This window comes from Salvelinus alpinus, chromosome 6 (genome assembly GCF_045679555.1).
Source record: "Salvelinus alpinus chromosome 6, SLU_Salpinus.1, whole genome shotgun sequence".
NCBI classification, from domain to species: Eukaryota; Metazoa; Chordata; class Actinopteri; order Salmoniformes; family Salmonidae; genus Salvelinus; species Salvelinus alpinus.
Window position 1 is genome coordinate 97,694,102 of NC_092091.1, and position 72,089 is coordinate 97,766,190.

Consider the following 72,089-nt stretch of genomic DNA (forward strand, 5'->3'; position numbering starts at 1 on the left):
AGGAAGAGATACCATGACATATGGTCTGTCTCCATTATAAACCCTAGCTAGGAGGAAGAGATACCATGACATATGGTCTCCATTATAAACCCTAGCTAGGAGGAAGAGACACCATGACATATGGTCTCCATTATAAACCCTAGCTAGGAGGAAGAGATACCATGACATATGGTCTGTCTCCATTATAAACCCTAGCTAGGAGGAAGAGATACCATGACATATGGTCTGTCTCCATTATAAACCCTAGCTAGGAGGAAGAGATACCATGACATATGGTCTGTCTCCATTATAAACCCTAGCTAGGAGGAAGAGATACCATGACATATGGTCTGTCTCCATTATAAACCCTAGCTAGGAGGAAGAGATACCATGACATATGGTCTCCATTATAAACCCTAGCTAGGAGGAAGAGATACCATGACATATGGTCTGTCTCATTATAAACCCTAGCTAGGAGGAAGAGATACCATGACATATGGTCTGTCTCCATTATAAACCCTAGCTAGGAGGAAGAGATACCATGACATATGGTCTGTCTCCATTATAAACCCTAGCTAGGAGGAAGAGATACCATGACATATGGTCTGTCTCCATTATAAACCCTAGCTAGGAGGAAGAGATACCATGACATATGGTCTGTCTCCATTATAAACCCTAGCTAGGAGGTAGAGATACCATGACATATGGTCTGTCTCCATTATAAACCCTAGCTAGGAGGAAGAGATACCATGACATTTGGTCTGTCTCCATTATAAACCCTAGCTAGGAGGAAGAGATACCATGACATATGGTCTGTCTCCATTATAAACCCTAGCTAGGAGGAAGAGATACCATGACATATGGTCTGTCTCCATTATAAACCCTAGCTAGGAGGTAGAGATACCATGACATATGGTCTGTCTCCATTATAAACCCTAGCTAGGAGGAAGAGATACCATGACATATGGTCTGTCTCCATTATAAACCCTAGCTAGGAGGAAGAGATACCATGACATATGGTCTGTCTCCATTATAATCCCTAGCTAGGAGGAAGAGATACCATGACATATGGTCTGTCTCCATTATAAACCCTAGCTAGGAGGAAGAGATACCATGACATATGGTCTGTCTCCATTATAAACCCTAGCTAGTAGGAAGAGATACCATGACATATGGTCTGTCTCCATTATAAACCCTAGCTAGGAGGAAGAGATACCATGACATATGGTCTGTCTCCATTATAAACCCTAGCTAGGAGGAAGAGATACCATGACATATGGTCTGTCTCCATTATAAACCCTAGCTAGGAGGAAGAGATACCATGACATATGGTCTCCATTATAAACCCTAGCTAGGAGGAAGAGATACCATGACATATGGTCTGTCTCCATTATAAACCCTAGCTAGGAGGTAGAGATACCATGACATAGGGTCTTAGTTATAACCCTACACACCCTTTGCTAAGTCTAATTCATAAGTACACTATATATATATTATATCAAACTTGCATAAACCACAAACTTGTCAGGAATAAATGATTAGGACACTAGTTATGTGTAGTAAGAGTGTATTCAAAGGATATTCACAGAGGTTCAACAGTATATTATATTATCATATTATCATTCACAGGGGTTCAACAGTATATTATATTATCATAGTATCATTCACAGAGGTTCTACAGTATATTATATTATCATATTATCATTCACAGGGGTTCAACAGTATATTATATTATCATTCACAGGGGTTCAACAGTATATTATATTATCATATTATCATTCACAGAGGTTCAACAGTATATTATATTATCATATTATCATTCACAGGGGTTCAACAGTATATTATATTATCATATTATCATTCACAGAGGTTCTACAGTATATTATATTATATTATTATCATTCACAGAGGTTCAACAGTATATTATATTATCATATTATCATTCACAGAGGTTCAACAGTATATTATATTATCATATTATCATTCACAGAGGTTCTACAGTATATTATATTATCATAGTATCATTCACAGATGTTCTACAGTATATTATATTATCATAGTATCATTCACAGAGGTTCTACAGTATATTATATTATCATATTATCATTCACAGGGGTTCAACAGTATATTATATTATCATATTATCATTCACAGAGGTTCAACAGTATATTATATTATCATATTATCATTCACAGGGGTTCTACAGTATATTATATTATCATTCACAGGGGTTCAACAGTATATTATATTATCATATTATCATTCACAGAGGTTCTACAGTATATTATATTATCATATTATCATTCACAGGGGTTCTACAGTATATTATATTATCATTCACAGGGGTTCAACAGTATATTATATTATCATAGTATCATTCACAGAGGTTCTACAGTATATTATATTATCATATTATCATTCACAGGGGTTAGGCAGTATATTATAGTATCATATTATCATTCACAGGGGTTCAACAGTATATTATATTATCATATTATCATTCACAGAGGTTCAACAGTATATTATATTATCATATTATAATTCACAGGGGTTAGGCAGTATATTATAGTATCATATTATCATTCACAGGGGTTCAACAGTATATTATATTATCATATTATCATTCACAGAGGTTCTACAGTATATTATATTATCATATTATCATTCACAGAGGTTCTACAGTATATTATATTATCATTCACAGGGGTTCAACAGTATATTATATTATCATATTATCATTCACAGGGGTTCAACAGTATATTATATTATCATAGTATCATTCACAGAGGTTCTACAGTATATTATATTATCATATTATCATTCACAGGGGTTCAACAGTATATTATATTATCATAGTATCATTCACAGAGGTTCAACGGTATATTATATTATCATATTATAATTCACAGGGGTTAGGCAGTATATTATAGTATCATATTATCATTCACAGGGGTTCAACAGTATATTATATTATCATATTATCATTCACAGAGGTTCTACAGTATATTATATTATCATATTATCATTCACAGAGGTTCTACAGTATATTATATTATCATTCACAGGGGTTCAACAGTATATTATATTATCATATTATCATTCACAGAGGTTCAACAGTATATTATATTATCATTCACAGAGGTTCAACAGTATATTATATTATCATTCACAGGGGTTCTACAGTATATTATATTATCATTCACAGGGGTTCAACAGTATATTATATTATCATTCACAGGGGTTCAACAGTATATTATATTATCATAGTATCATTCACAGAGGTTCTACAGTATATTATATTATCATATTTTCATTCACAGAGGTTCAACAGTATATTATATTATCATATTATCATTCACAGGGGTTCAACAGTGTATTATATTATCATTCACAGGGGTTCAACAGTATATTATATTATCATTCACAGGGGTTCAACAGTATATTATATTATCATAGTATCATTCACAGAGGTTCTACAGTATATTATATTATCATATTATCATTCACAGAGGTTCAACAGTATATTATATTATCAGCTATATTATAGTATCATTCTGCTTGTCCTGAAATCATGTTTGTGACCAATTCACTTTCAAAAAACATCATTTTTAACAATATAGAATGTACATGATAAAAGTTTCTCTGTTAGATGATACATGATACATGTTGACGACTAGGACTTTACACTGTCTCTAGTCTAGTGTAGCGGTGTGTGTGTGTGTGTGTGTGTGTGTGTGTGTGTGTGTGTGTGTGTGTGTGTGTGTGTGTGTGTGTGTGTGTGTGTGTGTGTGCGTGCGTGCGTGCGTGCGTGCGTGCGTGCGTGCGTGCGTGCGTGCGTGTGTGTGTGTGTGTGCGTGTGTGTGTGTGTGTCTAACTGCGTGCCAACAAGATCTCACAATTTCCCTTCAAAATTCTATGTATTATGGATGAAAGTCTATTTTTGACCCATTAATTCTGCGTGGTTACAAGGTTAGTTCTGCATGGTTACAAGGTAAATTCTCCATGGTTACAAGGTTAAAACAACTCAACGGGTTAAGTTGAGGTATTATTTCAGAGTGGTTAAAGTTAGGGCTATGGTTTGGGGAAGACAAGGGACAAAATAATAACAAATGACTCGCTTTTGCCATCAATTACCATCAAGTCGTCTGACGGCTGGCCAGAGCATTCTGAACTGCAGTGGCAGACTGGTCTAAGCAGCGTCCTCTGGCTCTGAGCATTCTGAACTGCAGTGGCAGACTGGTCTAAGCAGCGTCCCCTGGCTCTGAGCATTCTGAACTGCAGTGGCAGACTGGTCTAAGCAGCGTCCCTGGCTCTGAGCATTCTGAACTGCAGTAGCAGATTGGTCTAAGCAGCGTCCCCTGGCTCTGAGCATCACGAGTTCAATCTCCCAGTGCTGGACAATCATTTGTCCGTTTTGGGGTTGAGCGTGGAGGAAGCCATATATCGACGTTCTGGGGGTCCTTTTCAAACGTCCGAAATCGTTGTCTATTTCCTAGTGATCAGTGTGTGTGTGAGAGTATTTCCAGGTTGGGTGTAGGCCTGTCCAACAGGTCCATCTCCAGTGAGCAGTATGTTTGTGTGAGAGTATTTCCAGGTAGGGTGTAGGCCTGTCCAACAGGTCCATCTCCAGTGATCAGTATGTTTGTGTGAGAGTATTTCCAGGTAGGGTGTAGGCCTGTCCAACAGGTCCATCTCCAGTGATCAGTCTGTGTGTGTGAGAATATTTCCAGGTTGGGTGTAGGCCTGTCCAACAGGTCCATCTCCAGTGATCAGTATGTTTGTGTGAGAGTATTTCCAGGTAGGGTGTAGGCCTGTCCAACAGGTCCATCTCCAGTGATCAGTATGTTTGTGTGAGAGTATTTCCAGGTAGGGTGTAGGCCTGTCCAACAGGTCCATCTCCAGTGAGCAGTATGTTTGTGTGAGAGTATTTCCAGGTAGGGTGTAGGCCTGTCCAACAGGTCCATCTCCAGCTACCAGTAGCTTACCTATGAGTAGCTCTATTTCCAGGTAGGGTGTAGGCCTGTCCAACAGGTCCATCTCCAGCTACCAGTAGCTTACCTATGAGTAGCTCGCCAAACTATTCTGAAAAAGTACACGCAATGTTCACGTGTTCCCCACCGCAAACTGTTACGAACTAATCTCACAAGAATCAGAACGACCACAAGCTGCTCACTAATCATCACAACGTTGATATTATCCCACCCCTGGTTAGCCACTATTAACTTTTTTTTTAAAGCCAATCCTAACACAATATCTGCCAATTCATTTCCAGCAATATTGTCCCCTGTCTGTCTGTGAGGTGCGTGCGTTTGTCTATCACTCCGTGTTTAGCAAGTTGACGTGGTAACCGTCTCGTGGGTTGACTGAAATATTTGACCCAAAACCTTGTCGATGAAACGTTAACTGTGAAGTCGTCTGACCTGGCAGAAGTATATTCACGAGGAAGTACATCCTCTGTATGTATTACTTGGTGTTTGAAAACTTTACTAAATTAGATGGGACATCCCTCACTCACTAGATGCACAATTAAAGGTCCAGACGCACAATTAAAGGTCCAGACGCACAATTAAAGGGCCAGACGCACAATTAAAGGGCCAGATGCACAATTAAAGGTCCAGACGCACAATTAAAGGGCCAGACGCACAATTAAAGGGCCAGACGCACAATTAAAGGGCCAGACGCACAATTAAAGGGGAATTACACCCCAAAAATCTAAATGTGTTAGTTTTCTTCTACCTACTTTTATTTTTCATTATGTGATTTAAGCATTGACATGGACTCAGAACTAATCTCATTTAATCTAATGTCATCTAATTTAATCTAACGTAATCTAATGTAATCTAATTTAATCTAATGTAGTCTACTGTAATCTAATTTAATCTAATGTAATCTAATTTAATCTAATGTAATCCAATTGAATCTAATGTAATCTAATTTAATCTAATGTAGTCTAATGCAATCTAATTTAATCTAATGTAATCTAATTTAATCGTATGTAATCTAATGTAATCTAATTTAATCGCATGTAATCTAATTTAATCTTATGTAATCTAATGTAATCGAATTTAATCGAATGCAATCTAATTTAATCTAATGTAATCTAATTTAATCGTATGTAATCTAATGTAATCTAATTTAATCGCATGTAATCTAATTTAATCTTATGTAATCTAATGTAATCTAATTTAATCGAATGTAATCTAATTTAATCTAATGTAATCTACTGTAATCTAATTTAATCTAATGTAATCTAATTTAATATAATTTAATCTAATGTAGTCTAATGTAATCTAATTTAATCTAATGTAATCTAATTTAATTTTATGTAATCTAATTTAATTTTATGTAATCTAATGTAATCTAATTTAATCGAATGTAATCTAATTTAATCTAATGTTATCTAATGTATTCTAATTTAATCTAATGTGATCTAATCTAGTGTAATCTAATGCAATCTAATGTAATCTAATTTAATCTAATGTAATCTAATTTGATTTAATCTAATGTAATCTAATTTAATCTAATGTAATCTAATTTAATCTAATTTAATCTAATTTCGTTGAAAAATATATATTTTGAGAGTAAAAAACAAAAGAATCATAAAACACGGGACGAGATGTTAAAACTGTCCATTGTGCCAATAGATGGTATGCACTCACATGAGATTTGCCGTGATGTTGACAGAGTGGCATGAGAGGTTTATTTCTTAGACTGGGTTAAGATGTCAATTTTGGGACACATCCTCAGTAGTGTGCCTTCGAATCAGTGGGTGTTTCGGCCTTTAATCACTAAACACCCTCATCAAAGGTGGCCAGCTAAAGGGTGATCAAGCCTTAGCTTGTGTCCCATGCCCATGTTTAACTTTGTAAACTAAAGGTGTGTTTAGAATAATTTTTGTTGTATTAATGCTATTTAATCTCTCCTCAGACTAATATTATTCTGTTTGTCCTGTGGGTACCTTCGCCACTGTTCCACCCCGTGTGTATTGCGCTGTCATGGTGTATTTGTTTAGTCCCAAAACCTAAATCCAAGAAAGATAAAACTGAGAAACCATAGTAACAGATTTAATAGGGTCTTAAAGCTGTTTATTAACCAGGTATATTGACAGAAACATAATAACAGATTTAATAGGGTCTTAGAGCTGTTTATTAACCAGGTATATTGACAGAAACCATAATAACAGATTTAATAGGGTCTTAGAGCTGTTTATTAACCAGGTATATTGACAGAAACATAATAACAGATTTAATAGGGTCTTAGAGCTGTTTATTAACCAGGTATATTGACAGAAACCATAATAACAGATTTAATAGGGTCTTAGAGCTGTTTATTAACCAGGTATATTGACAGAAACATAATAACAGATTTAATAGGGTCTTAGAGCTGTTTATTAACCAGGTATATTGACAGAAACCATAATAACAGATTTAATAGGGTCTTAGAGCTGTTTATTAACCAGGTATATTAACAGAAACCATAATAACAGATTTAATAGGGTCTTAGAGCTGTTTATTAACCATTATTAACCAGGTATATTGACAGAAACATAATAACAGATTTAATAGGGTCTTAGAGCTGTTTATTAACCAGGTATATATCATCCAATCCAAGATGGCGTAGCAGTCGGACGTGTCTTTGTCATGTCCTGTCCCGTGTAAATAGTCTTCGTATTTTTCGTGTACATTTCGTATATATTTTAATTTCACTTTCCATCTAGGAACTGAATATACATTCCTACATTCCGCCTCACCCAATGTGGTACGGACCTGCTATTTTTTTATACTTTAGAACCGTAACCCCAATCAGAAGCTAGCCAGATAACTAGCTACTAGCTAGTAGTCAGTTAGCCACTGCTGCGGTCTTCACCCTCAACTCGGACACAGCCAGCTTCAATACCGGGCCAATACCTGCCAGTCTGCAAGCGCGATATCAACCCAGAGCATATAGGACTGCTTTTTCTCTACCACATCACCGGATTCCTGACGCAAGCTCTGGACAATTACACCGTATCATCACAGCTAGCTAGCTGCAACCGAGTGGCTACTACTGGCTAACACCTCTGTCCCGAAGCAAGCACCAGTTAGCCTTGAGCTAGCCTCGAGCTAGGCCCATCTGCCGGCTAGCTGAAGAGGTCTACCAGCGAATTCTTGGGCTACAATACCAGCTACAAGCTAATTTAGCCATTTTTTTGCCGCTGCTAGTAGCTTTTACCTTCTGCACAGACACCAGCCCTGTTATTAGCCTGGATATTACTCACCAATTTACCAGCATCGGACTGTCTCTCGACAACAACGCCGGATTCCTGCCGTAATCCCTGAGCCACTACTTCTGATCCTCACAGCTAGCTTGCAGCTAGCGCTGCTAGCGCCACTGCCACGAAGCTAGCACCAGTTAGCAAACACAATTCTACAATTCACAACCTCTCTTTCGCCATCGCCATCTGGCTTGGATTCTCTGTCGACACGACCACGTCTGAGCAGACCCCCTCCGTCTGAGCAGACCACCCCCCGGGCTACTAACTTTAAACGCCGCGTGCTAGCTTAGTGGAGGCCTCCCTGCTCCATCTACGGCTGCCCCCTGGACACTATGATCACTTGGCTACATAGCTGATGCATGCTTGACTGTCCATTAATTCACGGTACTCCATTCTGTTTATTTGTGTTTTATCTGTCGGCTCTGTGCTTTAACTCAGGATCTGTGTGTAGTTAATCCGACCCTCTCTGCCTAGTCGTCGCCATTTTTACCTGTTGTTGCTGTGTTAGACTAGCACCCTGTTATTGCTGCTGTTATCTTACCTGTTGTTTTAGCTAGCTCTCCCAATCAAGACCTGCAATCACTTTATGACTTATTGTATGTCTCTCTCAAATATCAATATGCCTTGCATACTGTTGTTCAGGCTAGTTATCATTATCATTGTTTTGGTTTGCAATGGACCCTGTAGTTCCACTCTCCGTACCTCTGATACCTCCTTGGTCCCACCCCCCACACATGCGGTGACCTCACCCATTGAGACCAGCATGTCCAGAGATACAACCTCTCTTATCATCACCCAGTGCCTGGGCTTGCCTCCGCTGTACCCACGCCCCACCATACCCCTGTCTGCACATTATGCCCAGAATCTATTCTACCACGCCCATAAATCTGCTCCTTTTATTCTTTGTCCCCAACGCTCTAGGCGACCAGTTTTGATAGCCTTTAGCCGCACCCTCACCCTACTACTCCTCTGTTCCTCGGGTGATGTGGAGGTAAACCCAGGCCCTGCATGTCCCCAGTCACCCTCATTTGTTGACTTCTGTGATCGAAAAAGCCTTGGCCTCATGCATGTCAACATCAGAAGCCTCCTCCCTAAGTTTGCCTTACTCACCGCTTTAGCACACTCTGCCAACCCTGATGTCCTTGCCGTGTCCGAATCCTGGCTTAGGAAGGCCACCAAAAATTCTGAGATTTCCATACCCAACTATAACACTTTCCGTCAAGATAGAACTGCCAAAGGGGGAGGAGTTGCAATCTACTGCAGAGATAGCCTGCAAAGTTCTGTCATACTTTCCAGGTCTATGCCCAAACAGTTCGAACTTCTAATTTTAAAAATTAATCTCTCCAGAAATAAGTCTCTCACTGTTGCCGCCTGCTACCGACCCCCCTCAGCTCCCAGCTGTGCCCTGGACACCATCTGTGAATTGATCGCTCCCCATCTAGCTTCAGAGTTTGTTCTGTTAGGTGACCTAAACTGGGATATGCTTAACACCCCGGCAGTCCTACAATCCAAGCTTGATGCCCTCAATCTCACACAAATCATCAAGGAACCCACCAGGTACAACCCTAAATCCGTAAACATGGGCACCCTAATAGACATTATCCTGACCAACCTGCCCTCCAAATACACCTCTGCTGTCTTCAATCAAGATCTCAGCGATCACTGCCTCATTGCCTGTATCCGCCACGGGTCCGCGGTCAAACGACCACCCCTCATCACTGTCAAACGCTCCCTAAAACACTTCTGCGAGCAGGCCTTTCTAATCGACCTGGCCCGGGTACCCTGGAAGGATATTGACCTCATCCCGTCAGTTGAGGATGCCTGGTCATTCTTTAAATGTTACTTCCTCACCATATTAGACAAGCATGCTCCGTTCAAAAATGCAGAACCAAGAACAGATATAGCCCTTGGTTCACTCCAGACCTGACTGCCCTCGACCAGCACAAAAACATCCTGTGGCGAACTGCAATAGCATCGAAGAGCCCCCGCGATATGCAACTGTTCAGGGAAGTCAGGAACCAATACACGCAGTCAGTCAGGAAAGCAAAGGCCAGCTTTTTCAAGCAGAAATTTGCATCCTGTAGCTCTAACTCCAAAAAGTTCTGGGATACTGTAAAGTCCATGGAGAACAAGAGCACCTCCTCCCAGCTGCCCACTGCACTGAGGCTAGGTAACACGGTCACCACCGATAAATCTGTGATAATCGAAGACTTCAACAAGCATTTCTCAATGGCTGGCCATGCCTTCCTCCTTGCGACTCCAACCTTGGCCAACAGCCCCGCCCCCTCCGCTGCTACTCGCCCAAGCCTCCCCAGCTTCTCCTTTACCCAAATCCAGATAGCAGATGTTCTGAAAGAGCTGGAAAACCTGGACCCATACAAATCAGCTGGGCTTGACAATCTGGACCCCCTATTTCTGAAACTGTCCGCCGCCATTGTCGCACCCCCTATCACCAGCCTGTTCAACCTCTCCTTCGTATCATCTGAGATCCCCAAGGATTGGAAAGCTGCCGCGGTCATCCCCCTCTTCAAAGGGGGAGACACCCTGGACCCAAACTGTTACAGACCTACAGTGGGGAGAACAAGTATTTGATACACTGCCGATTTTGCAGGTTTTCCTACTTACAAAGCATGTAGAGGTCTGTAATTTCTATCATGGGTACACTTCAACTATGAGAGACGGAATCTAAAACAAAAATCCAGAAAATCACATTGTATGATTTTTAAGTAATTAATTTGCATTTTATTGCATGACATAAGTATTTGATCACCTACCAACCAGTAAGAATTCCGGCTCTCACAGACCTGTTAGTTTTTCTTTAAGAAGCCCTCCTGTTCTCCACTCATTACCTGTATTAACTGCACCTGTTTGAACTCGTTACCTGTATAAAAGACACCTGTCCACACACTCAATCAAACAGACTCCAACCTCTCCACAATGGCCAAGACCAGAGAGCTGTATAAGGACATCAGGGATAAAATTGTAGACATGCAACAGGCTGGGATGGGCTACAGGACAATAGGCAAGCAGCTTGGTGAGAAGGCAACAACTGTTGGCGCAATTATTAGAAAATGGAAGAAGTTCAAGATGACGGTCAATCACCCTCGGTCTGGGGCTCCATGCAAGATCTCACCTCGTGGGGCATCAATGATCATGAGGAAGGTGAGTGATCAGCCCAGAACTACACGGCAGGACCTGGTCAATGACCTGAAGAGAGCTGGGACCACAGTCTCAAAGAAAACCATTAGTAACACACTACGCCGTCATGGATTAAAATCCTGCAGCGCACGCAAGGTCCACCTGCTCAAGCCAGCGCATGTCCAGGCCCGTCTGAAGTTTGCCAATGACCATCTGGATGATCCAGAGGAGGAATGGGAGAAGGTCATGTGGTCTGATGAGACAAAAATAGAGCTTTTTGGTCTAAACTCCACTCGCCGTGTTTGGAGGAAGAAGAAGGATGAGTACAACCCCAAGAACACCATCCCAACTGTGAAGCATGGAGGTGGAAACATCATTCTTTGGGGATGCTTTTCTGCAAAGGGGACAGGACGACTGCACCGTATTGAGGGGAGGATGGATGGGGCCATGTATCGCGAGATCTTGGCCAACAACCTCCTTCCCTCAGTAAGAGCATTGAAGATGGGTCGTGGCTGGGTCTTCCAGCATGACAACGACCCGAAACACACAGCCAGGGCAACTAAGGAGTGGCTCCGTAAGAAGCATCTCAAGGTCCTGGAGTGGCCTAGCCAGTCTCCAGACCTGAACCCAATAGAAAATCTTTGGAGGGAGCTGAAAGTCCGTATTGCCCAGCGACAGCCCCGAAACCTGAAGGATCTGGAGAAGATCTGTATGGAGGAGTGGGCCAAAATCCCTGCTGCAGTGTGTGCAAACCTGGTCAAGAACTACAGGAAACGTATGATCTCTGTAATTGCAAACAAAGGTTTCTGTACCAAATATTAAGATCTGCTTTTCTGATGTATCAAATACTTATGTCATGCAATAAAATGCTAATTAATTACTTAAAAATCATACAATGTGATTTTCTGGATTTTTGTTTTAGATTCCGTCTCTCATAGTTGAAGTGTACCCATGATAGAAATTACAGACCTCTACATGCTTTGTAAGTAGGAAAACCTGCAAAATTGGCAGTGTATCAAATACTTGTTCTCCCCACTGTATATCCATCCTGCCCTGCCTATCTAAGGTCTTCGAAAGCCAAGTCAACAAACAGATCACTGACCATCTCGAATCCCACCGTACCTTCTCCGCTGTGCAATCCGGTTTCCGAGCCGGTCATGGGTGCACCTCAGCCACGCTCAAGGTACTAAACGATATCATAACCGCCATCGATAAAAGACATTACTGTGCAGCCGTCTTCATCGACCTGGCCAAGGCTTTCGACTCTGTCAATCACCATATTCTTATCGGCAGACTCAGTAGCCTCGGTTTTTCTAATGACTGCCTTGCCTGGTTCACCAACTACTTTGCAGACAGAGTTCAGTGTGTCAAATCGGAGGGCATGTTGTCCGGTCCTCTGGCAGTCTCTATGGGGGTACCACAGGGTTCAATTCTCGGGCCGACTCTTTTCTCTGTATACGTCAATGATGTTGCTCTTGCTGCGGGCGATTCCCTGATCCACCTCTACGCAGACGACACCATTCTATATACTTCCGGCCCTTCCTTGGACACTGTGCTATCTAACCTCCAAACGAGCTTCAATGCCATACAACACTCCTTCCGTGGCCTCCAACTGCTCTTAAACGCTAGTAAAACCAAATGCATGCTTTTCAACCGTTCGCTGCCTGCACCCGCACGCCCGACTAGCATCACCACCCTGGACGGTTCCGACCTAGAATATGTGGACATCTATAAGTACCTAGGTGTCTGGCTAGACTGCAAACTCTCCTTCCAGACTCATATCAAACATCTCCAATCCAAAATCAAAGCAAGAATCGGCTTTCTATTCCGCAACAAAGCCTCCTTCACTCACGCCGCCAAACTTACCCTAGTAAAACTGACTATCCTACCGATCCTCGACTTCGGCGATGTCATCTACAAAATAGCTTCCAATACTCTACTCAGCAAACTGGATGCAGTTTATCACAGTGCCATTCGTTTTGTTACTAAAGCACCTTATACGACCCACCACTGCGACCTGTATGCCCTAGTCGGCTGGCCCTCGCTACATGTTCGTCGTCAGACCCACTGGCTCCAGGTCATCTACAAGGCTATGCTAGGTAAAGTGCCGCCTTATCTCAGTTCACTGGTCACGATGGCTACACCCACCCGCAACACGCGCTCCAGCAGGTGTATCTCACTGATCATCCCTAAAGCCAAAACCTCATTTGGACGCCTTTCCTTCCAGTTCTCTGCTGCCTGCGACTGGAACGAATTGCAAAAATCTCTGAAGTTGGAGACTTTTATCTCCCTCAACAACTTTAAAAATCTGCTATCCGAGCAGCTAACCGATCGCTGCAGCTGTACATAGTCCATCTGTAAACTACCCACCCAATTTACCTACCTCACCCCCCATACTGCTTTTATTTATTTACTTTTCTGCTCTTTTGCACACCAGTATCTCTTCTTGCACATGATCATCTGATGATTTATCACTCCAGTGTTAATCTGCTAAATTGTAATTATTCGATTTATTGCCTACCTCATGCCTTTTGCACACATTGTATATAGATTCTCTTTTTTTTCTACCATGTTATTGACTTGTTTATTGTTTACTCCATGTGTAACTCTGTGTTGTCTGTTCACACTGCTATGCTTTATCTTGGCCAGGTCGCAGTTGCAAATGAGAACTTGTTCTCAACTAGCCTACCTGGTTAAATAAAGGTGAAATAAAAAAATAAAATAAAAAATATTGACAGAAACATAATAACAGATTTAATAGGGTCTTAGAGCTGTTTATTAACCATTATTAACCAGGTATATTGACAGAAACATAATAACAGATTTAATAGGGTCTTAGAGCTGTTTATTAACCAGGTATATTGACAGAAACCATAATAACAGATTTAATAGGGTCTTAGAGCTGTTTATTAACCAGGTATATTGACAGAAACATAATAACAGATTTAATAGGGTCTTAGAGCTGTTTATTAACCAGGTATATTGACAGAAACCATAATAACAGATTTAATAGGGTCTTAGAGCTGTTTATTAATCAGGTATATTGACAGAAACCATAATAACAGATTTAATAGGGTCTTAGAGCTGTTTATTAATCAGGTATATTGACAGAAACCATAATAACAGATTTAATAGGGTCTTAGAGCTGTTTATTAATCAGGTATATTGACAGAAACATAATAACAGATTTAATAGGGTCTTAGAGCTGTTTATTAACCAGGTATATTGACAGAAACCATAATTACAGATTTAATAGGGTCTTAGAGCTGTTTATTAAACATTATTAACCAGGTATATTGACAGAAACATAATAACAGATTTAATAGGGTCTTAGAGCTGTTTATTAACCAGGTATATTGACAGAAACATAATAACAGATTTAATAGGGTCTTAGAGCTGTTTATTAATCAGGTATATTGACAGAAACATAATAACAGATTTAATAGGGTCTTAGAGCTGTTTATTAACCATTATTAACCAGGTATATTAACAGAAACATAATAACAGATTTAATAGGGTCTTAGAGCTGTTTATTAACCAGGTATATTGACAGAAACCATAATAACAGATTTAATAATAAATCTCTAAGGACCAGGGAAGAGTTGACAACATAGTGCACTACTTCCTCTAGTACACTAAGGACCAGGGAAGAGTTGACAACATAGTGCACTACTTCCTCTAGTACACTAAGGACCAGGGGAAGAGTTGACAACATAGTGCACTACTTCCTCTAGTACACTAAGGACCAGGGGAAGAGTTGACAACATAGTGCACTACTTCCTCTAGTACACTAAGGACCAGGGAAGAGTTGACAACATAGTGCACTACTTCCTCTAGTACACTAAGGACCAGGGATAAGTTGACAACATAGTGCCCTACTTCCTCTCTAAGGACCAGGGAAGAGTTGACAACATAGTGCCCTACTTCCTCTAGTACACTAAGGACCAGGGGAAGAGTTGACAACATAGTGCCCTACTTCCTCTAGTACACTAAGGACCAGGGAAGAGTTGACAATATAGTACACTACTTCCTCTAGTACACTAAGGACCAGGGATAAGTTGACAACATAGTGCCCTACTTCCTCTCTAAGGACCAGGGAAGAGTTGACAACATAGTGCACTACTTCCTCTAGTACACTAAGGACCAGGGAAGAGTTGACAACATAGTGCACTACTTCCTCTTGTACACTAAGGACCAGGGGAGAGTTGACAACATAGTGCCCTACTTCCTCTCTAAGGACCAGGAAGAGTTGCAGGGGAGATGAGGGCCTATTGGAAAGCTAGATAAATAATGAGTAGCTCGCATGCTAGAAAAGGTTGGAGCCCCCTGGTAACGGGTAACCCCTGACAACAACATCAACCATTAAACCAAATTAAATAGAGACAGAAAAACTCAATCAAGAGAAGACCTGTACAGTGGGCGGGACAACACACAATATAGTACACCCATTTGTAGACGCACACGTCAATCAACCTGTCAACCAATCACAGACGTGGACCAGTGGCACTATGGACCAATCAGAGTGTTCAGAAGTTGAGTGTCTGTGACATCATCTTCCACCAGTCCATCAGCTCCTCCTTCTCCTCTTCCTTCCTCTCTACCAAGGACTCCAGCTCAAAGTCCACCTGGAGACACACACACACAGACACACACACACAGAGACACAGAGACACAGAGACACACACACACACACACACACACACAGAGACACAGAGACACAGAGACACAGAGACACAGAGACACAGAGACACACACACACACAGAGACACAGAGACACAGAGACACAGAGACACACACACACACACAGAGACACAGAGACACAGAGACACAGAGACACAGAGACACACACACACACAGAGACACAGAGACACAGAGACACACACACACACACACACACACACACACACAGAGACACAGAGACACAGAGACACAGAGACACACACACACACACACACACACACACACACACACACAGAGACACAGAGACACAGAGACACAGAGACACACACACACACACACACAGAGACACAGAGACACAGAGACACAGAGACACACACACACACACACACACACACACACAGAGACACAGAGACACAGAGACACAGAGACACACACACACACACACACACACACACACACACAGAGACACAGAGACACAGACACACAGAGACACACACACACACACACACACACACACACACACACACACACACACACACACACACACACAGGATAGACGGTTAGACAAACTAATCCTCTCCACCTGTAGATAATGCATGTTAACTACTACTGAACATACTGTTGTCATGGTAACTACTACTGAACATACTGGTGTCATGGTAACTACTACTGAACATACTGTTGTCATGTTAACTACCACTGAACATACTGTTGTCATGGTAACTACTACTGAACATAGCTGTTGTCATGTTAACTACTACTGAACATACTGTTGTCATGGTAACTACTACTGAACATACTGGTGTCATGTTAACTACTACTGAACATACTGTTGTCATGGTAACTACTACTGAACATACTGTTGTCATGTTAACTACTACTGAACATACTGTTGTCATGGTAACTACTACTGAACATACTGTTGTCATGGTAACTACTACTGAACATACTGTTGTCATGGTAACTACTACTGAACATACTGTTGTCATGGTAATTACTACTGAACATACTGTTGTCATGGTAACTACTACTGAACATACTGTTGTCATGGTAACTACTACTGAACATACTGTTGTCATGTTAACTACTACTGAACATACTGTTGTCATGGTAACTACTACTGAACATACTGTTGTCATGTTAACTACTACTGAACATACTGTTGTCATGTTAACTACTACTGAACATACTGTTGTCATGGTAACTACTACTGAACATACTGTTGTCATGTTAACTACTACTGAACATACTGTTGTCATGGTAACTACTACTGAACATACTGTTGTCATGTTAACTACTACTGAACATACTGTTGTCATGGTAACTACTACTGAACATACTGTTGTCATGTTAACTACTACTGAACATACTGTTGTCATGGTAACTACTACTGAACATACTGTTGTCATGTTAACTACTACTGAACATACTGTTGTCATGGTAACTACTACTGAACATACTGTTGTCATGTTAACTACTACTGAACATACTGTTGTCATGGTAACTACTACTGAACATACTGTTGTCATGTTAACTACTACTGAACATACTGTTGTCATGTTAACTACTACTGAACATACTGTTGTCATGGTAACTACTACTGAACATACTGTTGTCATGTTAACTACTACTGAACATAGCTGTTGTCAAGGTAACTACTACTGAACATACTGTTGTCATGGTAACTACTACTGAACATACTGTTGTCATGGTAACTACTACTGAACATGCTGTTGTCATGTTATTATGGTTGTCATGGTATTATGGGCTGTTGTTGTCATGGTATCATGGTTCTTACCCTAATAGCAGGACTGTAGGGGACAGCCACCTTCTTGATGACGGTCAGGTAACCTGGAGCATAGGCAGATACCTTGTAGTTCCCTGCTGCCAGGAGACGCCAGTAGTCTCCGTCCTTAGCTGTTATCAATACACAATCAATAATCAATAATCAATATCATTATTACCTTCCTTAGCTGTTATCAATACACAATCACAATCAATAATCAATATCATTATTACCTTCCTTAGCTGTTATCAATACACAATCACAATCAATAATCAATATCATTATTACCTTCCTTAGCTGTTATCAATACACAATCACAATCAATAATCAATATCATTATTACCTTCCTTAGCTGTTATCAATACGCAATAACAATCAATAATCAATATCATTATTATTATCAATACACAATCCTCAATAACATATTACTCAATATCATTATTACCTTCTTTAGCTACAATAATAATAATCAAGTACATTAATGATCAATAGACATTAATAATCAATACTCAATTATCAATATCATTATCACAGTCCTTAACAATGATCAATATCATACTAATCAATAAACTCTAATCAATATGATAATAAACTCTAATCAATATGATAATAATCAATAACCAATTATCAATATGATAATAATCAATAAGCTCTAATCAATATGATAATAATCAATAAGCTCTAATCAATATGATAATAATCAATAACCTCTAATCAATATCATACTAATCAATAACCAATGATCAATATGATAATCAGCATGTTTTCTCCAATCAACACTCTGTTTCACAGTAACTCATCACCGTTAGGGTTGGCTGAGAGGAGGGCTGGGATTGGTTGTACCTGTAGTGATGTCATGGTCGATGCCCTCCACTGAGATGGAGGCGTTAAAGATGGCTCCGCCCTGAAGGTCACGCACAAAGCCCTTCACACCACGATGCACCTACACACACACACACACACACGCACGCACGCACACACACACACGCACACATGCACACACACACACACACACACACACACACACACACACACACCACATACACACACACACACACACACACACACACACACACACACACACCACACACACACACACACACACACACACACACACACACACCACATGCACACACACACACACACACACACCACATGCACACAATTCATGTTTTGGTAAAATAAGACATATTTATGTAAATTATGACGTGTGTGTGTGTGTGTGTGTGTGTGTGTGTGTGTGTGTGTGTGTGTGTGTGTGTGTGTGTGTGTGTGTGTGTGTGTGTGTGTGTGTGTGTGTGTGTGTGTGTATGTGGTGTGTGTGTGTGTGTGTGTGTGTGTGTGTGTGTGTGTGTGTGTGTGTGTGTGTGTGTGTGTGTGTGTGTGTGTGTGTGTGTGTGTGTGTGTGTGTGTGTGTGTGTGTGTGTGGTGTGTGTGTGTGTGTGCGTGTGTGTGTGTGTGTGTGTGTGTGTGTGTGTGTGTGTGTGTGTGTGTGGTGTGTGTGTGTGTGTGTGTGTGTGGTGTGTGTGTGTGTGTGTGTGTGTGTGTGTGTGTGTGTGTGTGTGTGTGTGTGTGTGTGTGTGTGTGTGTGTGTGTACCTGTTCTATGTAGTTGACCAGTGAATTGCGGTTCTCCTCCCAATAAGTCTTGAGCGTTTCTTCAGCAGGAAACTTGTCACAGCTCAGCTCCAGAGTTATCTCAAAACAGTTACTGCTCAGGTAGTTAAAATCCTGCATTCCTGGGGAGAGGGGGAGGGGGGAGGGAGGGAGGGAGGGAGGGGTGGGGAGGGAGGGGGATGGGGAGGGAGGGAGAGGGGGAGGAATGGAGAGGGAGGGGTAGGGAGAGGGGAAGGGAGGGAGGGAGAGAGGGAGGGAGGGAGGGGGGAAGGGAGGGAGGGAGAGGAGGGGAGGAGAGGGAGGGAGGGAGGGAGAGGGGGAGGGGGGAGAGGGAGGGGGGGGAGAGGGAGTGGGAGGGAGGGAGGGAGGGGGGAGAGGGGGAGAGGGGGAGGGAGGGAGGGGAGGGAGGGAGAGGGGAGGGAGGGAGGGAGGAAGAGTGAAATAAATAATATACCCCACCTAAACCTGTGTCTGTTCCCCGGCTCTGCCACCCCTGTCAAAATGTTATCCCCCCCTAACCTGTACCAGGCCCCTCTGTAGGTGAAGCTAGTGTCTCTCTGTGTGTTACCTCCGGGTACGCTGTACCAGGCCCCTCTGTAGGTGAAGCTAGTGTCTGTCTGTGTGTTACCTCCAGGTACGCTGTACCAGGCCCCTCTGTAGGTGAAGCTAGTGTCTCTCTGTGTGTTACCTCCGGGTACGCTGTACCAGGCCCCTCTGTAGGTGAAGCTAGTGTCTGTCTGTGTGTTACCTCCCGGTACGCTGTACCAGGCCCCTCTGTAGGTGAAGCTAGTGTCTGTCTGTGTGTTACCTCCCGGTACGCTGTACCAGACCCCTCTGTAGGTGAAGCTAGTGTCTGTCTGTGTGTTACCTCCGGGTACGCTGTACCAGGCCCCTCTGTAGGTGAAGCTAGTGTCTGTCTGTGTGTTACCTCCCGGTACGCTGTACCAGGCCCCTCTGTAGGTGAAGCTAGTGTCTCTCTGTGTGTTACCTCCCGGTACGCTGTACCAGGCCCCTCTGTAGGTGAAGCTAGTGTCTCTCTGTGTGTTACCTCCAGGTACGCTGTACCAGGCCCCTCTGTAGGTGAAGCTAGTGTCTCTCTGTGTGTTACCTCCGGGTACGCTGTACCAGACCCCTCTGTAGGTGAAGCTAGTGTCTGTCTGTGTGTTACCTCCAGGTACGCTGTACCAGGCCCCTCTGTAGGTGAAGCTAGTGTCTCTCTGTGTGTTACCTCCGGGTACGCTGTACCAGGCCCCTCTGTAGGTGAAGCTAGTGTCTCTCTGTGTGTTACCTCCGGGTACGCTGTACCAGACCCCTCTGTAGGTGAAGCTAGTGTCTCTCTGTGTGTTACCTCCGGGTACGCTGTACCAGGCCCCTCTGTAGGTGAAGCTAGTGTCTGTCTGTGTGTTACCTCCGGGTACGCTGTACCAGGCCCCTCTGTAGGTGAAGCTAGTGTCTCTCTGTGTGTTACCTCCAGGTACGCTGTACCAGGCCCCTCTGTAGGTGAAGCTAGTGTCTCTCTGTGTGTTACCTCCCGGTACGCTGTACCAGACCCCTCTGTAGGTGAAGCTAGTGTCTGTCTGTGTGTTACCTCCGGGTACGCTGTACCAGACCCCTCTGTAGGTGAAGCTAGTGTCTGTCTGTGTGTTACCTCCGGGTACGCTGTACCAGACCCCTCTGTAGGTGAAGCTAGTGTCTCTCTGTGTGTTACCTCCGGGTACGTTGTACCAGGCCCCTCTGTAGGTGAAGCTAGTGTCTCTCTGTGTGTTACCTCCAGGTACGCTGTACCAGGCCTCTCTGTAGGTGAAGCTAGTGTCTGTCTGTGTGTTACCTCCAGGTACGCTGTACCAGGCCCCTCTGTAGGTGAAGCTAGTGTCTGTCTGTGTGTTACCTCCAGGTACGCTGTACCAGGCCCCTCTGTAGGTGAAGCTAGTGTCTGTCTGTGTGTTACCTCCCGGTACGCTGTACCAGGCCCCTCTGTAGGTGAAGCTAGTGTCTGTCTGTGTGTTACCTCCAGGTACGCTGTACCAGACCCCTCTGTAGGTGAAGCTAGTGTCTCTCTGTGTGTTACCTCCGGGTACGCTGTACCAGGCCCCTCTGTAGGTGAAGCTAGTGTCTGTCTGTGTGTTACCTCCAGGTACGCTGTACCAGACCCCTCTGTAGGTGAAGCTAGTGTCTCTCTGTAGGTGAAGCTAGTGTCTGTCTGTGTGTTACCTCCGGGTACGCTGTACCAGACCCCTCTGTAGGTGAAGCTAGTGTCTGTCTGTGTGTTACCTCCCGGTACGCTGTACCAGGCCCCTCTGTAGGTGAAGCTAGTGTCTCTCTGTGTGTTACCTCCAGGTACGCTGTACCAGACCCCTCTGTAGGTGAAGCTAGTGTCTGTCTGTGTGTTACCTCCAGGTACGCTGTACCAGACCCCTCTGTAGGTGAAGCTAGTGTCTCTCTGTGTGTTACCTCCGGGTACGCTGTACCAGACCCCTCTGTAGGTGAAGCTAGTGTCTCTCTGTAGGTGAAGCTAGTGTCTGTCTGTGTGTTACCTCCGGGTACGCTGTACCAGGCCCCTCTGTAGGTGAAGCTAGTGTCTGTCTGTGTGTTACCTCCGGGTACGCTGTACCAGACCCCTCTGTAGGTGAAGCTAGTGTCTCTCTGTGTGTTACCTCCGGGTACGCTGTACCAGGCCCCTCTGTAGGTGAAGCTAGTGTCTGTCTGTGTGTTACCTCCGGGTACGCTGTACCAGGCCCCTCTGTAGGTGAAGCTAGTGTCTGTCTGTGTGTTACCTCCGGGTACGCTGTACCAGACCCCTCTGTAGGTGAAGCTAGTGTCTCTCTGTGTGTTACCTCCGGGTACGCTGTACCAGGCCCCTCTGTAGGTGAAGCTAGTGTCTGTCTGTGTGTTACCTCCGGGTACGCTGTACCAGGCCCCTCTGTAGGTGAAGCTAGTGTCTGTCTGTGTGTTACCTCCGGGTACGCTGTACCAGACCCCTCTGTAGGTGAAGCTAGTGTCTCTCTGTGTGTTACCTCCGGGTACGCTGTACCAGGCCCCTCTGTAGGTGAAGCTAGTGTCTCTCTGTGTGTTACCTCTGGGTACGCTGTACCAGACCCCTCTGTAGGTGAAGCTAGTGTCTGTCTGTGTGTTACCTCCGGGTACGCTGTACCAGGCCCCTCTGTAGGTGAAGCTAGTGTCTCTCTGTGTGTTACCTCCGGGTACGCTGTACCAGGCCCCTCTGTAGGTGAAGCTAGTGTCTCTCTGTGTGTTACCTCCAGGTACGCTGTACCAGGCCCCTCTGTAGGTGAAGCTAGTGTCTCTCTGTGTGTTACCTCCGGGTACGCTGTACCAGGCCCCTCTGTAGGTGAAGCTAGTGTCTCTCTGTGTGTTACCTCCGGGTACGCTGTACCAGGCCCCTCTGTAGGTGAAGCTAGTGTCTCTCTGTGTGTTACCTCCAGGTACGCTGTACCAGGCCCCTCTGTAGGTGAAGCTAGTGTCTGTCTGTGTGTTACCTCCGGGTACGCTGTACCAGGCCCCTCTGTAGGTGAAGCTAGTGTCTCTCTGTGTGTTACCTCCAGGTACGCTGTACCAGGCCCCTCTGTAGTTTAAGCTAGTGTCTGTCTGTGTGTTACCTCCGGGTACGCTGTACCAGGCCCCTCTGTAGGTGAAGCTAGTGTCTCTCTGTGTGTTACCTCCAGGTACGCTGTACCAGGCCCCTCTGTAGGTGAAGCTAGTGTCTGTCTGTGTGTTACCTCCGGGTACGCTGTACCAGGCCCCTCTGTAGGTGAAGCTAGTGTCTGTCTGTGTGTTACCTCCCGGTACGCTGTACCAGGCCCCTCTGTAGGTGAAGCTAGTGTCTCTCTGTGTGTTACCTCCAGGTACGCTGTACCAGACCCCTCTGTAGGTGAAGCTAGTGTCTGTCTGTGTGTTACCTCCAGGTACGCTGTACCAGACCCCTCTGTAGGTGAAGCTAGTGTCTCTCTGTGTGTTACCTCCGGGTACGCTGTACCAGACCCCTCTGTAGGTGAAGCTAGTGTCTCTCTGTAGGTGAAGCTAGTGTCTGTCTGTGTGTTACCTCCCGGTACGCTGTACCAGACCCCTCTGTAGGTGAAGCTAGTGTCTCTCTGTGTGTTACCTCCGGGTACGCTGTACCAGGCCCCTCTGTAGGTGAAGCTAGTGTCTCTCTGTGTGTTACCTCCGGGTACGCTGTACCAGGCCCCTCTGTAGGTGAAGCTAGTGTCTCTCTGTGTGTTACCTCCAGGTACGCTGTACAAGGCCCCTCTGTAGGTGAAGCTAGTGTCTCTCTGTAGGTGAAGCTAGTGTCTGTCTGTGTGTTACCTCCGGGTACGCTGTACCAGGCCCCTCTGTAGGTGAAGCTAGTGTCTGTCTGTGTGTTACCTCCGGGTACGCTGTACCAGGCCCCTCTGTAGGTGAAGCTAGTGTCTCTCTGTGTGTTACCTCCAGGTACGCTGTACCAGGCCCCTCTGTAGGTGAAGCTAGTGTCTGTCTGTGTGTTACCTCCGGGTACGCTGTACCAGACCCCTCTGTAGGTGAAGCTAGTGTCTCTCTGTGTGTTACCTCCGGGTACGCTGTACCAGGCCCCTCTGTAGGTGAAGCTAGTGTCTGTCTGTGTGTTACCTCCGGGTACGCTGTACCAGGCCCCTCTGTAGGTGAAGCTAGTGTCTGTCTGTGTGTTACCTCCGGGTACGCTGTACCAGACCCCTCTGTAGGTGAAGCTAGTGTCTCTCTGTGTGTTACCTCCGGGTACGCTGTACCAGGCCCCTCTGTAGGTGAAGCTAGTGTCTGTCTGTGTGTTACCTCCGGGTACGCTGTACCAGGCCCCTCTGTAGGTGAAGCTAGTGTCTGTCTGTGTGTTACCTCCGGGTACGCTGTACCAGGCCCCTCTGTAGGTGAAGCTAGTGTCTCTCTGTGTGTTACCTCCGGGTACGCTGTACCAGACCCCTCTGTAGGTGAAGCTAGTGTCTCTCTGTGTGTTACCTCCGGGTACGCTGTACCAGGCCCCTCTGTAGGTGAAGCTAGTGTCTCTCTGTGTGTTACCTCTGGGTACGCTGTACCAGACCCCTCTGTAGGTGAAGCTAGTGTCTGTCTGTGTGTTACCTCCGGGTACGCTGTACCAGGCCCCTCTGTAGGTGAAGCTAGTGTCTCTCTGTGTGTTACCTCCGGGTACGCTGTACCAGGCCCCTCTGTAGGTGAAGCTAGTGTCTCTCTGTGTGTTACCTCCAGGTACGCTGTACCAGGCCCCTCTGTAGGTGAAGCTAGTGTCTCTCTGTGTGTTACCTCCGGGTACGCTGTACCAGGCCCCTCTGTAGGTGAAGCTAGTGTCTCTCTGTGTGTTACCTCCGGGTACGTTGTACCAGGCCCCTCTGTAGGTGAAGCTAGTGTCTCTCTGTGTGTTACCTCCAGGTACGCTGTACCAGGCCTCTCTGTAGGTGAAGCTAGTGTCTGTCTGTGTGTTACCTCCAGGTACGCTGTACCAGGCCCCTCTGTAGGTGAAGCTAGTGTCTGTCTGTGTGTTACCTCCAGGTACGCTGTACCAGGCCCCTCTGTAGGTGAAGCTAGTGTCTGTCTGTGTGTTACCTCCCGGTACGCTGTACCAGGCCCCTCTGTAGGTGAAGCTAGTGTCTGTCTGTGTGTTACCTCCAGGTACGCTGTACCAGACCCCTCTGTAGGTGAAGCTAGTGTCTCTCTGTGTGTTACCTCCGGGTACGCTGTACCAGGCCCCTCTGTAGGTGAAGCTAGTGTCTGTCTGTGTGTTACCTCCAGGTACGCTGTACCAGACCCCTCTGTAGGTGAAGCTAGTGTCTCTCTGTAGGTGAAGCTAGTGTCTGTCTGTGTGTTACCTCCGGGTACGCTGTACCAGACCCCTCTGTAGGTGAAGCTAGTGTCTGTCTGTGTGTTACCTCCCGGTACGCTGTACCAGGCCCCTCTGTAGGTGAAGCTAGTGTCTCTCTGTGTGTTACCTCCAGGTACGCTGTACCAGACCCCTCTGTAGGTGAAGCTAGTGTCTGTCTGTGTGTTACCTCCAGGTACGCTGTACCAGACCCCTCTGTAGGTGAAGCTAGTGTCTCTCTGTGTGTTACCTCCGGGTACGCTGTACCAGACCCCTCTGTAGGTGAAGCTAGTGTCTCTCTGTAGGTGAAGCTAGTGTCTGTCTGTGTGTTACCTCCGGGTACGCTGTACCAGACCCCTCTGTAGGTGAAGCTAGTGTCTCTCTGTGTGTTACCTCCGGGTACGCTGTACCAGACCCCTCTGTAGGTGAAGCTAGTGTCTGTCTGTGTGTTACCTCCCGGTACGCTGTACCAGACCCCTCTGTAGGTGAAGCTAGTGTCTCTCTGTGTGTTACCTCCGGGTACGCTGTACCAGGCCCCTCTGTAGGTGAAGCTAGTGTCTCTCTGTGTGTTACCTCCGGGTACGCTGTACCAGGCCCCTCTGTAGGTGAAGCTAGTGTCTCTCTGTGTGTTACCTCCAGGTACGCTGTACAAGGCCCCTCTGTAGGTGAAGCTAGTGTCTCTCTGTAGGTGAAGCTAGTGTCTGTCTGTGTGTTACCTCCGGGTACGCTGTACCAGGCCCCTCTGTAGGTGAAGCTAGTGTCTGTCTGTGTGTTACCTCCGGGTACGCTGTACCAGGCCCCTCTGTAGGTGAAGCTAGTGTCTCTCTGTGTGTTACCTCCAGGTACGCTGTACCAGGCCCCTCTGTAGGTGAAGCTAGTGTCTGTCTGTGTGTTACCTCCGGGTACGCTGTACCAGACCCCTCTGTAGGTGAAGCTAGTGTCTCTCTGTGTGTTACCTCCGGGTACGCTGTACCAGGCCCCTCTGTAGGTGAAGCTAGTGTCTGTCTGTGTGTTACCTCCGGGTACGCTGTACCAGGCCCCTCTGTAGGTGAAGCTAGTGTCTGTCTGTGTGTTACCTCCGGGTACGCTGTACCAGACCCCTCTGTAGGTGAAGCTAGTGTCTCTCTGTGTGTTACCTCCGGGTACGCTGTACCAGGCCCCTCTGTAGGTGAAGCTAGTGTCTGTCTGTGTGTTACCTCCGGGTACGCTGTACCAGGCCCCTCTGTAGGTGAAGCTAGTGTCTGTCTGTGTGTTACCTCCGGGTACGCTGTACCAGACCCCTCTGTAGGTGAAGCTAGTGTCTCTCTGTGTGTTACCTCCGGGTACGCTGTACCAGGCCCCTCTGTAGGTGAAGCTAGTGTCTCTCTGTGTGTTACCTCTGGGTACGCTGTACCAGACCCCTCTGTAGGTGAAGCTAGTGTCTGTCTGTGTGTTACCTCCGGGTACGCTGTACCAGGCCCCTCTGTAGGTGAAGCTAGTGTCTCTCTGTGTGTTACCTCCGGGTACGCTGTACCAGGCCCCTCTGTAGGTGAAGCTAGTGTCTCTCTGTGTGTTACCTCCAGGTACGCTGTACCAGGCCCCTCTGTAGGTGAAGCTAGTGTCTCTCTGTGTGTTACCTCCGGGTACGCTGTACCAGGCCCCTCTGTAGGTGAAGCTAGTGTCTCTCTGTGTGTTACCTCCGGGTACGCTGTACCAGGCCCCTCTGTAGGTGAAGCTAGTGTCTCTCTGTGTGTTACCTCCAGGTACGCTGTACCAGGCCCCTCTGTAGGTGAAGCTAGTGTCTGTCTGTGTGTTACCTCCGGGTACGCTGTACCAGGCCCCTCTGTAGGTGAAGCTAGTGTCTCTCTGTGTGTTACCTCCAGGTACGCTGTACCAGGCCCCTCTGTAGTTTAAGCTAGTGTCTGTCTGTGTGTTACCTCCGGGTACGCTGTACCAGGCCCCTCTGTAGGTGAAGCTAGTGTCTCTCTGTGTGTTACCTCCAGGTACGCTGTACCAGGCCCCTCTGTAGGTGAAGCTAGTGTCTGTCTGTGTGTTACCTCCGGGTACGCTGTACCAGACCCCTCTGTAGGTGAAGCTAGTGTCTCTCTGTGTGTTACCTCCGGGTACGCTGTACCAGGCCCCTCTGTAGGTGAAGCTAGTGTCTGTCTGTGTGTTACCTCCGGGTACGCTGTACCAGGCCCCTCTGTAGGTGAAGCTAGTGTCTGTCTGTGTGTTACCTCCGGGTACGCTGTACCAGACCCCTCTGTAGGTGAAGCTAGTGTCTCTCTGTGTGTTACCTCCGGGTACGCTGTACCAGGCCCCTCTGTAGGTGAAGCTAGTGTCTCTCTGTGTGTTACCTCCAGGTACGCTGTACCAGACCCCTCTGTAGGTGAAGCTAGTGTCTGTCTGTGTGTTACCTCCAGGTACGCTGTACCAGACCCCTCTGTAGGTGAAGCTAGTGTCTCTCTGTGTGTTACCTCCGGGTACGCTGTACCAGACCCCTCTGTAGGTGAAGCTAGTGTCTCTCTGTAGGTGAAGCTAGTGTCTGTCTGTGTGTTACCTCCGGGTACGCTGTACCAGACCCCTCTGTAGGTGAAGCTAGTGTCTGTCTGTGTGTTACCTCCCGGTACGCTGTACCAGACCCCTCTGTAGGTGAAGCTAGTGTCTCTCTGTGTGTTACCTCCGGGTACGCTGTACCAGGCCCCTCTGTAGGTGAAGCTAGTGTCTCTCTGTGTGTTACCTCCGGGTACGCTGTACCAGGCCCCTCTGTAGGTGAAGCTAGTGTCTCTCTGTGTGTTACCTCCAGGTACGCTGTACAAGGCCCCTCTGTAGGTGAAGCTAGTGTCTCTCTGTAGGTGAAGCTAGTGTCTGTCTGTGTGTTACCTCCGGGTACGCTGTACCAGGCCCCTCTGTAGGTGAAGCTAGTGTCTGTCTGTGTGTTACCTCCGGGTACGCTGTACCAGGCCCCTCTGTAGGTGAAGCTAGTGTCTCTCTGTGTGTTACCTCCAGGTACGCTGTACCAGGCCCCTCTGTAGGTGAAGCTAGTGTCTGTCTGTGTGTTACCTCCGGGTACGCTGTACCAGACCCCTCTGTAGGTGAAGCTAGTGTCTCTCTGTGTGTTACCTCCGGGTACGCTGTACCAGGCCCCTCTGTAGGTGAAGCTAGTGTCTCTCTGTGTGTTACCTCCCGGTACGCTGTACCAGACCCCTCTGTAGGTGAAGCTAGTGTCTCTCTGTGTGTTACCTCCGGGTACGCTGTACCAGGCCCCTCTGTAGGTGAAGCTAGTGTCTGTCTGTGTGTTACCTCCGGGTACGCTGTACCAGGCCCCTCTGTAGGTGAAGCTAGTGTCTGTCTGTGTGTTACCTCCGGGTACGCTGTACCAGACCCCTCTGTAGGTGAAGCTAGTGTCTCTCTGTGTGTTACCTCCGGGTACGCTGTACCAGGCCCCTCTGTAGGTGAAGCTAGTGTCTCTCTGTGTGTTACCTCTGGGTACGCTGTACCAGACCCCTCTGTAGGTGAAGCTAGTGTCTGTCTGTGTGTTACCTCCGGGTACGCTGTACCAGGCCCCTCTGTAGGTGAAGCTAGTGTCTCTCTGTGTGTTACCTCCGGGTACGCTGTACCAGGCCCCTCTGTAGGTGAAGCTAGTGTCTCTCTGTGTGTTACCTCCAGGTACGCTGTACCAGGCCCCTCTGTAGGTGAAGCTAGTGTCTCTCTGTGTGTTACCTCCGGGTACGCTGTACCAGGCCCCTCTGTAGGTGAAGCTAGTGTCTCTCTGTGTGTTACCTCCGGGTACGCTGTACCAGGCCCCTCTGTAGGTGAAGCTAGTGTCTCTCTGTGTGTTACCTCCAGGTACGCTGTACCAGGCCCCTCTGTAGGTGAAGCTAGTGTCTGTCTGTGTGTTACCTCCGGGTACGCTGTACCAGGCCCCTCTGTAGGTGAAGCTAGTGTCTCTCTGTGTGTTACCTCCAGGTACGCTGTACCAGGCCCCTCTGTAGTTTAAGCTAGTGTCTGTCTGTGTGTTACCTCCGGGTACGCTGTACCAGGCCCCTCTGTAGGTGAAGCTAGTGTCTCTCTGTGTGTTACCTCCAGGTACGCTGTACCAGGCCCCTCTGTAGGTGAAGCTAGTGTCTGTCTGTGTGTTACCTCCGGGTACGCTGTACCAGGCCCCTCTGTAGGTGAAGCTAGTGTCTGTCTGTGTGTTACCTCCCGGTACGCTGTACCAGGCCCCTCTGTAGGTGAAGCTAGTGTCTCTCTGTGTGTTACCTCCAGGTACGCTGTACCAGACCCCTCTGTAGGTGAAGCTAGTGTCTGTCTGTGTGTTACCTCCAGGTACGCTGTACCAGACCCCTCTGTAGGTGAAGCTAGTGTCTCTCTGTGTGTTACCTCCGGGTACGCTGTACCAGACCCCTCTGTAGGTGAAGCTAGTGTCTCTCTGTAGGTGAAGCTAGTGTCTGTCTGTGTGTTACCTCCGGGTACGCTGTACCAGACCCCTCTGTAGGTGAAGCTAGTGTCTGTCTGTGTGTTACCTCCCGGTACGCTGTACCAGACCCCTCTGTAGGTGAAGCTAGTGTCTCTCTGTGTGTTACCTCCGGGTACGCTGTACCAGGCCCCTCTGTAGGTGAAGCTAGTGTCTCTCTGTGTGTTACCTCCGGGTACGCTGTACCAGGCCCCTCTGTAGGTGAAGCTAGTGTCTCTCTGTGTGTTACCTCCAGGTACGCTGTACAAGGCCCCTCTGTAGGTGAAGCTAGTGTCTCTCTGTAGGTGAAGCTAGTGTCTGTCTGTGTGTTACCTCCGGGTACGCTGTACCAGGCCCCTCTGTAGGTGAAGCTAGTGTCTGTCTGTGTGTTACCTCCGGGTACGCTGTACCAGGCCCCTCTGTAGGTGAAGCTAGTGTCTCTCTGTGTGTTACCTCCAGGTACGCTGTACCAGGCCCCTCTGTAGGTGAAGCTAGTGTCTGTCTGTGTGTTACCTCCGGGTACGCTGTACCAGACCCCTCTGTAGGTGAAGCTAGTGTCTCTCTGTGTGTTACCTCCGGGTACGCTGTACCAGGCCCCTCTGTAGGTGAAGCTAGTGTCTGTCTGTGTGTTACCTCCGGGTACGCTGTACCAGGCCCCTCTGTAGGTGAAGCTAGTGTCTGTCTGTGTGTTACCTCCGGGTACGCTGTACCAGACCCCTCTGTAGGTGAAGCTAGTGTCTCTCTGTGTGTTACCTCCGGGTACGCTGTACCAGGCCCCTCTGTAGGTGAAGCTAGTGTCTGTCTGTGTGTTACCTCCGGGTACGCTGTACCAGGCCCCTCTGTAGGTGAAGCTAGTGTCTGTCTGTGTGTTACCTCCGGGTACGCTGTACCAGACCCCTCTGTAGGTGAAGCTAGTGTCTCTCTGTGTGTTACCTCCGGGTACGCTGTACCAGGCCCCTCTGTAGGTGAAGCTAGTGTCTCTCTGTGTGTTACCTCTGGGTACGCTGTACCAGACCCCTCTGTAGGTGAAGCTAGTGTCTGTCTGTGTGTTACCTCCGGGTACGCTGTACCAGACCCCTCTGTAGGTGAAGCTAGTGTCTCTCTGTGTGTTACCTCCGGGTACGCTGTACCAGGCCCCTCTGTAGGTGAAGCTAGTGTCTGTCTGTGTGTTACCTCCAGGTACGCTGTACCAGACCCCTCTGGAGGTGAAGCTAGTGTCTCTCTGTGTGTTACCTCCGGGTACGCTGTACCAGGCCCCTCTGTAGGTGAAGCTAGTGTCTCTCTGTGTGTTACCTCCGGGTACGCTGTACCAGGCCCCTCTGTAGGTGAAGCTAGTGTCTCTCTGTGTGTTACCTCCAGGTACGCTGTACCAGGCCCCTCTGTAGGTGAAGCTAGTGTCTGTCTGTGTGTTACCTCCGGGTACGCTGTACCAGGCCCCTCTGTAGGTGAAGCTAGTGTCTCTCTGTGTGTTACCTCCAGGTACGCTGTACCAGGCCCCTCTGTAGGTGAAGCTAGTGTCTGTCTGTGTGTTACCTCCGGGTACGCTGTACCAGGCTCCTCTGTAGGTGAAGCTAGTGTCTGTCTGTGTGTTACCTCCAGGTACGCTGTACCAGGCCCCTCCGTTGGTGATGCCGTCCGTGAAGCTGGTGTCATCGTCGTTCTTCCTGCACGGAGCCCTCTGGGGGTCTGACATCACAGGATTAAACTGGGAGTAGGACTTCGCCAGAGACTTGAAGGTGATATCATCAGGACTGGCACTGTACTCATGGGTCGAACCTGGAGGGAGGGAGGGAGGGAGGGAGGGAGGGGAGGATGGGAGGGAGGGAGGGAGGGAGGGAGGGAGGGAGGGAGGGAGGGAGGGAGGGAGGGAGGGAGGGAGGGAGGGAGGGAGGGAGGGAGGAGAGGATGGGAGGGAGGGAGGGAGGGAGGGAGGGAGGAGAGGATGGGAGGGAGGGAGGGAGGGAGGGAGGGAGGGAGGGAGGGAGGGAGGGAGGGAGGGAAGGAAGGAAGGAGGGAAGGAGGGAGGGAGGGAGGGAGGAGAAGAGAGATAATTTATTTGCACTTCAAGCGGCAATATGTCACTTTTTGGGCGACCTGTCCAAATTCACATAGAAATATGAGTTATAGATCTGTAATTCCCATTGAAAGAAAGTCTAAGAAGAGGTAGATCTGTTCTATGTGTGTTATTTCTATGCTTCCCGTTCTTAAGTTTAATTGTTGTGTTTTTTACTGTAGAGCTTCATGTCTGGTTCACTATATCCCATGATGCTCTACACTATATCCCATGATGCTCTACACTATATCCCATGATGCTCTACACTATATCCCATGATGCTCTACACTATATCCCATGATGCTCTACACTATATCCCATGATGCTCTACACTATATCCCATGATGCTCTACACTATATCCCATGATGCTCTACACTATATCCCATGATGCTCTACACTATATCCCATGATGCTCTACACTATATCCCATGATGCTCTACACTATATCCCATGATGCTCTACACTATATCCCATGATGCTCTACACTATATCCCATGATGCTCTACACTATATCCCATGATGCTCTACACTATATCCCATGATGCTCTACACTATATCCCATGATGCTCTACACTATATCCCATGATGCTCTACACTATATCCCATGATGCTCTACACTATATCCCATGATGCTCTACACTATATCCCATGATGCTCTACACTATATCCCATGATGCTCTACACTATATCCCATGATGCTCTACACTATATCCCATGATGCTCTACACTATATCCCATGATGCTCTACACTATATCCCATGATGCTCTACACTATATCCCATGATGCTCTACACTATATCCCATGATGCTCTACACTATATCCCATGATGCTCTACACTATATCCCATGATGCTCTACACTATATCCCATGATGCTCTACACTATATCCCATGATGCTCTACACTATATCCCATGATGCTCTACACTATATCCCATGATGCTCTACACTATATCCCATGATGCTCTACACTATATCCCATGATGCTCTACACTATATCCCATGATGCTCTACACTATATCCCATGATGCTCTACACTATATCCCATGATGCTCTACACTATATCCCATGATGCTCTACACTAAACCGTAGGAGATGTCTGGTTCACATCATGATCCCATGATGCTCTACACTATATCCCATGATGCTCTACACTATATCCCATGATGCTCTACACTATACCGTAGGAGATGTCTGGTTCACATCATGATCCCATGATGCTCTACACTATATCCCATGATGCTCTACACTATATCCCATGATGCTCTACACTATACCGTAGGAGATGTCTGGTTCACAGTTTATTGCGGTGTGTGTGCGTGTGTGTATTTGTGTGTAGCGTGGTGTGTGTGTGTTTACCGCTGCGTGTCTCGTCGTAGGGATAGTTGGCCACCACATCTCCTCCGTGCAGATTAGCTGAGAGGACAAACGGAATCTCCATTATCCACCGGATCACTGCCTTGGTCTCTGGAGCTAGCTGGAGACAACACAGACAGACAGGATCACTGCCTTGGTCTCTGGAGCTAGCTGGAGACAACACAGACAGACAGGATCACTGCCTTGGTCTCTGGAGCTAGCTGGAGACAACACAGACAGACAGGATCACTGCCTTGGTCTCTGGAGCTAGCTGGAGACAACACAGACAGACAGGATCACTGCCTTGGTCTCTGGAGCTAGCTGGAGACAACACAGACAGACAGGATCACTGCCTTGGTCTCTGGAGCCAGCTGGAGACAACACAGACAGACAGGATCACTGCTTTGGTCTCTGGAGCTAACTGGAGACAACACAGACAGACAGGATCACTGCCTTGGTCTCTGGAGCTAGCTGGAGACAACACAGACAGACAGGATCACTGCCTTGGTCTCTGGAGCTAGCTGGAGACAACACAGACAGACAGGATCACTGCCTTGGTCTCTGGAGCTAGCTGGAGACAACACAGACAGACAGGATCACTGCCTTGGTCTCTGGAGACAGCTGGAGACAACACAGACAGACAGGATCACTGCCTTGGTCTCTGGAGCTAACTGGAGACAACACAGACAGACAGGATCACTGCCTTGGTCTCTGGAGCTAGCTGGAGACAACACAGACAGACAGGATCACTGCCTTGGTCTCTGGAGCTAACTGGAGACAACACAGACAGACAGTATCACTGCCTTGGTCTCTGGAGCTAGCTGGAGACAACACAGACAGACAGGATCACTGCCTTGGTCTCTGGAGCTAACTGGAGACAACACAGACAGACAGGATCACTGCCTTGGTCTCTGGAGCTAGCTGGAGACAACACAGACAGACAGGATCACTGCCTTGGTCTCTGGAGCCAGCTAGAGACAACACAGACAGACAGGATCACTGCCTTGGTCTCTGGAGCTAGCTGGAGACAACACAGACAGACAGGATCACTGCCTTGGTCTCTGGAGCTAGCTGGAGACAACACAGACAGACAGGATCACTGCCTTGGTCTCTGGAGCCAGCTGGAGACAACACAGACAGACAGGATCACTGCCTTGGTCTCTGGAGACAACACAGACAGACAGGATCACTGCCTTGGTCTCTGGAGCCAGCTGGATACAACACAGACACAGACAGACAGGATCACTGCCTTGTTCTCTGGAGCCACAAACAGGTGTTACCAGACAGACAGACAGGTGTTACTCGACAGACAGAGAGGTGGGTGTTGCCAGACAGACAGACAGACAGGCAGACAGACAGACAGACAGACAGACAGGTGTGTTACCAGACAGACAGATGGCTGGGTGTTACCAGACAGACAGACAGGTGTGCTACCAGACAGGTGTGTTACCAGACAGACAGGTGTGTTACCAGACAGACAGGTGTGTTACCAGACAGACAGGTGTGTTACCAGACAGACAGGTGTGTTACCAGACAGACAGACAGACAGACAGACAGGTGTGTTACCAGACAGACAGGTGTGTTACCAGACAGACAGGTGTGTTACCAGACAGACAGGTGTGTTACCAGACAGACAGGTGTGTTACCAGACAGACAGGTGTGTTACCAGACAGACAGGTGTGTTACCAGACAGACAGACAGACAGGTGTGTTACCAGACAGACAGGTGTGTTACCAGACAGACAGGTGTGTTACCAGACAGACAGGTGTGTCACCAGACAGACAGGTGTGTCACCAGACAGACAGGTGTGTTACCAGACAGACAGGTGTGTTACCAGACAGACAGGTGTGTTACCAGACAGACAGGTGTGTTACCAGACAGACAGGTGTGTTACCAGACAGACAGACAGGTGTGTTACCAGACAGACAGGTGTGTTACCAGACAGACAGGTGTGTTACCAGACAGACAGGTGTGTTACCAGACAGACAGGTGTGTTACCAGACAGACAGGTGTGTTACCAGACAGACAGGTGTGTTACCAGACAGACAGGTGTGTTACCAGACAGACAGACAGGTGTGTTACCAGACAGACAGGTGTGTTACCTTGGTATTTTCGTCGACGGCCTTCTTCATGTTGTCGAGCAGGTGGTTGTTGGCTCCGCCCTCCTTCTCGTTGCCGTAGACGATGTGGTCCAGGTCAGGGAAGTTCCTGTTCAGGTCAACCCCCTGGGCGTTACTACGACCAACGAACCAATCCTTCAGCTCACCCGACTGACACACAGAGGGAAGAGAGATGTTACCTAGTCTGTCCACAAGACAAAACCCTTCAACCAGTCTGTGTGTTACCTGGGAGGCTGCCTTCTCTCTGTGTTACCTGTGGTGTGTGTTAACTGTGGTGTGTGTTACCTGTGGTGTGTTAACTGTGGTGTGTGTTAACTGTGGTGTGTGTTAACTGTGGGGTGTGTTAACTGTGGTGTGTGTATTACCTGTGGTGTGTGTTAACTGTGGTGTTGTGTTAACTGTGGTGTGTGTTAACTGTGGTGTTGTGTTAACTGTGGTGTGTGTTAACTGTGGTGTGTGTATTACCTGTGGTGTGTGTTAACTGTGGTGTTGTGTTAACTGTGGTGTGTGTTAACTGTGGTGTTGTGTTAACTGTGGTGTGTGTTAACTGTGGTGTGTGTTAACTGTGGTGTGTGTTAACTGTGGTGTGTGTTAACTGTGGGGTGTGTTAACTGTGGTGTGTGTTAACTGTGGGGTGTGTTAACTGTGGTGTGTGTTAACTGTGGTGTGTGTTAACTGTGGTGTGTGTTAACTGTGGTGTGTGTTACCTGTGGTGTGTGTTAACTGTGTTGTGTGTTAACTGTGGTGTGTGTTACCTGTGGTGTGTGTTAACTGTGGTGTGTGTTAACTGTGGTGTGTGTTAACTGTAGTGTGTGTTAACTGTGGTGTGTGTTACCTGTGGTGTGTGTTAACTGTGGTGTGTGTTACCTGTGGTGTGTGTTAACTGTGGTGTGTGTTAACTGTGATGTGTGTTAACTGTGGTGTGTGTTACCTGTGGTGTGTGTTAACTGTGGTGTGTGTTAACTGTGGGGTGTGTTAACTGTGGTGTGTGTTAACTGTGGTGTGTGTTACCTGTGGTGTGTGTTACCTGTGTGGTGTGTTACCTGTGTTGTGTATTACCTGGGAGGTGTGTTACCTGGGAGGCTGCCTTCTCAAAGCCATCAGGGTTCATGGAGGGCATCAGGTGGATACGTGTGGTGTGGATCAGATCGATGATCGACTCGTTGCCCTGTGATAACACAACAACATATTAACTCTGTGATCGACTCGTTGCCCTGTGATAACACATCAACATATTAACTCTGTGATCGACTCGTTGCCCTGTGATAACACATCAACATATTAACTCTGTGATCGATTCGTTGCCCTGTGATAACACAACAACATATTAACTCTGTGATCGACTCGTTGTCCTGTGATAACACATCAACATATTAACTCTGTGATCGACTCGTTGCACTGTGATAACACATCAACATATTAACTCTGTGATCGATTCGTTGCCCTGTGATAACACAACAACATATTAACTCTGTGATCGACTCGTTGCCCTGTGATAACACATCAACATATTAACTCTGTGATCGACTCGTTGCCCTGTGATAACACATCAACATATTAACTCTGTGATCGATTCGTTGCCCTGTGATAACACAACAACATATTAACTCTGTGATCGACTCGTTGTCCTGTGATAACAAATCAACATATTAACTCTATGATCGACTCGTTGCACTGTGATAACACATCAACATATTAACTCTGTGATCGATTCGTTGCCCTGTGATAACACAACAACATATTAACTCTGTGATCGACTCGTTGTCCTGTGATAACACAACAACATATTAACTCTGTGATCGACTCGTTGCCCTGTGATAACACAACAACATATTAACTCTGTGATCGACTCGTTGCCCTGTGATAACACAACAACATATTAACTCTGTGATCGACTCGTTGTCCTGTGATAACACATCAACATATTAACTCTGTGATCGACTCGTTGCCCTGTGATAACACAACAACATATTAACTCTGTGATCGACTCGTTGTCCTGTGATAACACATCAACATATTAACTCTATGATCGACTCGTTGCCCTGTGATAACACAACAACATATTAACTCTGTGATCGACTAGTTGTCCTGTTACAACACAACAACATATTAACTCTGTGATGGTTTAGTTGCCCTGTTACAAAAAAACAACATAATAAATCTGTGATTGTTTAGTTGCCCTGTTACAACACAACAACATATGAACTCTGTGATCGTTTAGTTGCCCTGTTACAACAAAACAACATAATAAATATGTGATGGTTTAGTTGCCCTGTTACAACAAAACAACATAATAAATCTGTGATTGTTTAGTTGCCCTGTTACAACACTACAACATACTAACTCTGAGATCGTTTAGTTGCCCTGTTACAACACAACAACATGTTAACTCTATGATCGTTTAGTTGCCCTGTTACAACACAACAACAAGTTACCTCTGTGATCGTCTAATTGCCCTGTTACAACACTACAACATACTAACTCTGTGATCGTTTAGTTGCCCTGTTACAACACAACAACATATTAACTCTGTGATCGTTTAGTTGCCCTGTTACAACACAACAACATATTAACTCTGTGATCGTCTAATTGCCCTGTTACAACACAACAACATATTAACTCTGTGATCGTTTAGTTGCCCTGTTACAACACAACAACATATTAACTCTGTGATCGTTTAGTTGCCCTGTTACAACACTACAACATACTAACTCTGTGATCGTTTAGTTGCCCTGTTACAACACAACAACATATTAACTCTGTGATTGTTTAGTTGCCCTGTTACAATACAACAACATATTAACTCTGTGATCGTCTAATTGCCCTGTTACAACACTACAACATACTAACTCTGTGATCGTTTAGTTGCCCTGTTACAACACAACAACATATTAACTCTGTGATCGTTTAGTTGCCCTGTTACAACACAACAACATATTAACTCTGTGATCGTCTAATTGCCCTGTTACAACACAACAACATATTAACTCTGTGATCGTTTAGTTGCCCTGTTACAACACAACAACATATTAACTCTGTGATCGTCTAATTGCCCTGTTACAACACTACAACATACTAACTCTGTGATCGTTTAGTTGCCCTGTTACAACACAACAACATATTAACTCTGTGATCGTTTAGTTGCCCTGTTACAACACAACAACATATTAACTCTGTGATCGACATATTACCTGTTGGTACTGGTTACAGAGGTACTGAGCCAGGTAGACGATGAGTTCCCGTCCGACCGCCTCGTTGCCGTGCATGTTTCCGATGTACTTAAACTCTGGCTCACCTGGGGAAAGAGACACACAGGTCAGGACAGGTCAGGTCAACACAGGTCAGGTCAGGTCAGGTCAACACACAGGTCAGGTCAACACACAGGTCAGGTCAACACACACACAGGTCAGGTCAGGTCAGGTCAGGTCAACATACAGGTCAGGTCAGGTCAGGTCAGGTCAACATACAGGTCAGGTCAGGTCAACATACAGGTCAGGTCAGGTCAGGTCAGGTCAACATACAGGTCAGGTCAGGACAACATACAGGTCAGGTCAGGTCAGGTCAGGACAACATACAGGTCAGGTCAGGTCAACATACAGGTCAGGTCAGGACAACATACAGGTCAGGTCAGGTCAACATACAGGTCAGGTCAGGACAACATACAGGTCAGGTCAGGTCAACATACAGGTCAGGTCAGGACAACATACAGGTCAGGTCAGGTCAACATACAGGTCAGGTCAGGACAACATACAGGTCAGGTCAGGTCAACATACAGGTCAGGTCAGGTCAACATACAGGTCAGGTCAGGACAACATACAGGTCAGGTCAGGTCAACATACAGGTCAGGTCAGGTCAACATACAGGTCAGGTCAGGACAACATACAGGTCAGGTCAGGTCAACATACAGGTCAGGTCAGGTCAGGTCAACATACAGGTCAGGTCAGGACAACATACAGGTCAGTTCAGGTCAGGTCAGGACAACATACAGGTCAGGTCAGGTCAACATACAGGTCAGGTCAGGACAACATACAGGTCAGGTCAGGTCAACATACAGGTCAGGTCAGGACAACATACAGGTCAGGTCAGGTCAACATACAGGTCAGGTCAGGTCAACATACAGGTCAGGTCAGGACAACATACAGGTCAGGTCAGGACAACATACAGGTCAGGTCAGGTCAACATACAGGTCAGGTCAGGTCAACATACAGGTCAGGTCAGGACAACATACAGGTCAGGTCAGGTCAACATACAGGTCAGGTCAGGTCAACATACAGGTCAGGTCAGGACAACATACAGGTCAGGTCAGGTCAACATACAGGTCAGGTCAGGTCAACATACAGGTCAGGTCAGGACAACATACAGGTCAGGTCAGGACAACATACAGCTCAGGTAAAGAGACTAGCTTGGACATCAAAGGTAGACTCAGTGTTATGAAGTAGCCAATAGCAGCAGATACTGAGATGAACAGGACCTACCCACGTTCAGTCCTACAGAGGACCTACCCATGTTCAGTCCTACAGAGGACCTACCCATGTTCAGTCCTACAGAGGTCCTACCCATGTTCAGTCCTACAGAGTATCTACCCATGTTCAGTCCTACAGAGTATCTACCATGTTCAGTCCTACAGAGGACCTACCCATGTTCAGTCCTACAGAGGACCTACCCATGTTCAGTCCTACAGAGTATCTACCCATGTTCAGTCCTACAGAGTATCTACCATGTTCAGTCCTACAGAGTATCTACCCATGTTCAGTCCTACAGAGGACCTACCCATGTTCAGTCCTACAGAGGACCTACCCATGTTCAGTCCTACAGAGAACATACCCATGTTCAGTCCTACAGAGGACCTACCCATGTTCAGTCCTACAGAGGACCTACCCATGTTCAGTCCTACAGAGTATCTACCATGTTCAGTCCTACAGAGTATCTACCCATGTTCAGTCCTACAGAGGACCTACCCATGTTCAGTCCTACAGAGGACCTACCCATGTTCAGTCCTACAGAGTATCTACCCATGTTCAGTCCTACAGAGGACCTACCCATGTTCAGTCCTACAGAGGACCTACCCATGTTCAGTCCTACAGAGGACCTACCCATGTTCAGTCCTACAGAGGACCTACCCATGTTCAGTCCTACAGAGGACCTACCCATGTTCAGTCCTACAGAGGACCTACCCATGTTCAGTCCTACAGAGGACCTACCCATGTTCAGTCCTACAGAGGACCTACCCATGTTCAGTCCTACAGAGGACCTACCCATGTTCAGGTCTACAGAGGACCTACCCATGTTCAGTCCTACAGAGGACCTACCCATGTTCAGTCCTACAGAGGACCTACCCATGTTCAGTCCTACAGAGTATCTACCCATGTTCAGTCCTACAGAGGACCTACCCATGTTCAGTCCTACAGAGGACCTACCCATGTTCAGTCCTACAGAGTATCTACCCATGTTCAGTCCTACAGAGGACCTACCCATGTTCAGTCCTACAGAGAACATACCCATGTTCAGTCCTACAGAGGACCTACCCATGTTCAGTCCTACAGAGGACCTACCCATGTTCAGTCCTACAGAGGACCTACCCATGTTCAGTCCTACAGAGGACCTACCCATGTTCAGTTCTACAGAGGACCTACCCATGTTCAGTCCTACAGAGGACCTACCCATGTTCAGTCCTACAGAGTATCTACCCATGTTCAGTCCTACAGAGGACCTACCCATGTTCAGTCCTACAGAGGACCTACCCATGTTCAGTCCTACAGAGGACCTACCCATGTTCAGTCCTACAGAGGACCTACCCATGTTCAGTCCTACAGAGGACCTACCCATGTTCAGTCCTAGACCTGTACGTCACACTGCCCGCTAACACACACACACACACACACACACACACACACACACACACACACACACACACACACACACACACACACACACACACACACACACACACACACACACACACACACACACACACACACACGTCACACTACACTTGCCACTGTTACCACGGAGACGGTGCCAAATACAAATTAAGGGACAACCACGGTGAATGACTCATGTGTTTTATTTGACCAGCCATTATATCTCACTAGCTGCTCTCCTCACCTGCACACACAACAGAGAGAGAGAGAGAGAGAGAGAGAGAGAGAGAGAGAGAGAGACAGAGAGAGAGAGAGAGAGAGAGAGAGAGAGAGAGAGAGAGAGAGAGAGATGTGTGTTTCCTCAGATGTATAATTGATGATCTCTGGCTGCAGCATCACATCTCTCTCCCTGATACCAGAACATTTACACACCACTCTCCTCTACTTCAGTCCCTATAGTTGGTCCTGTTCGTGATGTGGTTGAATGCAGTAGGATTGTTTACTTCCTGTCAACTGATTACCCCCCCCCCCCCCACCACCACACACAGAGAGACTATCCTGACAGATGGCCGACCCGGAGGGAGGCAGGCAGCTCACAGCCCTAAGCCGATCTGTCGTCAGGGCAACCACAGCTATTTCAGATTCACCTTAAAGACCCGTCAGCTCTCAGACAGAACAGATCTAACACAGAACACGGAATTACAGAAATAGACAGAAGATGAAAACATGAAAATACATTGAGAGAAAAGAAACATTCTCCACTTTCCTCTCTCTCTCTCTCTCTTTCCCTCTCTTCCCCTCCCCCTTTCCTCCCCCTCTCTATCTCTCTCTCTCTCCCTCCATTCCCTGTGTCTCTCTCTCTCTCCATCTCCATCTCCACTACAGGACTATTACAGGACTATTACAGGACTATTACACACTGTTACAGGACTATTATAGGACTATTACAGGACTATTACAGGACTATTACAGGACTATTACAGGACTATTACAGAACTATTACAAGACTATTACAGGACTATTACAGGACTATTACAGGACTATTACAGGACTATTACAGGACTATTACACACTGTTACAGGACTATTATAGGACTATTACAGGACTATTACACACTGTTACAGGACTATTACACACTGTTACAGGACTATTACACACTGTTACAGGACTATTATAGGACTATTACAGGACTATTACACACTGTTACAGGACTATTACAGGACTATTACAGGACTATTACAGGACTATTACACACTGTTACAGGACTATTACACACTGTTACAGGACTATTACACACTGTTACAGGACTATTATAGGACTATTACAGGACTATTACACACTGTTACAGGACTATTACAGGACTATTACAGGACTATTACAGGACTATTACACACTGTTACAGGACTATTATAGGACTATTACAGGACTATTACACACTGTTACAGGACTATTACAGGACTGTTACAGGACTATTACAGGACTGTTACAGGACTATTACAGGACTATTACAGGACTATTACAGGACTGTTACAGGACTATTACACACTGTTACAGGACTATTACACACTGTTACAGGACTAATACAGGACTATTATAGGACTATTACAGGACTGTTACAGGCCTATTACAGGACTATTACAGGACTGTTACAGGACTATTACAGGACTATTACACACTGTTACAGGACTATTACACACTGTTACAGGACTATTACAGGACTATTATAGGACTATTACAGGACTGTTACAGGACTATTACAGGACTATTACATGACTATTACAGGACTATTACAGGACTATTACAGGACTATTACACACTGTTACAGGACTATTACAGGACTATTACAGGACTATTACAGGACTGTTACAGGACTATTACAGGACTATTACATGACTATTACACACTGTTACAGGACTAATACAGGACTATTATAGGACTATTACAGGACTGTTACAGGACTATTACAGGACTATTACAGGACTGTTACAGGACTATTACAGGACTATTACACACTGTTACAGGACTATTACACACTGTTACAGGACTATTACAGGACTATTATAGGACTATTACAGGACTATTACAGGACTATTACAGGACTATTAAACACTGTTACAGGACTATTACAGGACTATTACACACTGTTACAGGACTATTACACACTGTTACAGGACTATTACAGGACTATTATAGGACTATTACAGGACTGTTACAGGACTATTACAGGACTATTACAGGACTATTACAGGACTATTACAGGACTATTACAGGACTATTACACACTGTTACAGGACTATTACAGGACTATTACAGGACTATTACAGGACTGTTACAGGACTATTACAGGACTATTACAGGACTATTACACACTGTTACAGGACTATTATAGGACTATTACAGGACTATTACACACTGTTACAGGACTATTACACACTGTTACAGGACTATTACAGGACTATTACACACTGTTACAGGACTATTATAGGACTATTACAGGACGGTTACAGGACTATTACAGGACTATTACAGGACTATTACAAGACTATTACAGTACTATTACAGGACTATTACAGGATTATTACAGGACTATTGCAGGACTATTACAGGACTGTTACAGGACTATTACAGGACTGTTACAGGACTATTACACACTGTTACAGGACTATTACAGGACTATTACAGGACTGTTACAGGACTATTACATGACTATTACAGGACTATTACAGGACTATTACTATTACAGGACTATTACAGGACTATTACAGGACTATTACAGGACTATTACAGGACTATTACAGGACTATCACTATTACAGGACTATTACAGGACTATTATAGGACTATTACAGGACTGGTAAAGAACAATTACAGGACTAATACAGGACTATTACAGGACTGTTACAGGATTATTACAGGACTATTGCAGGACTATTACAGGACTATCACTATTACAGGACTATTACAGGACTATCACTATTACAGGGCTATTACAGGACTATTACAGGACTATTACAGGACTATTACAGGACTATCACTATTACAGGACTATTATAGGACTATTACAGGACTGGTAAAGAACAATTACAGGACTATTACAGGACTGTTACACACTGTTACAGGACTATTACAGGACTATTACAGGACTATTATAGGACTATCACTATTACAGGACTATTACAGGACTATTACAGGACTATTACACACTGTTACAGGACTATTACAGGACTATTACAGGACTATTACAGGACTATTACAGGACTATTACACACTGTTACAGGACTATTACACACTGTTACAGGACTATTACAGGACTGTTACAGGACTATTACAGGACTGTTACAGGACTATTACAGGACTATTACAGGACTATTACAGGACTGTTACAGGACTATTACAGGACTGTTAGAGGACTATTACAGGATTATTACAGGACTATTACAGGACTGTTACAGGACTATTACAGGACTATTACAGGACTGTTACAGGACTATTACAGGACTATTACACACTGTTACAGGACTATTACAGGACTATTATAGGACTATTACAGGACTATTACAGGACTATTACAGGACTATTACACACTGTTACAGGACTATTACAGGACTATTACACACTGTTACAGGACTATTACAGGACTATTACAGGACTATTACAGGACTGTTACAGGACTATTACAGGACTATCCCTATTACAGGACTATTACAGGACTATCACTATTACAGGACTATTACAGGACTATTACAGGACTATTACAGGACTATTACAGGACTATCACTATTACAGGACTATTACAGGACTATTATAGGACTATTACAGGACTGGTAAAGAACAATTACAGGACTAATACAGGACTATTACAGGACTGTTACAGGATTATTACAGGACTATTGCAGGACTATTACAGGACTATCACTATTACAGGACTATTACAGGACTATCACTATTACAGGACTATTACAGGACTATTACAGGACTATTACAGGACTATTACAGGACTATCACTATTACAGGACTATTATAGGACTATTACAGGACTGGTAAAGAACAATTACAGGACTATTACAGGACTGTTACACACTGTTACAGGACTATTACAGGACTATTACAGGACTATTATAGGACTATCACTATTACAGGACTATTACAGGACTATTACAGGACTATTACACACTGTTACAGGACTATTACAGGACTATTACAGGACTATTACAGGACTATTACAGGACTATTACACACTGTTACAGGACTATTACACACTGTTACAGGACTATTACAGGACTGTTACAGGACTATTACAGGACTGTTACAGGACTGTTACAGGACTATTACAGGACTATTACAGGACTATTACAGGACTGTTACAGGACTATTACAGGACTGTTAGAGGACTATTACAGGATTATTACAGGACTATTACAGGACTGTTACAGGACTATTACAGGACTATTACAGGACTGTTACAGGACTATTACAGGACTATTACACACTGTTACAGGACTATTACAGGACTATTATAGGACTATTACAGGACTATTACAGGACTATTACAGGACTATTACACACTGTTACAGGACTATTACAGGACTATTACACACTGTTACAGGACTATTACAGGACTATTACAGGACTATTACAGGACTGTTACAGGACTATTACAGGACTATTACAGGACTATTACACACTGTTACAGGACTATTATAGGACTATTACAGGACTATTACACACTGTTACAGGACTATTACACACTGTTACAGGACTATTACAGGACTATTACACACTGTTACAGGACTATTATAGGACTATTACAGGACTGTTACAGGACTATTACAGGACTATTACAGGACTATTACAAGACTATTACAGTACTATTACAGGACTATTACAGGATTATTACAGGACTATTGCAGGACTATTACAGGACTGTTACAGGACTATTACAGGACTATTACAGGACTGTTACAAGACTATTACAGGACTGTTACAGGACTATTACAGGACTATTACAGGACTGTTACAGGACTATTACAGGACTATTACAGGATTATTACAGGACTATTGCAGGACTATTACAGGACTATCACTATTACAGGACTATTACAGGACTATCACTATTACAGGACTATTACAGGACTATTACAGGACTATCACTATTACAGGACTATTACAGGACTATTATAGGACTATTACAGGACTGGTAAAGAACAATTACAGGACTAATACAGGACTATTACAGGACTGTTACAGGATTATTACAGGACTATTGCAGGACTATTACAGGACTGTTTTAGGACTGTTACAGGACTATTATAGGAATATTACAGGACTATTACAGGACTATTACAGGACTGTTACAGGACTATTACAGGACTGTTACACACTGTTACAGGACTATTACAGGACTATCACTATTACAGGACTATTACAGGACTATTACAGGACTATTACACACTGTTACAGGACTATTACAGGACTATTACACACTGTTACAGGACTATTACAGGACTATTACAGGACTATTACACACTGTTAGAGGACTATTACAGGACTATTACACACTGTTACAGGACTATTATAGGACTATAACAGGACTATTACAGGACTATTACAGGACTATTACACACTGTTACAGGACTATTACAGGACTATTACAGGACTATTACACACTGTTACAGGACTATTATAGGACTATAACAGGACTATTACAGGACTATTACAGGACTATTACAGGACTATTACAGGACTATTATACACTGTTACAGGACTATTACAGGACTATTACAGGACTATTACACACTGTTACAGGACTATTATAGGACTATTACAGGACTATTACAGGACTATTACAGGACTATTACAGGACTGTTACAGGACTGTTATAGGACTGTTACAGGACTATTGTAGGAATATTACAGGACTATTACAGGACTGTTACAGGACTATTACAGGACTGTTACAGGACTATTACAGGACTATTATAGGACTATTACAGGACTATTACAGGACTATTACAGGAATATTACAGGACTATTACAGGACTATTACAGGACTATCACTATTACAGGACTATTACAGCACTATTACAGGACTGTTACAGGACTATTATAGGACTATTACAGGACTATTACAGGACTATTACAGGACTGTTACAGGACTATTACAGGACTATTACAGGACTATTACAGGACTGTTACAGGAATATTACAGGACTATTACAGGACTATTACAGGACTGTTACAGGACTATAACAGGACTATTACAGGACTATTACAGGACTATTACAGGACTGTTACAGGACTATTACAGGACTATTACAGGACTATTACAGGACTGTTACAGGACTATTACAGGACTATTACAGGACTATTACAGGAATATTACAGGACTATTACAGGACTATTACAGGACTATTACAGGACTATTACAGGACTGTTACAGGACTATTACAGGACTATTACAGGACTATTACAGGACTATAACAGGACTATTAGAGGACTATTACAAGACTGTTACAGGACTGTTACAGGACTATTACAGGACTATTACAGGACTATTACAGGAATATTACAGGACTATTACAGGAATATTACAGGACTATTACAGGAATATTACAGGACTATTACAGGACTGCCTTTGTGGGCAGAACTGGAAAAAGTGTGTGCGAGCAAGGAGGCCTACAAACCTGACTCAGTCAGGAGGAATGGGCCAATCCTGCCTCTCCCATCTCCTCATTGGTTTATAGAAGCAGGTACCCACGTGCCATCTCCTCATTGGTTATACCCACGTGGGTGATTGAAAGACGAACTGTGTTGTCGGTCGTCGTGGTAATACTATGAAAGTGTAGATGCCAATCCCCATATAATTTAAACGATGAAAAACCCTGGAAGGAGGAGAGATGACTAGAAACGATTCGGTTGACCGTTTTATGTGTGGATTAATTGTCGGAGTAGAGGTCCTTGTGCATTTCAGGTAAAATAACAACTCAATGTTTATATCCCAGGACAAATTAGCTAGCAACAGCAAGCTAGCTAAATTACCATACATGTTTAATGATTTTCGACCTGTCCCCAAATTAATGTCATTGGTTCAGAGTTTGTTTTGATATTTTAACCTGCGTGTCGTGATCGCGTTTGGTGTGGGGGGGGGAAAATACATTTATGCACGATAGCGCATGATGGGGCACGATGGGGCACGATGGGGCACGATGGGGCACAGCCGGTTTGGGTTCCGTGTCAGTTGACATTGGCATTTAAACAGCTTGGAAAATTCCAGGAAATTATGTCATGGCTTTAGAAGCTTCTGATAAGCTTATTGACATCATTTGAGTCAATTGGAGGTGTACCTGTGGATGTATTTCAAGGCCTACCTTCAAACTCAGTGCCTCTTTGCTTGACATCATGGGAAAATCAAAATAAAATCAGCCAAGGCCTCAGAAAAACAATTGTAGACCTCCACAAGTCTGGTTCATCCTTGGGAGCAATTTCCAAATGCCTGAAGGTACCACGTTCATCTGTACAAACAATAGTACGCAAGTATAAACACCATGGGACCACGCAGCCGTCATACCGCTCAGGAAGGAGACGTGTTCTGTCTCCTAGAGATGAACGTACTTTGGTGCAAAAAGTGCAAATCAATCCCAGAACAGCAGCAAAGGACCTTGTGAAGATGCTGGAGGAAACAGGTACAAAAGTATCTATATCCACAGTAAAACGAGTCCTATATTGACATAACCTGAAAGGCCGCTCAGCAAGGAAGAAGCCACTGCTCCAAAACCGCCATAAAAAAGCCAGACAACGGTTTGCAACTGAACATGGGGACAAAGATCGTGCTTTTTGGAGAAATGTCCTCTGGTCTGATGAAACAAAAATAGAACTGTTTGGCCATAATGACCATAGTTATGTTTTGGAGGAAAAAGGGGGAGGCTTGCAAGCCGAAGAACACCATCCCAACCGTGAAGCACGGGGGTGGCAGCATCATGTTGTGGGGGTGCTTTGCTGCAGGAGGGACTGGTGCACTTCACAAAATAGATGGCATCATGAGGCAGGAAAATTATGTGGATATATTGAAGCAACATCTCAAGACATCAGTCAGGAAGTTAAAGCTTGGTCGAAAATGGGTCTTCCAAAAGGACAATGACCCCGAGCATACTTTCAAAGTTGTGGCCAAATGGCTTAAGGACAACAGAGTCAAGGTATTGGAGTGGCAATCACAAAGCCCTGACCTCAATCCCATAGAAAATGTGTGGGCAGAACTGAAAAAAGTGTGTGCGAGCAAGGAGGCCTACAAACCTGACTCAGTCAGGAGGAATGGGCCAAAATTCACCAAACTTATTGTGGGAAGCTTGTGGAAGGCTGCCCGAAACGTTTGACTCACGTTAAACAATTTAAAGGCAATGCTACCAAATACTAATTGAGTGTATGTAAACTTCTGACCCACTGGGAATGTGATGAAAGAAATAAAAGCTGAAATAAATCATTCTCTCTACTATTATTCTGACATTTCACATTCTTAAAATAAAGTGGTGATCCTAACTGACCTAAAACAGGTCATTTTTACTAGGATTAAACGTCAGGAATTGTGAAAAACTGAGTTTAAATGTATTTGGCTAAGGTGTATGTAAACTTCTGACTTGAACTGTACCTTCATCTGTCTCTCTCTCTCTCTCTCACACACACACACACACACACACACACACACACACACACACACACACACACACACACACACACACACACACACACACACACACACACACACACACACACACACACACACACACACACACACACGTCACGTCACGTCTCCTGCTGTTCTTCGGCCTACATCTGTCAATCAACAGGGTCTGTAGTGACATCACTATAGGTAAGAGGAACACCCCATAATACTGTAACCCTAACACCTGTAGCCTAGCAACCAGACAGACAGACAGGCAGGCAGACAGACAGGCAGGCAGGCAGACAGACAGACAGACAGACAGACAGACAGACAGACAGACAGACAGACAGACAGGCAGACAGACAGACAGACAGACAGACAGACAGCAACAGGCAGGCAGACAGCAGCAGCACAGCATCACTGTTGTCATGGTGACTGATACATCAACTGACCCTAGGGGGTTAATAAAGTAAACACATATTTACTTCCTTCCTTTCTATAGGCTGTTTACGTCAAACAGCTGTTCTCTAATTGTAAAGTGATGAGTCATAGTGTCAATAAGGGCTCAGACTGTCGCTATAACGGCTCAGACTGTCGCTATAACGGCGTGAATAAAGATGAGACGAATTCATCTAACGGTGGCTTCCATTTGACTGATCAGAGCGATCACCGTTGGTTCAGCGTCCCGGCCTGCTTCCCGGAGCACCTATATCGTGAGTCCATCTCCTCCTGTAAAATGGCGGCGATGCCTTGCTTCATCAACCATTCAACACCCCCTCAAAACACACATCACACACACACACACACACACACACACTGCGGTCCTCATTACAACGACACACCTGCGCAGGCAGCATCATCATCATCTAACCCCGTTACTAGGCTACCCAGCCGTGGCATACAGCCTGCCGCCCTGCTTTACATCATAAAACAGACGGTTCACCGTGTAGCCTCTCTCTTATACACACAGACAGACAGCCTTTTCATTCTGCGCTAAAACAGGACTGTATAATCAGACCAGTCATTCTGCGCTAAAACAGGACTGTATAATCAGACCAGGCGTCGTCACAGCAGCGCTACCGTGTGTGTTTAGCGGAGTGTAGGCCAAGCTATATTACTGTGTTATAAAAAGGTAAACCGGTTTTAATAAAGAGATACGGGGACTGGGGTGTCACTGACCAGCCTCGTGCGTCCCGGGGTTGTCTGACATCTCCAGGACCAACAGCTCGCGGCCCTCGAAGCTCTCCCCCACCGTGTAGATGCGCGTGATTGATGGACACTGCAGCCATACGGACACGAGAGCCTTCCGTAGTTCCTCATACCGGTGATACTCGAAGGAGATCTCCCCCTCCTCAGCCCCGCTAACGGGCCCGGTAGCGAACAGGACCGCCAGGGTCCACAGCAACACCAACGACACGAATCGGTTCATTGTTTCTCTCCGTCTCGCTCTCTCTGTCTTGTCTGTCGTTATATCTGCAGTCAGTTCGAGCCTTATCTCTCTAGTGCAGCCTCGCTCTGAGCTATAAATATACCCCTCCCTCTCTCTCTCTCTCTCTCTCTCTCTCTCTCTCTCTCTCTCTCTCTCTCTCTCTCTCTCTCTCTCTCTTATCTCTCTCTTCTCTCTCTCTCTCTCTCTCTCTCTGTCTCTCTCTCTCTCTCTCTCTCTCTCTCTCTCTCTCTCTTTCTCTCTCTCTCTCTTATCTCTCTCTTCTCTCTCTCTCTCTCTCTCTCTCTCTGTCTCTCTCTCTCTCTTCTCTCTCTCTTCTCTCTCTCTCTCTCTGTCTCTCTCTCTCTCTCTCTCTGTCTCTCTCTCTCTCCCCCCCTCCCTCCCTCTCTCCCTCTCTATGACACGCTGAATGGGTGGGGAGGGCCTTGGTGTGTGTTCACACTGCAGAGTAGAGATGCAGGGAAGTGTGCCTCAGGGTTGGGGTTAATTCCTATCAAATTCTCTCTCCCTCTAAATTACATTTCATGTCATTCAAATTCCAGGTCAGTCTTTCAATTTCAATATTTTATATTTAAATTCCCAATTAAATATTATTCTCAACAATTCTGCAAATTCCAATTGTGATGTAATTCCGTTGGGTTTTCCTGCTGATCGTGTGGTTGTTCAGACAGCCGAGCGATACTGGAAACAGAACGACAACAGACGGCACCAACAGAGAAGAGCGACATCCTACGAGTTCCAACACAACTTCACTATTATGTGATTTTTGTTTCCTGTTTATCTTTTACTTTGTTTCCTGTTTATCTTTTGCTTTGTTTCCTGTTTATCTTAACCTTGTTTCCTGTTTACCTTTTACTTTGTTTCCTGTTTATCTTTACTTTGTTTCCTGTTTACCTTTTACTTTGTTTCCTGTTTATCTTTACTTTGTTTCCTATTTATCTTTACTTTGTTTCCTGTTTATCTTTTACTTTGTTTCCTGTTTATCTTTACTTTGTTTCCTGTTTATCTTTTACTTTGTTTCCTGTTTATCTTTTACTTTGTTTCCTGTTTATCTTAACAGTGTTTCCTGTTTACCTTTTACTTTGTTTCCTGTTTACCTTTTACTTTGTTTCCTGTTTATCTTTACTTTGTTTCCTTTACTTTGTTTCCTGTTTATCGTAACCTTGTTTCCTGTTTACCTTTTACTTTGTTTCCTGTTTATCTTTTACTTTGTTTCCTGTTTATCTTTTACTTTGTTTCCTGTTTATCTTTTACTCTGTTTCCTGTTTATCTTTTACTTTGTTTCCTGTTTATCTTTTACTTTGTTTCCTGTTTATGTCACGTTCCTGACCTGTTTTCTGTTGTTTTGTATGTGTTAGTCGGTCAGGGCGTGAGTGTGGGTGGGCATTTCTATGTTATGTGTTTCTATGTTGGGTTTAATGTGCCTGATATGGTTCTCAATTAGAGGCAGGTGTTTGACGTTCCTCTGATTGAGAACCATATTTAAGGTAGGCTGTTCTCACTGTTTGTTTGTGGGTGATTGTCTTCCGTGTCTGTGTCTGCGCACCACACGGGACTGTTTCGGTTGTTCGTTCGTTTGATGTAGTCTGTTCCTGTTCGTGAGTTCTTCGTTTAGTTATGTAAGTTCCATGTTCAGGTCTGTCTACGTCGTTTTGTTATTTTGTAATTTTCCAAGTGTTTTTTTCGTGTTCGTCTTCGTCTTTAAATAAATTCAATATGTCATCACACCTCGCTGCGTGTTGGTCCGACCCATGCTCCTCCTCGTCTGAGGAGGAGAACGAATATGACTGTCGTTACAGTTTATCTTTACTTTGTTTCCTGTTTATCTTTTACTTTGTTTCCTGTTTATCTTTACCTTGTTTCCTGTTTATCTTTTACTTTGTTTCCTGTTTATCTTTACTTTGTTTCCTGTTTATCTTTACTTTGTTTCCTGTTTATCCTGTGTACAGAAAGCTGATAGTATTATCACATATGACCGCCAGGCACTTCTGGACATCAGATGGACTAACCTCCTTTCAGAGCACCAGAAACACTGCAGACGCAGACGTGGGACATGAGAATGCCAAAAGTATGAAAAGCTGTCATCAAGGTGAAGGATGGCTACTTTGAAGAATCTCAAATATTTTGATTTGTTTAACACTTTTTTGGTTACTACATGATTCCATATGTGTTATTTCATAGTTTTAACGTCTTCACTATTATTCTACAATGTAGAAAATAGCAAAAATAAAGAAAAACCCTTGAATAAGTAGGTGTGTCCAAACTGTTGACTGGTAGTGTATATGGGTATATAGTATCTATATATGAGTTGGTCTATTATAGACTGAATGGGTATATAGTATCTATATATGAGTTGGTCTATTATAGACCTATAGACTGAATGGGTATATAGTATCTATATATGAGTTGGTCTATTATAGACTGAATGGGTATATAGTATCTATATATGAGTTGGTCTATTATAGACTGAATGGGTATATAGTATCTATATATGAGTTGGTCTATTATAGACCTATAGACTGAATAGGTATATAGTATCTATATATGAGTTGGTATATTATAGACTGAATGGGTATATAGTATCTATATATGAGTTGGTATATTATAGACCGAATGGGAATATAGTATCTATATATGAGTTGGTCTATTATAGACTGAATGGGTATATAGTATCTATATATGAGTTGGTCTATTATAGACTGAATGGGTATATAGTATCTATATATGAGTTGGTATATTATAGACCTATAGACTGAATGGGTATATAGTATCTATATATGAGTTGGTCTATTATAGACCTATAGACTGAATGGGTATATATTATCTATATATGAGTTGGTATATTATAGACTGAATGGGTATATAGTATCTATATATGAGTTGGTATATTATAGACCTATAGACTGAATGGGTATATAGTATCTATATATGAGTTGGTATATTATAGACTGAATGGGTATATAGTATCTATATATGAGTTGGTATATTATAGACCGAATGGGAATATAGTATCTATATATGAGTTGGTCTATTATAGACTGAATGGGTATATAGTATCTATATATGAGTTGGTCTATTATAGACTGAATGGGTATATAGTATCTATATATGAGTTGGTATATTATAGACCTATAGACTGAATGGGTATATAGTATCTATATATGAGTTGGTCTATTATAGACCTATAGACTGAATGGGTATATATTATCTATATATGAGTTGGTATATTATAGACTGAATGGGTATATAGTATCTATATATGAGTTGGTATATTATAGACCTATAGACTGAATGGGTATATAGTATCTATATATGAGTTGGTATATTATAGACCTATAGACTAAATGGGTATATAGTATCTATATATGAGTTGGTATATTATAGACTGAATGGGTATATAGTATCTATATATGAGTTGGTCTATTATAGACCTATAGACTGAATGGGTATATAGTATCTATATATGAGTTGGTATATTATAGACTGAATGGGTATATAGTATCTATATATGAGTTGGTATATTATAGACCTATAGACTGAATGGGTATATAGTATCTATATATGAGTTGGTCTATTATAGACCTATAGACTGAATGGGTATATATTATCTATATATGAGTTGGTATATTATAGACTGAATGGGTATATAGTATCTATATATGAGTTGGTATATTATAGACCTATAGACTGAATGGGTATATAGTATCTATATATGAGTTGGTATATTATAGACCTATAGACTAAATGGGTATATAGTATCTATATATGAGTTGGTCTATTATAGACTGAATGGGTATATAGTATCTATATATGAGTTGGTCTATTATAGACTGAATGGGTATATAGTATCTATATATGAGTTGGTCTATTATAGACCTATAGACTGAATGGGTATATAGTATCTATATATGAGTTGGTCTATTATAGACTGAATGGGTATATAGTATCTATATATGAGTTGGTCTATTATAGACTGAATGGGTATATAGTATCTATATATGAGTTGGTCTATTATAGACCTATAGACTGAATAGGTATATAGTATCTATATATGAGTTGGTATATTATAGACTGAATGGGTATATAGTATCTATATATGAGTTGGTATATTATAGACCGAATGGGAATATAGTATCTATATATGAGTTGGTCTATTATAGACTGAATGGGTATATAGTATCTATATATGAGTTGGTCTATTATAGACTGAATGGGTATATAGTATCTATATATGAGTTGGTATATTATAGACCTATAGACTGAATGGGTATATAGTATCTATATATGAGTTGGTCTATTATAGACATATAGACTGAATGGGTATATATTATCTATATATGAGTTGGTATATTATAGACTGAATGGGTATATAGTATCTATATATGAGTTGGTATATTATAGACCTATAGACTGAATGGGTATATAGTATCTATATATGAGTTGGTCTATTATAGACCTATAGACTGAATGGGTATATATTATCTATATATGAGTTGGTATATTATAGACTGAATGGGTATATAGTATCTATATATGAGTTGGTATATTATAGACCTATAGACTGAATGGGTATATAGTATCTATATATGAGTTGGTATATTATAGACCTATAGACTAAATGGGTATATAGTATCTATATATGAGTTGGTCTATTATAGACTGAATGGGTATATAGTATCTATATATGAGTTGGTCTATTATAGACTGAATGGGTATATAGTATCTATATATGAGTTGGTCTATTATAGACCTATAGACTGAATGGGTATATAGTATCTATATATGAGTTGGTCTATTATAGACTGAATGGGTATATAGTATCTATATATGAGTTGGTCTATTATAGACTGAATGGGTATATAGTATCTATATATGAGTTGGTCTATTATAGACCTATAGACTGAATAGGTATATAGTATCTATATATGAGTTGGTATATTATAGACTGAATGGGTATATAGTATCTATATATGAGTTGGTATATTATAGACCGAATGGGAATATAGTATCTATATATGAGTTGGTCTATTATAGACTGAATGGGTATATAGTATCTATATATGAGTTGGTCTATTATAGACTGAATGGGTATATAGTATCTATATATGAGTTGGTATATTATAGACCTATAGACTGAATGGGTATATAGTATCTATATATGAGTTGGTCTATTATAGACCTATAGACTGAATGGGTATATATTATCTATATATGAGTTGGTATATTATAGACTGAATGGGTATATAGTATCTATATATGAGTTGGTATATTATAGACCTATAGACTGAATGGGTATATAGTATCTATATATGAGTTGGTATATTATAGACCTATAGACTAAATGGGTATATAGTATCTATATATGAGTTGGTATATTATAGACTGAATGGGTATATAGTATCTATATATGAGTTGGTCTATTATAGACCTATAGACTGAATGGGTATATAGTATCTATATATGAGTTGGTATATTATAGACTGAATGGGTATATAGTATCTATATATGAGTTGGTATATTATAGACCTATAGACTGAATGGGTATATAGTATCTATATATGAGTTGGTCTATTATAGACCTATAGACTGAATGGGTATATATTATCTATATATGAGTTGGTATATTATAGACTGAATGGGTATATAGTATCTATATATGAGTTGGTATATTATAGACCTATAGACTGAATGGGTATATAGTATCTATATATGAGTTGGTATATTATAGACCTATAGACTAAATGGGTATATAGTATCTATATATGAGTTGGTATATTATAGACTGAATGGGTATATAGTATCTATATATGAGTTGGTATATTGTAGACCTATAGACTGAATGGGTATATAGTATCTATATATGAGTTGGTATATTATAGACTGAATGGGTATATAGTATCTATATATGAGTTGGTATATTATAGACATATAGACTGAATCGGTATATAGTATCTATATATGAGTTGGTCTATTATAGACCTATAGACTGAATGGGTATATATTATCTATATATGAGTTGGTATATTATAGACTGAATGGGTATATAGTATCTATATATGAGTTGGTATATTATAGACATATAGACTGAATGGGTATATAGTATCTATATATGAGTTGGTATATTATAGACCTATAGACTGAATGGGTATATAGTATCTATATATGAGTTGGTATATTATAGACTGAATGGGTATATAGTATCTATATATGAGTTGGTATATTATAGACCGAATGGGAATATAGTATCTATATATGAGTTGGTCTATTATAGACTGAATGGGTATATAGTATCTATATATGAGTTGGTCTATTATAGACTGAATGGGTATATAGTATCTATATATGAGTTGGTATATTATAGACCTATAGACTGAATGGGTATATAGTATCTATATATGAGTTGGTCTATTATAGACCTATAGACTGAATGGGTATATATTATCTATATATGAGTTGGTATATTATAGACTGAATGGGTATATAGTATCTATATATGAGTTGGTATATTATAGACCTATAGACTGAATGGGTATATAGTATCTATATATGAGTTGGTCTATTATAGACCTATAGACTGAATGGGTATATATTATCTATATATGAGTTGGTATATTATAGACTGAATGGGTATATAGTATCTATATATGAGTTGGTATATTATAGACCTATAGACTGAATGGGTATATAGTATCTATATATGAGTTGGTATATTATAGACCTATAGACTAAATGGGTATATAGTATCTATATATGAGTTGGTCTATTATAGACTGAATGGGTATATAGTATCTATATATGAGTTGGTCTATTATAGACTGAATGGGTATATAGTATCTATATATGAGTTGGTCTATTATAGACCTATAGACTGAATGGGTATATAGTATCTATATATGAGTTGGTCTATTATAGACTGAATGGGTATATAGTATCTATATATGAGTTGGTCTATTATAGACTGAATGGGTATATAGTATCTATATATGAGTTGGTCTATTATAGACCTATAGACTGAATAGGTATATAGTATCTATATATGAGTTGGTATATTATAGACTGAATGGGTATATAGTATCTATATATGAGTTGGTATATTATAGACCGAATGGGAATATAGTATCTATATATGAGTTGGTCTATTATAGACTGAATGGGTATATAGTATCTATATATGAGTTGGTCTATTATAGACTGAATGGGTATATAGTATCTATATATGAGTTGGTATATTATAGACCTATAGACTGAATGGGTATATAGTATCTATATATGAGTTGGTCTATTATAGACCTATAGACTGAATGGGTATATATTATCTATATATGAGTTGGTATATTATAGACTGAATGGGTATATAGTATCTATATATGAGTTGGTATATTATAGACCTATAGACTGAATGGGTATATAGTATCTATATATGAGTTGGTATATTATAGACCTATAGACTAAATGGGTATATAGTATCTATATATGAGTTGGTATATTATAGACTGAATGGGTATATAGTATCTATATATGAGTTGGTCTATTATAGACCTATAGACTGAATGGGTATATAGTATCTATATATGAGTTGGTATATTATAGACTGAATGGGTATATAGTATCTATATATGAGTTGGTATATTATAGACCTATAGACTGAATGGGTATATAGTATCTATATATGAGTTGGTCTATTATAGACCTATAGACTGAATGGGTATATATTATCTATATATGAGTTGGTATATTATAGACTGAATGGGTATATAGTATCTATATATGAGTTGGTATATTATAGACCTATAGACTGAATGGGTATATAGTATCTATATATGAGTTGGTATATTATAGACCTATAGACTAAATGGGTATATAGTATCTATATATGAGTTGGTATATTATAGACTGAATGGGTATATAGTATCTATATATGAGTTGGTATATTGTAGACCTATAGACTGAATGGGTATATAGTATCTATATATGAGTTGGTATATTATAGACTGAATGGGTATATAGTATCTATATATGAGTTGGTATATTATAGACATATAGACTGAATGGGTATATAGTATCTATATATGAGTTGGTCTATTATAGACCTATAGACTGAATGGGTATATATTATCTATATATGAGTTGGTATATTATAGACTGAATGGGTATATAGTATCTATATATGAGTTGGTATATTATAGACATATAGACTGAATGGGTATATAGTATCTATATATGAGTTGGTATATTATAGACCTATAGACTGAATGGGTATATAGTATCTATATATGAGTTGGTATATTATAGACTGAATGGGTATATAGTATCTATATATGAGTTGGTATATTATAGACTGAATGGGTATATAGTATCTATATATGAGTTGGTCTATTATAGACTGAATGGGTATATAGTATCTATATATGAGTTGGTCTATTATAGACCTATAGACTGAATGGGTATATAGTATCTATATATGAGTTGGTCTATTATAGACTGAATGGGTATATAGTATCTATATATGAGTTGGTCTATTATAGACTGAATGGGTATATAGTATCTATATATGAGTTGGTCTATTATAGACCTATAGACTGAATAGGTATATAGTATCTATATATGAGTTGGTATATTATAGACTGAATGGGTATATAGTATCTATATATGAGTTGGTATATTATAGACCGAATGGGAATATAGTATCTATATATGAGTTGGTCTATTATAGACTGAATGGGTATATAGTATCTATATATGAGTTGGTCTATTATAGACTGAATGGGTATATAGTATCTATATATGAGTTGGTATATTATAGACCTATAGACTGAATGGGTATATAGTATCTATATATGAGTTGGTCTATTATAGACCTATAGACTGAATGGGTATATATTATCTATATATGAGTTGGTATATTATAGACTGAATGGGTATATAGTATCTATATATGAGTTGGTATATTATAGACCTATAGACTGAATGGGTATATAGTATCTATATATGAGTTGGTATATTATAGACTGAATGGGTATATAGTATCTATATATGAGTTGGTATATTATAGACCGAATGGGAATATAGTATCTATATATGAGTTGGTCTATTATAGACTGAATGGGTATATAGTATCTATATATGAGTTGGTCTATTATAGACTGAATGGGTATATAGTATCTATATATGAGTTGGTATATTATAGACCTATAGACTGAATGGGTATATAGTATCTATATATGAGTTGGTCTATTATAGACCTATAGACTGAATGGGTATATATTATCTATATATGAGTTGGTATATTATAGACTGAATGGGTATATAGTATCTATATATGAGTTGGTATATTATAGACCTATAGACTGAATGGGTATATAGTATCTATATATGAGTTGGTATATTATAGACCTATAGACTAAATGGGTATATAGTATCTATATATGAGTTGGTATATTATAGACTGAATGGGTATATAGTATCTATATATGAGTTGGTCTATTATAGACCTATAGACTGAATGGGTATATAGTATCTATATATGAGTTGGTATATTATAGACTGAATGGGTATATAGTATCTATATATGAGTTGGTATATTATAGACCTATAGACTGAATGGGTATATAGTATCTATATATGAGTTGGTCTATTATAGACCTATAGACTGAATGGGTATATATTATCTATATATGAGTTGGTATATTATAGACTGAATGGGTATATAGTATCTATATATGAGTTGGTATATTATAGACCTATAGACTGAATGGGTATATAGTATCTATATATGAGTTGGTATATTATAGACCTATAGACTAAATGGGTATATAGTATCTATATATGAGTTGGTCTATTATAGACTGAATGGGTATATAGTATCTATATATGAGTTGGTCTATTATAGACTGAATGGGTATATAGTATCTATATATGAGTTGGTCTATTATAGACCTATAGACTGAATGGGTATATAGTATCTATATATGAGTTGGTCTATTATAGACTGAATGGGTATATAGTATCTATATATGAGTTGGTCTATTATAGACTGAATGGGTATATAGTATCTATATATGAGTTGGTCTATTATAGACCTATAGACTGAATAGGTATATAGTATCTATATATGAGTTGGTATATTATAGACTGAATGGGTATATAGTATCTATATATGAGTTGGTATATTATAGACCGAATGGGAATATAGTATCTATATATGAGTTGGTCTATTATAGACTGAATGGGTATATAGTATCTATATATGAGTTGGTCTATTATAGACTGAATGGGTATATAGTATCTATATATGAGTTGGTATATTATAGACCTATAGACTGAATGGGTATATAGTATCTATATATGAGTTGGTCTATTATAGACCTATAGACTGAATGGGTATATATTATCTATATATGAGTTGGTATATTATAGACTGAATGGGTATATAGTATCTATATATGAGTTGGTATATTATAGACCTATAGACTGAATGGGTATATAGTATCTATATATGAGTTGGTCTATTATAGACCTATAGACTGAATGGGTATATATTATATATATATGAGTTGGTATATTATAGACTGAATGGGTATATAGTATCTATATATGAGTTGGTATATTATAGACCTATAGACTGAATGGGTATATAGTATCTATATATGAGTTGGTATATTATAGACCTATAGACTAAATGGGTATATAGTATCTATATATGAGTTGGTCTATTATAGACTGAATGGGTATATAGTATCTATATATGAGTTGGTCTATTATAGACTGAATGGGTATATAGTATCTATATATGAGTTGGTCTATTATAGACCTATAGACTGAATGGGTATATAGTATCTATATATGAGTTGGTCTATTATAGACTGAATGGGTATATAGTATCTATATATGAGTTGGTCTATTATAGACTGAATGGGTATATAGTATCTATATATGAGTTGGTCTATTATAGACCTATAGACTGAATAGGTATATAGTATCTATATATGAGTTGGTATATTATAGACTGAATGGGTATATAGTATCTATATATGAGTTGGTATATTATAGACCGAATGGGAATATAGTATCTATATATGAGTTGGTCTATTATAGACTGAATGGGTATATAGTATCTATATATGAGTTGGTCTATTATAGACTGAATGGGTATATAGTATCTATATATGAGTTGGTATATTATAGACCTATAGACTGAATGGGTATATAGTATCTATATATGAGTTGGTCTATTATAGACCTATAGACTGAATGGGTATATATTATCTATATATGAGTTGGTATATTATAGACTGAATGGGTATATAGTATCTATATATGAGTTGGTATATTATAGACCTATAGACTGAATGGGTATATAGTATCTATATATGAGTTGGTATATTATAGACCTATAGACTAAATGGGTATATAGTATCTATATATGAGTTGGTATATTATAGACTGAATGGGTATATAGTATCTATATATGAGTTGGTCTATTATAGACCTATAGACTGAATGGGTATATAGTATCTATATATGAGTTGGTATATTATAGACTGAATGGGTATATAGTATCTATATATGAGTTGGTATATTATAGACCTATAGACTGAATGGGTATATAGTATCTATATATGAGTTGGTCTATTATAGACCTATAGACTGAATGGGTATATATTATCTATATATGAGTTGGTATATTATAGACTGAATGGGTATATAGTATCTATATATGAGTTGGTATATTATAGACCTATAGACTGAATGGGTATATAGTATCTATATATGAGTTGGTCTATTATAGACCTATAGACTGAATGGGTATATATTATCTATATATGAGTTGGTATATTATAGACTGAATGGGTATATAGTATCTATATATGAGTTGGTATATTATAGACATATAGACTGAATGGGTATATAGTATCTATATATGAGTTGGTATATTATAGACCTATAGACTGAATGGGTATATAGTATCTATATATGAGTTGGTATATTATAGACTGAATGGGTATATAGTATCTATATATGAGTTGGTATATTATAGACTGAATGGGTATATAGTATCTATATATGAGTTGGTCTATTATAGACTGAATGGGTATATAGTATCTATATATGAGTTGGTATATTATAGACCTATAGACTGAATGGGTATATAGTATCTATATATGAGTTGGTATATTATAGACTGAATGGGTATATAGTATCTATATATGAGTTGGTATATTATAGACTGAATGGGTATATAGTATCTATATATGAGTTGGTCTATTATAGACCTATAGACTGAATGGGTATATAGTATCTATATATGAGTTGGTATATTATAGACTGAATGGGTATATAGTATCTATATATGAGTTGGTCTATTATAGACTGAATGGGTTTATAGTATCTATATATGAGTTGGTATATTATAGACTGAATGGGTATATAGTATCTATATATGAGTTGGTATATTATAGACCTATAGACTGAATGGATATATAGTATCTATATATGAGTTGGTCTATTATAGACTGAATGGGTTTATAGTATCTATATATGAGTTGGTATATTATAGACTGAATGGGTATATAGTATCTATATATGAGTTGGTATATTATAGACCTATAGACTGAATGGATATATAGTATCTATATATGAGTTGGTCTATTATAGACCTATAGACTGAATGGGTATATAGTATCTATATATGAGTTGGTATATTATAGACTGAATGGGTATATAGTATCTATATATGAGTTGGTATATTATAGACCTATAGACTGAATGGGTATATAGTATCTATATATGAGTTGGTCTATTATAGACTGAATGGGTATATAGTATCTATATATGAGTTGGTCTATTATAGACTGAATGGGTATATAGTATCTATATATGAGTTGGTCTATTATAGACCTATAGACTGAATAGGTATATAGTATCTATATATGAGTTGGTATATTATAGACTGAATGGGTATATAGTATCTATATATGAGTTGGTATATTATAGACTGAATGGGAATATAGTATCTATATATGAGTTGGTCTATTATAGACTGAATGGGTATATAGTATCTATATATGAGTTGGTCTATTATAGACTGAATGGGTATATAGTATCTATATATGAGTTGGTATATTATAGACCTATAGACTGAATGGGTATATAGTATCTATATATGAGTTGGTCTATTATAGACCTATAGACTGAATGGGTATATATTATCTATATATGAGTTGGTATATTATAGACTGAATGGGTATATAGTATCTATATATGAGTTGGTATATTATAGACCTATAGACTGAATGGGTATATAGTATCTATATATGAGTTGGTATATTATAGACCTATAGACTAAATGGGTATATAGTATCTATATATGAGTTGGTATATTATAGACTGAATGGGTATATAGTATCTATATATGAGTTGGTCTATTATAGACCTATAGACTGAATGGGTATATAGTATCTATATATGAGTTGGTATATTATAGACTGAATGGGTATATAGTATCTATATATGAGTTGGTATATTATAGACCTATAGACTGAATGGGTATATAGTATCTATATATGAGTTGGTCTATTATAGACCTATAGACTGAATGGGTATATATTATCTATATATGAGTTGGTATATTATAGACTGAATGGGTATATAGTATCTATATATGAGTTGGTATATTATAGACCTATAGACTGAATGGGTATATAGTATCTATATATGAGTTGGTATATTATAGACCTATAGACTAAATGGGTATATAGTATCTATATATGAGTTGGTCTATTATAGACTGAATGGGTATATAGTATCTATATATGAGTTGGTCTATTATAGACTGAATGGGTATATAGTATCTATATATGAGTTGGTCTATTATAGACCTATAGACTGAATGGGTATATAGTATCTATATATGAGTTGGTCTATTATAGACTGAATGGGTATATAGTATCTATATATGAGTTGGTCTATTATAGACTGAATGGGTATATAGTATCTATATATGAGTTGGTCTATTATAGACCTATAGACTGAATAGGTATATAGTATCTATATATGAGTTGGTATATTATAGACTGAATGGGTATATAGTATCTATATATGAGTTGGTATATTATAGACCGAATGGGAATATAGTATCTATATATGAGTTGGTCTATTATAGACTGAATGGGTATATAGTATCTATATATGAGTTGGTCTATTATAGACTGAATGGGTATATAGTATCTATATATGAGTTGGTATATTATAGACCTATAGACTGAATGGGTATATAGTATCTATATATGAGTTGGTCTATTATAGACCTATAGACTGAATGGGTATATATTATCTATATATGAGTTGGTATATTATAGACTGAATGGGTATATAGTATCTATATATGAGTTGGTATATTATAGACCTATAGACTGAATGGGTATATAGTATCTATATATGAGTTGGTATATTATAGACCTATAGACTAAATGGGTATATAGTATCTATATATGAGTTGGTATATTATAGACTGAATGGGTATATAGTATCTATATATGAGTTGGTCTATTATAGACCTATAGACTGAATGGGTATATAGTATCTATATATGAGTTGGTATATTATAGACTGAATGGGTATATAGTATCTATATATGAGTTGGTATATTATATACCTATAGACTGAATGGGTATATAGTATCTATATATGAGTTGGTCTATTATAGACCTATAGACTGAATGGGTATATATTATCTATATATGAGTTGGTATATTATAGACTGAATGGGTATATAGTATCTATATATGAGTTGGTATATTATAGACCTATAGACTGAATGGGTATATAGTATCTATATATGAGTTGGTATATTATAGACCTATAGACTAAATGGGTATATAGTATCTATATATGAGTTGGTATATTATAGACTGAATGGGTATATAGTATCTATATATGAGTTGGTATATTGTAGACCTATAGACTGAATGGGTATATAGTATCTATATATGAGTTGGTATATTATAGACTGAATGGGTATATAGTATCTATATATGAGTTGGTATATTATAGACCTATAGACTGAATGGGTATATAGTATCTATATATGAGTTGGTCTATTATAGACCTATAGACTGAATGGGTATATATTATCTATATATGAGTTGGTATATTATAGACTGAATGGGTATATAGTATCTATATATGAGTTGGTATATTATAGACATATAGACTGAATGGGTATATAGTATCTATATATGAGTTGGTATATTATAGACCTATAGACTGAATGGGTATATAGTATCTATATATGAGTTGGTATATTATAGACTGAATGGGTATATAGTATCTATATATGAGTTGGTCTATTATAGACTGAATGGGTATATAGTATCTATATATGAGTTGGTCTATTATAGACTGAATGGGTATATAGTATCTATATATGAGTTGGTATATTATAGACCTATAGACTGAATGGGTATATAGTATCTATATATGAGTTGGTATATTATAGACTGAATGGGTATATAGTATCTATATATGAGTTGGTCTATTATAGACTGAATGGGTATATAGTATCTATATATGAGTTGGTCTATTATAGACTGAATGGGTATATAGTATCTATATATGAGTTGGTATATTATAGACCTATAGACTGAATGGGTATATAGTATCTATATATGAGTTGGTATATTATAGACTGAATGGGTATATAGTATCTATATATGAGTTGGTATATTATAGACTGAATGGGTATATAGTATCTATATATGAGTTGGTCTATTATAGACTGAATGGGTATATAGTATCTATATATGAGTTGGTATATTATAGACCTATAGACTGAATGGGTATATAGTATCTATATATGAGTTGGTATATTATAGACTGAATGGGTATATAGTATCTATATATGAGTTGGTATATTATAGACTGAATGGGTATATAGTATCTATATATGAGTTGGTCTATTATAGACCTATAGACTGAATGGGTATATAGTATCTATATATGAGTTGGTATATTATAGACTGAATGGGTATATAGTATCTATATATGAGTTGGTCTATTATAGACTGAATGGGTTTATAGTATCTATATATGAGTTGGTATATTATAGACTGAATGGGTATATAGTATCTATATATGAGTTGGTATATTATAGACCTATAGACTGAATGGATATATAGTATCTATATATGAGTTGGTCTATTATAGACTGAATGGGTTTATAGTATCTATATATGAGTTGGTATATTATAGACTGAATGGGTATATAGTATCTATATATGAGTTGGTATATTATAGACCTATAGACTGAATGGATATATAGTATCTATATATGAGTTGGTCTATTATAGACCTATAGACTGAATGGGTATATAGTATCTATATATGAGTTGGTATATTATAGACTGAATGGGTATATAGTATCTATATATGAGTTGGTATATTATAGACCTATAGACTGAATGGGTATATAGTATCTATATATGAGTTGGTATATTATAGACTGAATGGGTATATAGTATCTATTTATGAGTTGGTATATTATAGACCTATAGACTGAATGGGTATATAGTATCTATATATGAGTTGGTATATTATAGACTGAATGGGTATATAGTATCTATATATGAGTTGGTATATTATAGACTGAATGGGTATATAGTATCTATATATGAGTTGGTCTATTATAGACTGAATGGGTATATAGTATCTATATATGAGTTGGTCTATTATAGACTGAATGGGTATATAGTATCTATATATGAGTTGGTATATTATAGACCTATAGACTGAATGGGTATATAGTATCTATATATGAGTTGGTCTATTATAGACTGAATGGGTATATAGTATCTATATATGAGTTGGTATATTATAGACCTATAGACTGAATGGGTATATAGTATCTATATATGAGTTGGTCTATTATAGACTGAATGGGTATATAGTATCTATATATGAGTTGGTATATTATAGACCTATAGACTGAATGGGTATATAGTATCTATATATGAGTTGGTATATTATAGACCTATAGACTGAATGGGTATATAGTATCTATATATGAGTTGGTCTATTATAGACCTATAGACTGAATGGGTATATAGTATCTATATATGAGTTGGTCTTTTATAGACTGAATGGGTATATAGTATCTATATATGAGTTGGTCTATTATAGACTGAATGGGTATATAGTATCTATATATGAGTTGGTATATTATAGACCTATAGACTGAATGGGTATATAGTATCTATATATGAGTTGGTATATTATAGACCTATAGACTGAATGGGTATATAGTATCTATATATGAGTTGGTCTATTATAGACCTATAGACTGAATGGGTATATAGTATCTATATATGAGTTGGTCTATTATAGACTGAATGGGTATATAGTATCTATATATGAGTTGGTCTATTATAGACTGAATGGGTATATAGTATCTATATATGAGTTGGTCTATTATAGACTGAATTGGTATATAGTATCTATATATGAGTTGGTCTATTATAGACTGAATGGGTATATAGTATCTATATATGAGTTGGTATATTATAGACTGAATGGGTATATAGTATCTATATATGAGTTGGTCTATTATAGACTGAATTGGTATATAGTATCTATATATGAGTTGGTCTATTATAGACTGAATGGGTATATAGTATCTATATATGAGTTGGTATATTATAGACTGAATGGGTATATAGTATCTATATATGAGTTGGTATATTATAGACCTATAGACTGAATTGGTATATAGTATCTATATATATGAGGTGGTATATTATAGACTGAATGGGTATATAGTATCTATATATGAGTTGGTATATTATAGACCTATAGACTGAATGGGTATATAGTATCTATATATGAGTTGGTATATTATAGACTGAATGGGTATATAGTATCTATTTATGAGTTGGTATATTATAGACCTATAGACTGAATGGGTATATAGTATCTATATATGAGTTGGTATATTATAGACTGAATGGGTATATAGTATCTATATATGAGTTGGTCTATTATAGACTGAATGGGTATATAGTATCTATATATGAGTTGATCTATTATAGACTGAATGGGTATATAGTATCTATATATGAGTTGGTCTATTATAGACTGAATGGGTATATAGTATCTATATATGAGTTGGTATATTATAGACCTATAGACTGAATGGGTATATAGTATCTATATATGAGTTGGTCTATTATAGACTGAATGGGTATATAGTATCTATATATGAGTTGGTATATTATAGACCTATAGACTGAATGGGTATATAGTATCTATATATGAGTTGGTCTATTATAGACTGAATGGGTATATAGTATCTATATATGAGTTGGTATATTATAGACCTATAGACTGAATGGGTATATAGTATCTATATATGAGTTGGTATATTATAGACCTATAGACTGAATGGGTATATAGTATCTATATATGAGTTGGTCTATTATAGACCTATAGACTGAATGGGTATATAGTATCTATATATGAGTTGGTCTATTATAGACTGAATGGGTATATAGTATCTATATATGAGTTGGTCTATTATAGACTGAATGGGTATATAGTATCTATATATGAGTTGGTATATTATAGACCTATAGACTGAATGGGTATATAGTATCTATATATGAGTTGGTATATTATAGACCTATAGACTGAATGGGTATATAGTATCTATATATGAGTTGGTCTATTATAGACCTATAGACTGAATGGGTATATAGTATCTATATATGAGTTGGTCTATTATAGACTGAATGGGTATATAGTATCTATATATGAGTTGGTCTATTATAGACTGAATGGGTATATAGTATCTATATATGAGTTGGTCTATTATAGACTGAATTGGTATATAGTATCTATATATGAGTTGGTCTATTATAGACTGAATGGGTATATAGTATCTATATATGAGTTGGTATATTATAGACTGAATGGGTATATAGTATCTATATATGAGTTGGTCTATTATAGACTGAATTGGTATATAGTATCTATATATGAGTTGGTCTATTATAGACTGAATGGGTATATAGTATCTATATATGAGTTGGTATATTATAGACTGAATGGGTATATAGTATCTATATATGAGTTGGTATATTATAGACCTATAGACTGAATTGGTATATAGTATCTATATATATGAGGTGGTATATTATAGACTGAATGGGTATATAGTATCTATATATGAGTTGGTATATTATAGACCTATAGACTGAATTGGTATATAGTATCTATATATGAGTTGGTCTATTATAGACTGAATGGGTATATAGTATCTATATATGAGTTGGTATATTATAGACTGAATGGGTATATAGTATCTATATATGAGTTGGTCTATTATAGACTGAATGGGTATATAGTATCTATATATGAGTTGGTCTATTATAGACTGATTGGGTATATATTATCTATATATGAGTTGGTCTATTATAGACTGAATGGGTATATAGTATCTATATATGAGTTGGTCTATTATAGACTGATTGGGTATATATTATCTATATATGAGTTGGTATATTATAGACTGAATGGGTATATAGTATCTATATGTGAGTTGGTATATTATAGACTGAATGGGTATATAGTATATACATACAGTACCAGTAAAAAGATTGGATATCTACTCATTCAAGGTTTTTCTATATTTCTACTTTTTTTACAGAATAATAGTGAAGACATCAAAACTATGAAATTTCAAATATGGAATCAGTAACCATCATTTTTTTAAACAAATCAAAATATATTTTATATTTGAGATTTTCGGAACCCTTTTTTCTAAGAGTGTAGAACCGTACTGAACTGATATTCTAGAACCGTACTGAACATATATTCTAGAACCTTACTGAACTGATATTCTAGAACTTTACTGAATATATATTCTAGAACCTTACTGAACTGATATTCTAGAACTTTACTGAACATATATTCTAGAACCTTACTGAACTGATATTCTAGAACTTTACTGAACTGATATTCTAGAACCTTACCTGAACTGATATTCTAGAACCTTACTGAACTGATATTCTAGAACCTTGCTGAACGGATATTCTAGAACCTTGCTGAACGGATATTCTAGAACCTTACTGAACTGATATTCTAGAACCTCACTGAACTGATATTCTAGAACCTCACTGAACTGATATTCTAGAACCTTACTGAACTGATATTCTAGAACCTTACTGAACTAATATTCTAGAACCTTACTGAACTGATCCAGACCCATAAAATGGAAGTAAAGTGCTTCAATGAATCCAACTCGTAAAAAATGTTTTAATTACAATGAAAAGTGAAGAAAAACACATCATTAATAATAATAATCTCACCAGGATAATGTTTTTATTCAGGGACAACGGCCTGATGCTATTGGTCAAGACCAGACAATCAATCAATCAATCAAATGTATTTATAAAGCCTCAGCAGATGTCACAAAGTGCTTAACCAGAAAACCAGCCTGAAACCCCCAGCATGTCTGATGTTATCAGGGTCAATTTAAATTACAGACGATTCACAAAGTGAACCAAACTCCAATTCAAACTCAAAATGTTCCTAATTTAAAAGTTTTGAAGATAATTAGATTTGGAATGTTTGTGAACTTCCTGAATTGACTGAAATTTAAATGGAATTTGACCCCAATCCTGGTTGTTATTGGTCAAGACCAGACAAGGGCTGATGTTATTGGTCAAGAGCAGACAAGGGCTGATGTTATTGGTCAAGACTGTTCTACTCTATTTCAGTGTGTTCTTTTCTCACAAGGCACTGCACACTCAGGAGTCCAGTTCTGACCTTCATGAAGTGTGTTTAAGCGTGCATTCATAAGTGCATGTGTTTGTGTGTGTGTGTCTGT

At 40.9% G+C, this 72,089-nt stretch overlaps 2 protein-coding genes and 1 long non-coding RNA gene across 7 annotated transcripts in view; 1 reads left to right on the top strand and 2 right to left on the bottom strand.

Annotated features, from left to right (window-relative positions):
* The first annotated feature begins 7,041 nt into the window (after window positions 1-7,041).
* LOC139579657 (uncharacterized) lies at window positions 7,042-14,945 on the top strand. Of its 3 annotated transcripts, none has more exons than XR_011675813.1 (6): window positions 7,042-7,438; window positions 7,510-7,569; window positions 14,168-14,348; window positions 14,532-14,591; window positions 14,663-14,852; window positions 14,913-14,945. It is a non-coding gene; the product is annotated as an uncharacterized lncRNA (long non-coding RNA). The 3 variants fall into 3 exon arrangements; XR_011675815.1 differs by lacking the exon at window positions 14,913-14,945 and adding an exon at window positions 14,853-14,911 and having other exon boundaries at window positions 14,663-14,782; XR_011675814.1 differs by having other exon boundaries at window positions 7,069-7,377.
* On the bottom strand, window positions 14,695-51,453 carry cpe (carboxypeptidase E). The gene is made up of 10 exons (XM_071408504.1): window positions 50,944-51,453; window positions 38,441-38,544; window positions 36,325-36,417; window positions 35,232-35,399; window positions 33,133-33,250; window positions 31,315-31,497; window positions 19,436-19,575; window positions 18,681-18,780; window positions 17,850-17,968; window positions 14,695-15,996 (listed from the first exon to the last, which is right to left on the bottom strand). The coding sequence occupies exons 1-10, from the start codon at window positions 51,191-51,193 to the stop codon at window positions 15,898-15,900; spliced, it is 1,374 nt and encodes a 457-aa protein (XP_071264605.1). The 5' UTR covers window positions 51,194-51,453; the 3' UTR covers window positions 14,695-15,897.
* Window positions 51,454-71,501: 20,048 nt separating this feature from the next.
* msmo1 (methylsterol monooxygenase 1) overlaps window positions 71,502-72,089 on the bottom strand; it is a 15,237-nt gene continuing 14,649 nt past the window's right edge. For all 3 annotated transcript variants that reach the window (XM_071408505.1, XM_071408507.1, XM_071408506.1), the window contains one exon: window positions 71,502-72,089. This exon is cut by the window's right edge and continues 273 nt beyond it. The gene's annotated coding sequence lies outside the window, so the exon portion shown is untranslated.

Bases quoted from the DNA above. Each gene is read 5' to 3' on its own strand.
- cpe (XM_071408504.1), bottom strand. From the start codon at position 51,193: ATGAACCGATTCGTGTCGTTGGTGTTGCTGTGGACCCTGGCGGTCCTG. The intron at 36,418-38,440 runs GTAATATGTCGA...GTGTTATCACAG, and splicing joins TCTGTAACCAGTACCAACAG to GGCAACGAGTCGATCATCGA. The intron at 31,498-33,132 runs GTAAACACACAC...CCCTCCCTCCAG, and splicing joins CTACGACGAGACACGCAGCG to GTTCGACCCATGAGTACAGT.